At 35.3% G+C, this 72089-nt stretch overlaps 2 protein-coding genes, 1 long non-coding RNA gene and 1 pseudogene across 3 annotated transcripts; 2 read left to right on the forward strand and 2 right to left on the reverse strand.

The window, feature by feature from the left end:
- The first annotated feature begins 16616 nt into the window (after positions 1-16616).
- Positions 16617-24847, forward strand: LOC141647097 (uncharacterized; annotated as a pseudogene).
- A 516-nt stretch (positions 24848-25363) lies between these two features.
- LOC141647107 (uncharacterized) lies at positions 25364-26401 on the reverse strand. Its single transcript, XM_074455152.1, has one exon. The coding sequence runs from the start codon at positions 26399-26401 to the stop codon at positions 25364-25366; it is 1038 nt and encodes a 345-aa protein (XP_074311253.1).
- A 12027-nt stretch (positions 26402-38428) lies between these two features.
- On the forward strand, positions 38429-39451 carry LOC141605700 (LOB domain-containing protein 12-like). Its single transcript, XM_074424577.1, has 2 exons — positions 38429-38670; positions 38975-39451. The coding sequence occupies exons 1-2, from the start codon at positions 38509-38511 to the stop codon at positions 39371-39373; spliced, it is 561 nt and encodes a 186-aa protein (XP_074280678.1). The 5' UTR covers positions 38429-38508; the 3' UTR covers positions 39374-39451.
- Positions 39452-40809: 1358 nt separating this feature from the next.
- Positions 40810-57500, reverse strand: LOC141605710 (uncharacterized). Its single transcript, XR_012526438.1, has 9 exons — positions 57263-57500; positions 55968-57165; positions 53247-53351; positions 52992-53151; positions 52403-52713; positions 51951-52030; positions 41383-41615; positions 41177-41238; positions 40810-41092 (listed from the first exon to the last, which is right to left on the reverse strand). It is a non-coding gene; the product is annotated as an uncharacterized LOC141605710 (long non-coding RNA).
- Between the last annotated feature and the right edge of the window lie 14589 nt (positions 57501-72089).

Consider the following 72089-nt stretch of genomic DNA (forward strand, 5'->3'; position numbering starts at 1 on the left):
CTAGGAAGACCAAATGGAACGACCTAACAAGGTCGAGTAAACTATTCCCTAACCTTGTTCAAGTTTCACCCTGGGTAACACATAAGTGTATCATCCCCAGCGGAGTCGCCAAACTGTGGACAGGGGCCACCCGCGCTGCACGCACTCGCGCGTTGTGGTTTTGAGGCGGCGGCACTTCTCCCATGGGACCTTGGTTTGCCAAAGCACGTCATGGGCCGTTACCGATTTGTGAGGCATTGAAACCGGTGAAAGGTTGAATAAGCCTGCATTTGTAGAGTTGCCACCAATTTACTGTGGAAAAATTGGAAACCGTTCGAATACCTCGTGCCATGTCAAGACACGAAGTAATGACATGAACACTAAGAACTCGTTACCCTTAGCATTCTATGTCTAGAATGACTCACGAGATGTCAATGGCCACGGATGTCCAGAGATAACTGGAGTAAGGGGTGAGGGTACGTATCAGGAAGTTCTTTAATTCGAACACCTAATCCTGCCCGCCTCGATAGCGGCCTCTACTAATGATTAGGGAAGTCGTTCATATTTGATATGTTGTCGATGTAATGCATGCAATGCAACAAACATGGATTAATCCTAGCATGTGAAATTAGACTATGTCGGTTAACACGTGTTTTAGCAAACAATTTGGTCTAAGTAAATGTTAGATTCAATACATGTGAATGCCATAGAATTAAATCATACATAATAATAATTACGATAAACGAATTACAAAAATTACAAGCTTTATTTGATCTATGTCAAAAGCACGCTCAAAGACGGGATTTCGAAGAAGAAAATAAAAGGAAAATAAAATTAGAATTAAAATATGAAAAATATGTCAGATTATAGGTGATAATACGAATAATAGTTGATTTAAACCGTAATTTGGAGCTATGTCAAAGCGAGAAAGAGTTCAGAGGCAGAAACCAACCCAGAACAGGCGCATCAACTGCTGCGTCCTCTGGAAGAGGCGCAAAACTTCATGCGTCTGTTCTCGAATTGGGTTCTGGCTGTGAAGTCAGAATCGTAACACTGTTATTGTTCATTGGTAGATTTAAGATGGATTATCGATATTAGACTCGAATTGAAGTGTTTTAACCGATTATATGTATCTGGACAAGACATAAAACGAATTAAAACGAGAAATTACAGCGATTTACATGATTATGATTATACGATGAACTCGTGTCAGAAATACAAAAAAAAAGCGAAACTTGAGGTTAAATTAAGACGAAACTGGATAAATAAGACTCGGAAAAAAACTTATATATCAAATTGGGATTCCAAAACCTCGACATGAACAAGTCGAAACCCCGAAGAATCGATTTGAATTAAAACGGCAAAAACCCGCAAGTATTGAATTACTCGGGATTAAGGACGAATTAAGCATTGTAAATAAAAAGGAATTGTTAAAATGTGATTTATATACTGAAATAAAAAAGAAAACGAAGGAAAATGAAAGAATAAGAAAAGGAGGAAATATGCAGGAAGTCGAGGAAGAAGAAGAGCAGGAGCAGCATGCATCCTCTGGAAGAGGCGCAGCAAGGCTGCGATCCTTCCTGAAGGGGCAGCTACTGCTGCGTTTCTTCTCGACGTCTGACCTCTTCTGTTTCGTAAGAACGGCTTTAAAAGGTGGATTTTAAATCTATTTTCAAACGTGCTCTTAATATAGATTTACATTAATTGATACAAAATAAAAGTACAATAATAAAATGGGATTTACACCCTCAGACTTACATGTTTGACGAAACGAGATTGACTAAAGTTATCGTTTAGTGATTGCTCGACTCGAATATGCGTGGAAAGTGCCCTCGTTAGAGGATTTAGTAAATTGATTAGGTTGATTAAAGGTGGAGTTGGTCAAGTTGGTCGGTCTATGCAACATGACTGGGACTCAGAATGGTCTGAGCTTACGTGGTCGATTAATCAAGCACGCAGGCGTCGAAAGGCAATAGCGTAGTCTAGAATGCAAAGAGAGAGAGAGAGAGAGAGAGAGAGAGAGAGAGAGAGAGAGAGAGAGAGAGAGAGAGAGAGAGAGAGAGAGAGAGAGAGAGAGAGAGAGAGAGAGAGAGGGCGGAACACTCGCATGACAAATATAGAGGCCGAAGGCCTCTATTTATACTAAACATACGGAAGAGTTTTGGAATGACACGGAGTTGGAAACAAATCTCGAAAATATTCCGGGTAATGCGAAAAGAGGACTGGAGAAGAGGCGCAGCAACCACTGCGTTTCTTCGAAGAGGCGCAGGATTTACTGCGTATTTTCTCCAGAGGTTTCCTCCTCGGCAAGAAAGATTTCCGCGTTTTATTATGGAATTTCGGTAGATTTACACTTCCTTATTCCATGAAACACAATATTACGGTAGATATTTGCTTAAAATATTAATATTAATCAGGAATAAATATCTAGATAATTCTAAAACATTCCGGAATACTCCGACTCGGCATTTTAAACGGTTTTTAGAAAAATGAAGCGGTTTTTGACCCGAACTCCAAATAAACTCTAATTACTGTCAAAACGATCGTATCGGTGCGAAGATGACGACCCAGGGGTTGACTCATGTGTTTGAGCTATCACTTGACGATGAACTTATGAACTGTCATAAATCGTTCCGCGTATCAAACATGCGGCCCAATCATCACTGGGTGGTTGACGGGAGGTGTAGAAATGAGGTATCTACAACTTGGCCGCAGTGTGGCCATCTATCCCACATCTCTCACAGGACACCTCTTGTTGAACCATATGAACCGTTTCTTGCTTATTACCCAAAGACTGAGATGTCTTTAGTTCAGCAATTTGAGTTGTTAAGGCCTCCAGCTGTGCCGCAATAATATTGTCTGAACCACTTCCTCTCTTACTACCTCTGGGGTTACCATACTCAACAGTGTGAGTAGCTATCTGATCAATCAACTTCCAAGCATTACCGTCATTAGTATTATCATGGAATCTCCCATTGGCAGCGGAATCAAGCAAAGCTCTGTGATCGTCATACAACCCGTTGTAAAACTGGTTGCAAAGGTACCAAATCTGGAAGCCATGTTGGGGGACGGATCGAACTAGCCTTTTTAAACGAACCCAGGCCTCATTAAGGTCTTCGGTTGGACCTTGTTTAAAACTTGTGATCTGGCTTCTAAGAGCATTAGTCTTCTGCGGTGGAAAATACCTTTTGTAGAATGCAAGAGCTAGTGAAGTCCAGTTAGTGATTGCGTCGGTCTCCATATCCAAGTCACGTAGCCATTCTGCTGCATCATCTCCCAGAGAGAAAGAAAAAGGAGTCTGTTTGACTTGATCTTGAGTCACCCCAGCAGTCAAAGGAATAGAATAACAGTATGTGAAAACATTTCTCCATGTGCTTGGCGGGGTCCTCTCCAGCTTTTCCTCCAAATAGATTTCGCTCTACCAGGCTTATATAAGATAGTTTGATAAGGTTATTTTCAGTCGTTGGCCTATCAAAATAAATCATATTCTAAATTAACTAGTAGCTAGCAGTAAGAAAGGGTCGAATCTATAGGGAGGCGAGTTAATTAATCTAGTTTGTTTATATTTAAGTTTGTCTTAAAGGTAACAATTTTATGGGGTTGATTGTTTGATTTCTAATAACTAATTACGATGTAAATAAAGACAAATTCAATAATAATAAAGAGTCTAGGGATTGGGTTCACTAGGTAGTCATCCAAGGGTAAGGTTTAATTCATTGATTGAGCAGTTTATATTGTTGAAAGTCATATTATCGGTCGATTCTAATATGTCTTTTTAGATCTAACCTTAACATGCGATTGCTATTATTAAGTCGGTCTAATTCAATTATCATGGCCTATACTAGTCTTAACCAGGTCGGTGAAAATCCTAGTTTGCAAGACTAATTAACCAATTCTGATCAGTAATTAATTAATTAGATATAAGACAATAATTGAACAACAATCAAAAGCAATTTAACAATCAATTCATTAATAACCCTTTTCTAATAACCTAGATCCCCTTTCACCCTAGATAAACAAATTAGCTACTCATACTAATAAATATAACAACAATAATATGAATAAAGACATAATTGCAAACATAAAAGATGAACAATAACGATTGAATAAATATTGAAGAAAGATTAATGCCGTAATAGAGGAATGCTTAGATCCGGAAGTAAGAACAATAAACTAAACTAAACTAAGAGTTTTAGAGAGTTTTCTAGGGTAATTGTACGTAGCTAGGTAAAAATAAAGCGTAAATAAACATAGGGTACGAATTGGGTATTTATAGTAAAACATAACCGACTTAAGGAAATTGGGGAAAAGTTGCCAGCTCGATAAGTACTCGATCGAGTACACAGCTTCCTCGATCGAGTCTATGTGGGCTTGATCGAATTAGTGTCACATAATTAGAGTAATTGCATTGTAACATGTTTAATGGCAAACAGTATTATTAAGGAGATAAGTATGTTGGTTGAATTGCATTATAACATGATATTGGTTAAGATGACTTGATGAGTCGGTAATTGGCATATTGTGCGCTATCTTGCATTTATTGTATTGTCTTGTATGTCGGAGAAATTGGTGGATTACTTGTTGTTATGGAGACGTAAGGTGGTTGGAAGACCGTCTTACACTTAAGTTACGGCTTGAGTTACGGAGGGATTCGTGTGGTTGAGGCACGACGTCTTATAGGGGATCCGGTTGGCTTTCGGACCCGGTACGTCTGGGCGTGTCTTGGTACCTATTTGTGGTTATTGGTATGTCTGGGTGTGTCCCGAGACTAGTGTGGACGTCGGTATGTCTGGGCGTGTCTCGGTACCGTGGTGGTTGTGGGTACGTCTGGGCGTGTCCCGGTACCTATTTATGGTTATTGGTATGTCTGGGCGTGTCCCGAGACTAGTGTGGATGGCGGTATGTCTAGGCGTGTCTCGGTACCGTGGTGGTTGTGGGTACGTCTGGGCGTGTCCCGGTACCGGTGTGGTGGTTGTTTGATAGCGTCTCATTCATATCATAGTCATGTTGCATACTCACACACTTTGAGTAGTGTCACACTTTATTTTTTGAAACTGACGTTTGTGTGTCTGTGTAATTGTCACCTATTTCCGGGGTGGCCTGTGTCGATCCATATGATATTTCTGATCATATAGGGAGCAGGTTAAGTACAGGTTTTGTTTGTTGACGTGATCGGGACTCGGGCCGTGCTTTGGACTCGGAGTCGAGTAGCATAGCATAGATGACATAGATTGTAGTCGACTTGTAATTTGTATAGTTTACATTTATCACTAGTTTATGGCGTGTAATCACTAAACTTGTTATTTATAATAAATGTTTATTTATCGTATCTCCGATTTACCGCCTCGGGCAACCGAGATGGTAACATCTTTCAATTACCTTGGCCGGGTAAGAAGGGGGTGTTACAATTACAGAAATATACATTCCATTATCACGTAAATAGAACAATGTTACCATAATAACTGGAAGAAATGGTCACAAACAGTTGATAATTGGTTATATTTTATAGTACTCCACAACTTTATTAAGTCGTTTACCATGTTGACGGTTTAACTTTATATGATACCTCCTCAGTAATATGTTCATTAGTAATAATCAATAAAATTAAGTTATATCCAGAAGTAGTAGCAAATGTACTCTTTGTAATAGATTATGGACACATATCAGTTTAGCAACATTTTCAAATCAATTGGCCACAAAATATACACTTCATGTGAAAATAAATTGTCACCGCATCGATATAATATGTTACCATATATGCATAAGTCAGAAATGGTCAAAAACATTTGATAATTAGTCACATTTTCTAGTACTCAAGAACTTCACTAAACTGGTCACCCTCTTGACGGTTTAATTTTATATGTTACCATTCTAAGTTATATGTTTATTAATAATGATCAATTAAACTAAGTTATATCCACAAGTGGTAACAACGTGTCCAAGTCTATAAACATAATGAACCATATTAAACTAACTTAAAATATAATAGGATATGGAATAAACCAAAATTAAAACACCAAGAAATCCATAAAAATGAAAAAAAAAAGTCAAAATTAAAACACCAAAAAGATACGAATTAGCAACAAATCATATTATGGCTCCTATGCGCATTCAGGCAAAAAATTCAACTATAATCAACAAAAGCTGAACAAAAAACCCTAAAATGACCCCAAAACAACAATAAATAAGCTGAAATCAAAAGTCAAATATTGAAATTTAAAATATTTCTTTGGGCTCAACACTTGCATGCATCGTTTTTCTACTATTCTTCTTAGATCGACATTATCCACACCATCGTCAATTATGGCACCGTCGTCCTCTAACGCAATAACATTGAGAGATTCATCCGCCAATTTCCTTTTAACAAATTTGGGTGAATGTTAAAGTGTGATTTTCCTGGGATTTTGGGATGTAAAAATTCAAAAATATGATGAAAAATGGAGAGTGATGCTTTATGGAGGACGGGTGGATGGAGGAGAAGTATGAAGGTGATGGAGAGGATTGATTAAATGGTGCATTAAATGCATTGTTATAAAGCAAATTATTTACAACTTAATATTGCAAAAAGTACAATTATGAGCTTCCTAATTCAAACACTTTGTCAGCCACTTGTACATCCAAACCGGTCCATTTTTTTTGTAATTTGATATGTATCTGACCCGTCGCAAGCCGTCATAAATGAGAATTTGTGTAGACATTAAATGCATGGAAATAGTGTTTTTATATTTTATATTTTTAGTTTCATGGAATTCAAGAAAAAGAATACTAATACTTTTATTTCTTTTTATAAGCCAGTATTTCTTATAATATATGTAAAATATTAATATTTTCAATTACAAATGTAATAATTATTATGTATGATTTTAATAATAATTCTTGAAAGTTTTTAGGATAATTTAAAGATTTACCAAGACTTTATGTCTATTTTCAACTACTCAAGATATATACGTACTTTTGTTAATTATCAAGGAATTATAAAACCTCTTATTAGACTCTTTCAAAAGAATTTGTGATAGACATTATTGAAGTTAACTACACAATAAGAACCTCAACTTTGATAAATATTTGCGTTAAGGACCCGAACTTTCAATTAAAAGCTTTAAGTACGTCATTTCACTTTTTGGACAATAATACCTATGATATTGAAATAATATGTTTAGTTGGAAAAGAATAATTTTGAAAGGCAAATTATATTTTGTAGTTTGTTTACTCATTATGTTCTGTCCATACATTTTTCTTGTTCCTTTAATTGCACTTTTCTTTCAATATTATTATCATTTGGACATTTAAGTACAAATAATGAAAATAATATGACACAGAATCGTATATATCTTCCATTTTATATTTTTTATATATTTCATAAAAATGCAAGCCGAAATATAATTTTGCTCATAAAAAAATTATGTATCACATTTTGTTTTATGCTTTAAATTCCCGGAATATTACGAATTATTACTCTGTGTATGTGTGTGCTTGAGTTCTATTAGTGTTTAATTTTGGAGTTTTTTTATTGGCATTACAATTGACGTGTTTCACTCTTTCACTTGAACTAATTACTCCGTGTTAGACTGTGTGGAGTGTGCTTGAGTTCTATTGTTTTTGTTATTGTTTATTGTAATACTCCTATAATAATAATTTTAGTTTGTGGCTGCTAACTTTTGTTTAATTATTAAACTAAAAAGCTGGAACTTATATGGTTTATATCGACTGATTGAGATGAAATTCCACGTTAAACCTGTCTAGGAAGAGAGACAATCTACCCCATAAGCCCGAAGTACAAAAAGAGTAGACTTTGAGTTATAGTGATCAAAACGCCCGTTTTTTATTAACACGGGACACTCATATGTGGGAAACACGTGAGAGTACAAATAGTTATGAATATAAAGCATAATAAAATATGTGATACATAATTTTTTTTATAGTGAGCTAAATAATATTTCAGTTTATATTTTTATGAAAGATATTCAAAATTTATAAATAGGGGATATGTACGACTTAAGTCTCATTATTTTTATTATATTGTACTTGGATATTTGAATGATAGTAATATTGAAGGAAAGTGCAATTAAAGGAAAATAGAAAGTAAAATGTATGTATGGAGAAAATATAATGAGAAAACAAACAACAAAATATAATTAACATTTTAATAATTATTTTTTTCAACTAAACATACTTTATTATTCCAACATCAAAGGGTAATTTTGTCCAAAAAGTGGAATGAGGTCCTTATAGCTTCCAATTGAAAGTTCGGGTCCTTCACACAATATTCTATTAAAGTTCGGGTCCTTGTGTGTAGTTAACTCGACATTATTGAGATGAGATACTAGTTAAGTTGTTAGATAAATACTCCCTCCATTCAACTCCACACTACCACTTTGTTTTTTCACGTTTGTCAACGCGTGTTTTACACGCTAAATATCGTTAGCTACATATTTGCAAAAAAATATAAAAATTAGATATTTTTAATGTACTCGTAAAGACGAATTAAAAAAGATCCCACATAAATATATTTTTCCTTATGTATTGAGAGAAAATTAAAATTGAATACTTAATTGTGAATAGTATACAAAATAGAAACTTGTAGTGTAGAGTTGAATGGAGGGGTACTAATCAAGATCTCGCGCAATGTATACACTGTATATACAACAGTTTTACTTTTTAGTATATTACTTACAAATTTTAAATCGGCACCTCATGAATTTTCATATTTTACCTCATTGCATTTGGTTTGAGAAAAAAAATTGGTCATAAAAATCAACAAGGCAATTTATTAATGTCATAAAATGTATATTTTAATTTTTTTTTTTAACTCAAAACTAATTATTTCATTTTATAAATTTTTCGCAAATTATTTAATGAATGTTTTATTGGTCACGTAGCTAATAATAGGAGTTTATATTTTTTGTTTTATAGGAAGTTAGTATGCGTCAAATTATTCTCTAAGAATAACATCAATGAAAGATCTGGCAATTTGTGGTTTATAGTTTTATACCAACTTTAATTAATTTTAGCTAAAAAACTATAGTTTAAAGTGTAATGCAAAATACTCCCTTCGTCCAGGCCATTTGTTTATCAGCTCCAATTTACGGCGTCTTATTTATTTGTTTACCTTTCTATATTAGACATCCCTCTATTGGGTTATTTTTTTAAACAAAGACCAATTCACTAATAAAATGCCACCGACACTTACAAAGGATATGTAAAATCGAAAACAATTCAATAGAAACCAAAGCAAAAGTCAACTTTTAAAACTAGGGATCTCAAAAACATGATATGACAATACGGCTCGTCCTTATATAGCTCTCCTTATGTAGCTTTTAAAGGGATCCTTCGTTTGATTCTTTGATGAAGGAAATTTAACTTTTGTTGGCACTAACAATTGTTGACGAATAACTCGTATCCATTGTACAGACATACGACAGATCATTAACAAATCACTCTTGTATATATTAATGATAAAACTAAACCCTAGAACATAAAGGAGAGAAAATACTCCGAAAATAGAGACAAACAAACGAATCTCACCAAAAGGGAGACTTTTATTGATTAATTCGTAACTTTTCATATTAGTAATTGATAAACAAATCTATTTTGAGGTTTACCATCGATTAATTGTCGATGGAAGCCCTGGATTGATTGATGGAGGTTAAGGTTTTTAGAGAGGAAAAGGAGATGAGAGAATAACTTTACCTTCTCTAATGCGTTATTTGATCATCCAGTTTCATTATTGTCCACTTATTATCTAAGAACACTACCCTCAAATGATCTCGTCCCCTTTCCTTAATCTTTGTGCCAAAAGCAAAGGTAGACAAATGATCGGGCGGAGGGAGTAATATAGGTTGATGAAAATTAAAATCATATTTTTTTATAAGGAAAATTAAAATCACATTTAGTGAAAGAGTAATAGTTTAATGAAAGAAAATCTCATTTATTCCCTTATTTAATTAGGTACACTTTGGAGAAAAAAAAATTGTTCATATTGGTTATTCTCTTAGCATATAAAAGAAATATATATAAGATTTAAAAGAAAAGTAATCATTAATAATCAATGGGTAGATTACATCATGCGGCATGAGCTGAATACAAGTAGAAGAATCCCCCCTACTACTAAGAGAATAAAAATTCTCTTAGTTTTTCCTCCAAAATGCATCAACCTTAATAAGGAAACAATTAAACTATTATCTTTTCCTTAAAATATAATCATATTATAATTATAATTATACTCTAATATTTTAATTAAATCATAAATTATAAAAAAAAATTCATTATAATAAAACAAATTTGGTATTAAAGTATAAACTATAGGTTGCTAAGCTTTTAATAATACAATAATGATTATAGAAAATAATTTAACACATACTTACTATTATGTTCGTGACAAAAATAAAATCATTAAAAAAATTGGAGAGAATTATAAAATAAAATCTGCAGTTTATGGTAAAAAAAAAGTACTTTCATAAAAATACACATTTCATGTATAGCTTTACTAAATTCTCTTTGATTAGTTTTCCATTTCATTTTTTTTTTTTTTGTTTCATCTCAAAATACGGAGTACAATGGAGCAAAATATCTCCCTTATACTAAAAGAATAAGAGCTCTCTAAAATTTTTTCGCCCAAGTGAAATGCTTTATGATTGGTCATCACTCCTATTCAATGATTGGTCATTACTCCTCACATTATATCATAATTATATCATATTAATTCTATACCATAAATAGGAGATAATACTACTAATTTTTAATTTTTGAAAGCTACCCATATGTAGTAGATGGGTTGTTAGACACACATTAATGGAATATTTTGATTTTGTTATACATGGATTGCATTAATAGTATGTACGTTGTACGTATGAGGCAAAATATGCTGCACATTTTCTTTTTCATAATCATGTTTTATCTTTTGATGCAAACAGTGGTAGAGTTCGGGGGCTAGCAAGGGCGGTCCTCCCCCCTGGCCAATGAAATTTTTAGTTAAATTTTTCGAAACAATTTCGAGTGTACCTTATGAAATTAATCATTTTTTATTCTTTAATTTTATTGTATAATTAAGTCATTACTTGAGGTTATTCTTTTGAAAAATTTAATCATTTATAAATATATTATATTTAATAATGAAGTAATTTATATAATTAGGTTCAGTTAAAAAGTTAATCTTATTTAGTGTAAAAGTTATCAAATATTCTCTCTTATTATACCGCTTAAGCAGTTACCAAGATATAACATTTAACGTCTTTCTACATTATTATCTAAAAAGACGCGCATTTGCGCGGGAACTACACTAGTTAACCTAACATGAGCATATACAAATTATAAAATTATTTTGGGGTGTATGAATTTCCTTCCATTTTCACTAATTAAACAATTCAAAATGATTATTCATTCTCTACCACACCAAAGAATTGTTCATTATATTACTCCTGAGCAAATGTTGGATTACTGAGAGGAAATAGAACTAACTAATTTTGGTGATTGTAAAGTTCAAAATTCATTCACAACCTTATTATTAATCTAAAAATTATTATTAGTCTTTTAATACTTATTTAAAAGTGTTTTTTTTTTACTCAAGAAGAAATAATTAAAGGATCTATGTGAGAAAAAGTATCTCTAAGGGTTTCATTTTGATTATTACTAGTTTTTATCGATGATCAATTGTTGGGTTAGAGTCAAGATGCAAAGATTGAGTCACATAAATAAAAGCAAGTTGTATCAATATAACAACTACACCAATGCAACTTTAACACACTCTAGATGTAAATGAGAAAACATGGGTTTAAGAGGGAGGAGCTCACACTTATGTTAGGTTACTAGGTTGAAAGTCCGTGCGTTGCAACGGGGTAATTAACTTGGTTATAATGAAAAAAATGTTATATAACTTTAATGTTTATATCTAATCATTTGTTTACTTATGATTAAAATATCTCTTTCAAAGAAAATAAATGATAAATACATACACGCCTACCGTTTATTGATTATGCGAGAAAAATAAATAAAAAATAAATTTTGCTATTAAAGAGATAATAATAGAAACTTTAATAAGAGATCTCTAATAAGACAATACTTAAGAGACTAAAAAAATTTGGTTGATATTTAAGTTTCAAAGATGACTCCTATTTTATAATCATAGGTTCACCCCACCTTATGTTAATATTTCGATGTGGGACAATTCGACTATTTATACATTATATATTAACAACACCTACATTATTTTTCAATATGGAACAAATAACATTGTCAGAAGTACACTATCTTTTTCGCACCCAGTTCGACATTCAACCATATTAATAATGAGAAAATAATATACTATGTTCGTACGATTTTTCTATACTTATATATATGACATGATGTTTTTTTTTCTAAGTATATTGTTTGTCCCAGATTGAAAAATAATGTAGATGTGGTGAATATACTACATATAAATAGTTGAATTGTCCCACATCAAATGATTATCAAGGTGGAGTTTCCTAAAAATTAATTTAGAAAGTATTATAATTTATAAATAATATTTTTGGATGCAAAAAATAAAGGGTAGAATCTTTTAATTATTATAATTTCTTATATTTCTTATATTGTATTATATTCAAGTGATGTTTCTAAATTTTATATAAAAACTTATACATTTAATTTGGTAAAAAAATATCGTTAGAAAAATTATGAAAATAATATAATTTGATTTGTGGTAAAAATGCTATCATTAGAGTATAAGTTTCATATAATTTGTTAATTTAAAAGATTGTGTACTTCTTATTATGTTATATATCCTACATTGAAACATAATGTAGTGTTATGAATATACTGCATATAAATAATAAAATTGTCCAACATCGAAAGATTAGCATAAGATGGGATGATCCTATGATTATAAATAGGAGGCATCCTGGAACTTACATTATATATAATGTATAAATATCTGCAAATGATAAGAAATCTATACTCTAATGGTAGCATTTTTTTTACCATGAATCTAACTATATAATTTTCATAGTTTTTTTAAAGATACTTTTTCGTCAAATGAAATGTAAAAGCTTTTATATAAAAATTATAAACTATCACTTGAGTATAATATAGGAAATATGTGTTATAATAATTAAAACATTCTCCACATTATTTTTAATATCATATTATGGAGATAATGATATAAACTCTTAAGAACTCTCTAAGATAATATTTGAGAGATTCGAAAGATTTTGGATTGATATCTAAGTTCAAAGGATGCCTTCTATTTATAGTCATAGGTTCACCCCATCTTATGCTAATCTTTCGATATGAGACAATTATATTATTTATACGTTTAATATGGAACATATAAGATACTAATGGGTGCCTGGTTGGCTAGTTTGGAATGAAATGGAATTGATTGAATCTATTCAAGTGTTTGGTTGGGTGATTTTGGAGGAGCTAGATACTCAATAGATTCTAACTCCATCTCAACTCCTTGGAAACTCACACCCACCTTCTCCTCTTCAATCAACTTCATTCCTTCCCCTTACTTATTTAGATTGAACCAAACAACTTTGAGATGGAATAGAGTTGGAATATCATACATCTATGCATGATATCATACTCCGTTCCATTCCATTCCTTCATCTCGAACCAAACGACCCCTAAGAAGTATATCATCTTTAATATGTGCAAATAATATGAAATTTATACTCCAATAATAACATTTTTTTTTACCATGAATCTAATTATATCATTTTCATAATTTTTTAACCATATCATAGGATCACCCCATCTTATGGTAATTTTCTGATGCGGGATAATTTTACTATTTATACATTATATATTAACAACACCTAAATTATTAATGTGGGACAAATAACATACTAAGAAGCAAGAAGTATACCATCTTTTTTCGCACCTAGTTCGACATCCAACCCGATTAATACTATACTATGTTCATACGTTTTTTTTCTATTTTTTATCATAATTAAAATATGTGCAAATGATAAGAAATCTATACTCTAATGATAAAAAATTTTTCATCATGAATCTAATTATATAATTTTCATAATTTTTTTAACGATACTTTTGCAAATGAAATGTAAAAGTTTTTATATAAAAATTATAAACATCACTGAATATAATATAAAAAATATATATTATAATAATTAAAACACTCTCCACATTATTTTTTATATCATATTATGGAGATAATGATTCAAAATTACAAACTCTTAACTCTTAAGAACTCTCTAAGACAATACTTGAGAGACTCAAAAGATTTTGTGTTGATATCTGAGTTCCAAAGATGTCTTCTATTTATAATCATAGGATCAACTCATTTTATGTTAATCTTTCGATGTGGGATAATTCTAATATTTATATGTTCAATGTAGAACATATAACATATTAAGAAGTACATCATCTTAAATATGTGCAAATTATACGAAATCTATACTCTAATGATAGCAGTTCTTACCAAGAATATAATTATATTATTTTTATAATTTTTTTACCGACATTATTTTGCCAAATAAAATGTGAGAGTTTTTATATAAAAATTAGAAATATCGCTTGACTATAAAATAGGAAATATATATTATTATAGTAATTAAAAGATCTACCCTTTTATTTTTTACATCAAAAATATTATTTATGATACTTTCCTAAATTAATTTGTGATGATGTGGACAGTCTAGAATCGCTCGAAAAAACTCTTTTATATATATATATATATATATATATATATATATATATATATATATATATATATATATATATATATATATATATATATATATATATATATATATATATATATATACTAGAGTTAATGGTCGTGCAATGCACGGGCCATTTGTAATATTTTGTTTTATGACAACTGATAAATGTAACGTTATGTAAATCCATTACAATTTTCAAGTATATATATATATATATATATATATATATATATATATATATATATATATATATATATATATATATATATATATATATATATATATATATATACACTAGTTAATGGTCGTGCAATGCACGGGCCATTTGTAATATTTTGTTTTATGACAACTGATAAATGTAACGTTATGTAAATCCATTACAATTTTCAAGTATCGGTCATGGCGGAACGACTCAATTAGACTTCTCGTTGGCTGAACTATTCATCCTAAACATTCGTATATCAGAATTCTAGAGATGACGACAGGCCTGATAATATAAATTTTTGGTACTCCTTCCACCCAAAAATAGTCTATCGCTTTCTTTGTTTGTTTATCTCAAAATAATTTTCATACATTCGTTTTATGACTATCAGTTGATGGGCGGTACTATCCCATTTTTCATTTAAATAGAGCTGTATTTGATTTTACTAAAATTTACATACTCAATCTTATATTTCTTTGGATAGTTAAAATAAAACAGGAATGAAACATGCTTGATAGGATACATCATAACACTTTATATATGATGATATTTCGGTATTTTTCCCAGTTTATATATCTTTCACTCTATTGTTAACTCCCATATCACTCAAAAAAAAAATTTGCATATAATTTAAACTCTCTGTAATCGCTTGACTCCTTTTATAAAGATAATAAAGGTATCAATACAGAGTTGCTTGAATTCTAGTAACACTCCAATTTTTATTAGTTTGTATTGAATACTCATAGATCATTACGTGTATGGAGTGTTAGTGATAGTAGTATGAGAACACTATCTTTTATTTGTATTATGACAATATTAATATACAAAGTAACTTTTAGGATTTAGTAGCATGGAGTTTTACTAACATCAGAATACATAGTACTAATTTTATTGGTAGTTTTACTCCAATTAGAAGTTAAACATTTCTTACAATTGAAATGTTTATTCTCTAAACAAATCCCAAAAACAGTAGTCATCCTTATTCAGTACTTAGACTTTCTAAATTACTGGTTTCAGGGGCGGCTAAGGCCCAGTTCAGCCCTGAGCGCTCGAACAGGGCCTCCAAAATTTAGGCCCAAAGTCGGTATCAATCCCTTTAAAAAAAAAAAAAAAACCTTAATATTCTTTCCCCAAATTAGCGTTTCAGATTGAAACCTTAATATGATATCACGCAATCAGTCAATCACGCTCATTATTCTTTCCCCAAATTGGCGTTTAAGATTTCCAAAATCCAAACCCAAAAACCTAAGTAAACAATCAAACGTTCAAAAATTCTAGCTATATATCTTTCAATCTCAAGCACAAATTCACAATCAACCTTAATCTCTCATTTTTCCTTTGAAATCAGATTAATCAATTACCAAGAATTTAGCTATTACTTTGTTTTGAGAAGAAATCAACCAAACACATCAATTTGAACTCAAAAGGAGGATTCTGATAGGTAATTTTCTTTTCAATTTGCTTTGTATCAATTATTAAAATTCAGACTCATATCCAATTGTTGTTGTTGACGATTATGAGTTATGACGATTGACGAATAGTCGAATTCTCGAATACATCTAAGATGGGTCAGATTCTTAATCGATGATTCTGACCAAATTTTAGTATGATTATATATTTTGGTGAATTTGATTAATTTATTCATGTTGTATTTTAATGAAGGTTTGGTGATTGAATTTGCAAATTTGATGGAATTACATTCATACCGTGAAGACTAGCATTAATAAGGTTGCTCTATCAGGTTGTTTCCCTCCCTTTTACCAATTGTTAACATGCCACCGAGAATAAGAAAGTTTGATTGTGAGTCTGAAAAGCGTAAAAAAAGAAAGCGTATAGAAGAGTTAACCCGATCCCAAACCGGAGCCCTTGATAAGTTTATTATAAAAGAGTCTAGTACTGCTGCTGAAAGTGCAATTGATAGTGAAAATATGGTTATTGTCGATGAAATTGTTGCAAATTGTGATCAAAAAGAGGTTTCTTGTGATGTGGTTCTAATTTCTGATAATGACAATGCTAATAATAATAATAATAAAGACGGTCATTACAACCAGAATAATGATAGTAATGTTAATGATGACGGTGTTTTTAATAATAACGACAACAACAATAATGAAAATAGAAACAATAGGAATGATGATGTTAATGGAGAGGCGACCCTCGATGGTAAAAATGCTAATAATGTTAAGAATGTGTTAGATATTTTTGATCCAAGAAATTGGAATGCGCTTGACAATGATATGATCAGTATTTTAGCGGATAAAGGTCCCCGAAGAGACTTATCATTTGAAAGAGGCCCCAAGGATAGATGGTCTAGACAATTTTCTTAAACATGGTAATGAGTCATAATTATATGCATATTTATGCCTCCCCTTAATTGCGTTTGATACGGTTTTCGTGCTAAATTATGTTAATTATATGCCTTTTATGTTAGAATGTCGATACTTCCGCCTTTTGATGTTTAATGCAGGAATGATGCATTTGAGGAGCAAAGGAATGAAATGGGCATCACGGAGTGGGCATAAAGGGATACACGAAGCATAGCGAGAATCCATAAGAATGAAGGAAGAGAAGTTAAGAAGAAAACACGAAGAAAAGAGCTTCTTATTATAAGTGCCTACTTTGAAGAGCCATATCTCGAGTTCTACAACAGATTTTCAAGTAATTCCAATTGGAGGTGAAATCTTATCTTCTTAGCTTTCCAACGCCGCAAAAATTGCTTGTTTCTGACAAGTAACGAAGAAATGGCGGCCGTTTGAAGTTCAGTGCGCGAAGCAGGAAATTGGTGCCTCGATCGAGTCAACCTTGGCTCGATCGAGGAACTTCATGCTCGATCGAGTCACCTCTCGACTCGATCGAGGAACCAACCTAATCAATAAACTTTGCAATGTCTAGAGTTGGGGTATCTGGGAATTGGTGCCTCGATCGAGTGCACCTTGGCTCGATCGAGGAACCACTAGTTTCCGCAATATTCCGCAAATTTCCTTAAGTTGGTTATGACTACTATAAATACCAAAACTCGTACTCTAGGTTATTTTATGCCTTATTTTACATAGGTTTAGTATATCTACCTTATAAAACTCTCTCAAATACTTAGTTTAGTTTAATTATTGTTCTGATCTATTGCCTTTAATTACGGTATTGTTCTAATCTTTCTTCAATTATTATTTCAATTACTTGTTTATCTTTATTATTGTTCATCATGTTTTCCATTACTATTATTGTTATTCTCTCTATTATGCGTAGCTAATTTTCTCATCTAGGATGAAGGGGATCTAGGTTAATTAAAAGGGGAAAATTGATTAATTGCTAGGGAAATCATATAAGTTGTCGTTTGATTATTGTTCTTATTCTAGTTAATTAACTTAGGCCTGAGTTGCTAATTAGTGTAGCGAATTAATCCTTTCACCGACCGGGTTAGAATTAATATAGGCTGCGATAATCAAATAGATTGTATCTAATTATAGCGACCGCATGTTAGAATCGATCTAAAGGGCATAATAGACTCGACCGATCTTATGACCTTAGACAGCTTGACAGATCTAGCAATTGATTAATAGACCCCATATAATTGACCTAGTGAACCGGAAATCCTAGACCTTTAATATCATTGTTTTAAATCCTTTAAATTACTTGCAATTAGTTGGTTAGCATACAAGCAAAACAAACCCCCACAATTGGTTACTTTAAGACAGATTTAAATATAAACAAACTAGATAATCACCGCCTCCCTGTGGATTCGACCCTGACTTACCGCTAGCTATTTTGTTAGTAGTAGTTTAGGTTTATTTTGATTAAGGTGATACGACTTTAGCCTTATCAAATTTGGCGCCGTTGCCGGGGAAGCAACAATTGTTCTGTTTGTTTCTGTTTATTTTTGTCTTTTGTTTCAGGGAACTTCAGTTCCTTGAGACAGTTTTATCTTTTCTTGTTGTTTTCGTTTATGCCCAGGTCTAACAATTTAGAGATTATACCTTTTGATCCCGAGCCAGAAAAGACTTTTCGCTATGGACGAAAATTTCAAAGAGAAGTAAGTCTAGTGGAAGACTTGAGTACCCTTGACTACGAGCGGTATACTTTTGCAGAAGATCCGTCCTTTGAAGAGGACACTCAAATTTCTGCAGCTGTGACTTCTACAATGCCAAAGATTCCAACATTGGCAAGTTACTTCGAACCCACGGTTCATTCTTGGAATCCACATGACGCCCCTGTTGTTGCGTCATATCCATGGAGCAAGGAAGTGGATGAGATAGAGAAGCTGATTTATGGAGATGATCCTCCTCCTGAGATGGTTTACAGTTGTGTTGAGAGTACTGAAGTAGAAGCTGAGTTGGATGCTTTGGAAGTTGAAATTTTAAGAGAGGAGTCAGTTAGCGTTTTTTATGAAGCTTCTATGATGGACGAAGTGCCTTATCTCCTTCCTCAAGAGGATGACCTGAAGAATGATGAGCATTGCTCATATTTTATAAACTTTGAGTTTGATGAGCCAGGACATTTTTCATTGTTTTTATTCTTTGCTTGGACTATTTATTGGTGCTACTTATGTTTGTGTGTAGCACATGCGCTACTTTTTGATTTACTGTTGCGAGCTTTAACTTGTATTGATTATGATTTGTGTGCGAATTTATTTTAAATGCAGGAAATATGCTCGACAGAATGGATCCTCGATCGAGTGTCATAGGGCTCGATCGAGTACTCAAGTATTTTGGGTCAGTAACGTAGCCAGACGATGATAGGATTTGCGCGGTTGATATTTTCCCCTGTTTTGCAGCTGGTTTGGGGGAATCATAAGCTCTTACCCGGTATTCTCTTCCCTTGTACCTTCTTTTAATTGTATTATCTATTTCTTTTGCATTCCTTTTGTTAGTTGTGTCCTTTAGGTTGCTGTATTTGTGTGTGATTGCTATGCTGTAGGCGTCACAATGAGGACACTGTGACATTTAGGTTTGGGGGAGGAGTTTATTTATGTTGTGTGCTTTAATTATTGTTGCGTGCTTTATATAAAAATCCATAAAAAGTAGAAAAATTCAAAACACGAAAACAGGTTTTTCCTTTGTTTTAGGTCGAGTCTTGGTGAATTTTAATAACTATGATGTTAAATTGCATTGTTTTTGCATTTGAATCCTATATAGTTGTCCATGTACATTGTTTTGACTCGTTAGCCATGAAAACAAAGCTCATAATTCAAGTCTTTACCGTATTGACATGCCTTATATTGATTAGATTTGACATAATTACGTTGGTAAACTACTTAAATTCTGAGGTCTATAGAGCTTCCAAGTCCAGGAACATCAATAAACTGGTCTCATTGTCAATTAGGCTTGAGTGTGGTTTCTCCTTGTGGAATGTGTAATATCAAATTGCATAAGTGTGACATTGATTTCTTGATACTTTTATTGCTTTCATTTGACTAAGTACATGTGGATAGGCGATTCTTATCGTTCAAATAAGCCTTACATTACCTTTTGTTAGCCCGTTTGAACCCTTGTAGCCAATCTTAAATTACATCCTATGAGCTACAATCCAAGAATTTGCCTACCTTTTCGGGACAGTCGCAGTTGCTTGTTTATCATGGTTATTTTGCTATTATGGTTGGGTTGGGACTTATTTTTGTCATGTGGGTATAGCAAGATCATTATTTGGCAATTGTGTTGTATCCTTGTGTTGGAAAACGAAAAATATGAAGCAAAAGAAAAAAAAGAAAAGAAGAAAGAAAAAATCGAAAAAGAGAAAAGAAAATAAAAAGATTGCTTCATTTGGTTTTGTCAAGGATCAAAAGGATGGTCATAGAGTCTAATGCATAGTTGGAGAATACTTCATTCATTCTCATGTGTTGTAAAGTTGAGATCATTTCTCTAAGTTGGGTTCATCTGTTATTTTAAGATTTGGTTTTGGTTCGCGCTGCGACTACCGTCTTAGCTCCACATATCCATAACGTGCCTCGGCACAAACCATTTCTATCCCTTTAACCCATGTTCCACCCTTATTGTCCTTGATACATGTACTTTTGTCTACATATGTAATTGCATATTAGTTGGGGAAATCTCTGTCACATTAGATTGCATGCATGTTTCATAAGTTGAGTGAGTGTTTCTACTTCTTTCTATCTTCACATATAACTCACCCTATATACTTATGAGTGCATGAGTGAATCTGCGAGAATCCGACTAATTTGTCTTGCAAGGTCGAAAGGTATTTGGCATTTGTCTATAGTATGGTGACTTGAGACTTGAGCTACGTTTTCTATTTCCCGTACCTTTGAATTTGTTTTATTGCTACACTTTGGTCATTACTTTGTTACAGATATGGATAGCTTGGGATTTGTATGTGCATTAAACATTAGCTCTGAGTTGTTTATTCGTCATTTGTATGATTGCCTTTTGTATTGTGTATTGCTTTGCTTGAGGACAAGCAAAGAGATGGTTTGGGGGAGTTTGATGAGTCATAATTATATGCATATTTATGCCTCCCCTTAATTGCGTTTGATACGGTTTTCGTGCTAAATTATGTTAATAATATGCCTTTTATCTTAGAATGTCGATACTTCCGCCTTTTGATGTTTAATGCAGGAATGATGCATTTGAGGAGCAAAGGAATGAAATGGGCATCACGGAGTGGGCATAAAGGGATACACGAAGCATAGCGAGAATCCATAAGAATGAAGGAAGAGAAGTTAAGAAGAAAACACGAAGAAAAGAGCTTTTATTATAAGTGCCTAATTTGAAGAGCCATATCTCGAGTTCTACAACAGAGTTTCAATTGATTCTAATTTGAGGTGAAAACTTATCTTCTTAGCTTTCCAACACCGCAAAAATCGCTTGTTTCTGACAAGTAACGAAGAAATGGCGGCCGTTTGAAGTTCAGTGCGCGAAGCAGGAAATTGTTGCCTCGATCGAGTCAACCTTGGCTCGATCGAGGAACTTCATGCTCGATCGAGTCACCTCTCGACTCGATCGAGGAACCAACCTAATCAATAAACTTTGCAATGTCGAGAGTTGGGGTATCTGGAAATTGGTGCCTCGATCGAGTGCACCTTGGCTCGATCGAGGAACCACTAGTTTCCGCAATATTCCGCAAATTTCCTTAAGTCGGTAATGACTACTATAAATACCAAAACTCGTACTCTAGGTTATTTTATGCCTTATTTTACATAGGTTTAGTATAGCTACCTTAGAAAACTCTCTCAAATACTTAGTTTAATTTAATTATTGTTCGGATCTATTGCCTTTAATTACGGTATTGTTCTAATCTTTCTTCAATTATTATTTCAATTACTTGTTTATCTTTATTATTGTTCATCATGTTTTCCATTACTATTATTGTTATTCTTTCTATTATGCGTAGCTAATTTCCTCATCTAGGATGAAGGGGATCTAGGTTAATTAAAACGGGAAAATTGATTAATTGCTAGGGAAATCATATAAGTTGTCGTTTGATTATTGTTCTTATTCTAGTTAATTAACTTAGGCTTGAGTTATTAATTAGTCTAGCGAATTAATCCTTTCACCGACCGGGTTAGAATTAATATAGGCTGCGATAATCAAATAGATTGTATCTAATTATAGCGACCGCATGTTAGAATCGATCTAAAGGGCATAATAGACTCGACCGATCTTATGACCTTAGACAGCTTGACAGATCTAGCAATTGATTAATAGACCCCATATAATTGACCTAGTGAACCGGAAATCCTAGACTTTTAATATCATTGTTTTAAACCCTTTAAATTACTTGCAATTAGTTGGTTAGCATACAAGCAAAACAAACCCCCACAATTGGTTACTTTAAGACAGATTTAAATATAAACAAACTAGATAATCACCGCCTCCCTGTGGATTCGACCCTGACTTACCGCTAGCTATTTTGTTAGTAGTAGTTTAGGTTTATTTTGATTAAGGTGATACGACTTTAGCCTTATCACATGGTTCACTAGAATTTTGTCAAATGGAGAGAAATGTGATAGAGATTGGCTTGTGTATTCAAAGGAGCTTGATAAAATATTCTGTTTTTGCTGTAAAGTATTTAGGAAAGGGGCGGCTAGAGGTCAATTAGATAATGAGGGTTTTTCGGATTGGTGTCACGTTAGTGCTAGACTCAAGGAGCACGAAAAGGGTGTTGAACATATTACTAATATGTCTACTTGGTATGATTTGCGTGAACGAGTTCAAAAGGATCAAACAATTGATAAAATTGCTAAAAAGAAAATGAAAAAAGAGAGAGATCATTGGAAAAAATTGTTGCAGAGAATTATATATGTTGTGGAATTTCTTGCAAAGCATAACTTACCTTTCCGCGGCAAAAAAGAAAGATTGTATCAAAATAACAATGGTAATTTTTTAGGATTAATTGAAATGTTAACGAAATTTGACCCTATTATTCAAGAGAATGTTAAGCGCGTAACCAATTCTGATATTCATTTTCATTATCTTGGTCATAATATTCAAAATGAGTTGATACTTCTTATTGCTTTTACGATCAAATCTGAAATTATTAAAAATGTGAAGCAAGCAAAATATTTTTCCATTATTCTTGACTGTACACCTGATATTAGTCATCAAGAACAAATGTCATTGATTTTGAGATATGTTGATGTGTCTTCAAGTTCTATTTGTGTTCAAGAATCTTTTTTAGCATTTTTGAATGTAGATGATACTACTGGGCAAAGTCTTTTTAATGTTTTGTTAAATGAGTTGAAATCACTTGACTTTGATGTTGATAATGTGAGAGGACAAAGTTACGATAATGGGTCAAATATGAAAGGTAAACACCAAGGTGTACAAAGAAAGCTTTTAGATGTAAACTCTCGAGCTTTTTTTACTCCATGTGGTTCTCATAGTCTAAATTTAACATTATGTGATATTGCCAATAGTTATGTTAAGGCAAAAGATTTTTTTGGAGTCATTCAACGAATATACACTATTTTTGCCAATTCAACAAAAAGATGGAAGATTTTGAAAGAAAATGTACCTGAACTTACTCTAAAACCATTGTCATCTACTCGTTGGGAGAGTCGTGTGGAAAGTGTAAGAGCTATAAGATTTCAAATTGAGGAGGTACGTGAAGCTTTACTTCAAGTAGGAGAAACTGATAATGATTCTAAGATAAGAGGTGAAGCTAAATCTTTAGCCAAAAATGAACTTGGTGATTTTGAGTTTTTGGTAGCACTAGTCATTTGGTATGAAATATTGTACAGAATTAATTATGTTAGTAAAAACTTACAATCACATAATATGGTTCTTGATGTAGCCATTGAAGATATTAAAAAACTGGTTTTGTTTTTTGAAGAATATAGAGAATTTGGATTTCCTGATGCTATAAGTGTAGCAAAAACATTGCTATTGAACTTAGTGTTGATCCCGTATTTCCAAAAAGGCGAGAAATTCGAAAGAAAAAACATTTTGATGAAAATCAAAGTAGCTCGTCTGATGTTGTTCACCAAACTACCGAAGAATCATTTCGAGTGAATTATTTCTTATTTATTGTTGATCAAGCTATTGGTTCACTTAATAGAAGATTTGAGCAATATCAAGAGTTTCAAAATACTTTTGGATTTTTATTCACTTCTACTCATTTGCAATCATTAGATAATGAGACCTTATATTCTAATTGTATTGATCTTCAAAAGGCTCTTACTAGTGGCAAACGATTTGATATTGATGGAAATGATCTTTATATGGAGTTAAAATTGCTCAAAGATATGTTGCCTGATCAAGATATGAGAGCCATTGATATCTTATCGTTTTTGAAACGTAAATATTATTTCCAAATTTCATTTATTGCGTATCGAATTTTGTTGACTATACCTATGACAGTTGCATCTGTAGAGAGGAGTTTCTCAAAGTTGAAGTTGCTGAAATCTTATTTACGCTCTACGATGTTACAAGAACGACTTAACGGATTAACATTGATAGCCATAGAGAAAGATTTGTTGAAGAAGATTGATTATGAAAGTTTGATCGACATTTTTGCTTCAAGAAAGGCTCGCAGGAGGATCATTTTCAAGTAGAAATGAGGAGTGTTTTGAACGATTGGATGATGTTATCAAATTTTACTTGTGTACTTTTATTCATTGAGCAAATGAAAATTGACAATTTGTTTCGATAAAGTTTCAACCTTATGTTTTAGGGCCTCATTTTTTTTTCCGCACCGGACCTCTACTAGTTTTAAGACGCCCCTGACTGGTTTGCTCCAACATTAAAACCTAATTCACCCATAAAGGACTCTAACCCTTCAGTTTGACCTATTCCTTATAAATACCCAATGCATTCCCTTACAAGGTCTTCATTAACCTCCAAATTTCTTGGTAATAAGCCAAGGGCAGCAAGATGATCCTTTGACATGTGTGGGATTGCAAAGTCATTATGACCTGTAGCTTTCATAATTTCAATCATAACACATTGAAGTGTGAGGAAAACTTTGTTGAGTTTGTATGCATCATAATCAACAAATGCTTGCATAACTGAATTGACTAGTTCGTCAACTGACCTAGCTGCTTTTTTTTTATTTTAAGGACTGTAATGCCCTAAAAAAAACCAAGGTCATTAACATTTAAATCTGGTGAATTTGGAGGTTGGAAAACTAACTCAATGTTGAACCCATCTGTGTTTGCAACAGCCATAAATTCTGGGTAATTGTTCTTTATATGAGGCCTAGCATTATCTTGTTGTATGAATATATGCTTACTTGCTCCTTCAGGCCATTTACTCTTGATTGCTGGAATCACTTGTTCAATAATGCATTGCCTTGTAACTTGTTTTGTGATTGAGTCAATTGGCTTTGTCTCCAATGTTCCCCTTGGTCTATTTCTACTTGCTCTTTCTGCTGGTTGTTGTTTAGTGAAAGGAAACATGTCAATTTTCCCATCAAAGAGTAACTCTCCAGTTTCTGAATAAATTGGCCTACTAACTGCACACATAAACATGACTTTTGTGATATACCTCTTTGATTGACAACTCCTATATGGCAATTCTTCCCCTTCAACCACATAAAACTTGTGACCATCATAACTAATGTAAAACCACTTCTCATCCATGTGTATTACATTGCTCATCTCTGCAAATTTGATCTTTGTCATTGGCATTACATTTAAATCTATAATTTCTTGCACGACTTGTTCAACTAGTAAGCACTTCAAAACATGCTTCATTCTATGGACCTTATTTGCATCAGTGAGTTGAGGATGTAGTGAGTTTGAGTGTGGTTTTAGTAAACCTGCACAAAACCATGAGTGGACTGTTCCTACTGAAACTCCAGTGTTTTCTGAGACCCTTACCATGGTGTCTCTTTTTTCCCATTCTAGTGCTTTTATTTGCTCTAGGTTAGGTAGTATACGTTTCCTATTCTTGTTGCCAATTCTTTTGCTTTTTACATCTAACTTTTGACCAACTATTCTTGGTGTTTTTGCAAGTTTCCATATATCAGAAATTGTTCTTTCCTTGACTCCAAACCTCACAGCTGCTTCCTTGAATGCACCACGACTGAGTTTCCCTTCTTCTGACTGCTGGAGCATGTAAATGGCCACTTCCTGCCTACCATCTTCTGAAAGACACTTGCCCGACATTGTAATGAGATGTTTGTGTAATTTTTTTGACTGAAAACTGTAATTTTTTGACTGAAAACTGTGAAACTTGAGACTGAAATCTGTAATTTTTTTAGAGAAAATAAAGTGTAATTTTGTTGGCTCAAGAAATGTGTAATAATAGAAGTGATTCAGGTTATGTAAAGGAACAACTCAAGTTGCTGATTTGATGCTTTTTGGAGGGAAATGGTGGGGTTTGTAAACTCATCTAAAATTTGGTGGGGAAATGTAAACAGGAAGTACAGTTTGGAGGGAGTATTACCACACTAATGATATGCTTAACATTACTTGATTTCCCCCCTAATAAAGCAGATTTACTTTTTGAGTTGTACTTCATATTTTCCCCCTAATATGTTTAATCACACCCTTAATGTTTGTGCAAAACCCTTAGTTGCAAAGTGGAGTTGAATGGAGGGAGTAGTTGCTTACGTTGTTTAATTGATCAATTTAACATATTAGTCTTTTATCGGTTGAACTGATTATGTATTTGAATAAGATCCTAATAAGCAATATCAGTCAACACCCGGCACAGTAAAGCCACCATTATCCGTAACTTAAGTGAAAGACCTGCCACCACCGGCACAGTAAAGCCACCATTATGGTCGTCTTCCACACCACAACACCCCACTTTTGCCTACCAAGTACCACCGCAGCCACTGGCGACGTTAAGACTCCGACCATAAGTTTAGGTTTCATTATTTTCTTCAAACCCTAATTTAGTTAGATCAACCATGATTAGTTAATAAAGTTAGAATTATTACTTGATCGACATGAGAAGAACTAGCGTCCATAATTGAGTAATTTGTCGGATTTGATTAGTTTGGTGAGGAAAAAAATTAAGAGGTTTTTTTTTTTTTTTTTTTTTGGGAAAGGTTAAGAAGTATGTAAAAAAATGGCAAAAAGTCCATGAAAGAGTAATGTTGTCCATAAATGAGCAACTACGTAAAAAAACGCAAATGCTAAATCCCACGCACTAATTTACTCAATTCCGAGCATTTTCTCCTGTTATTCCAATTATACCCCTCTTATTTCTCACCCAACCAAAAGAAAAACAAGAGGGAGGGAGAAATAAGAGAGATTGAAAACCCCAAACACCCAACGCCCTCCCCAGCCACCAGTACTCCAGCGCTGTCGACCACCACTCTACACTCCCATCCCCGCGCCGACCACCACTCCACAACCCCAGCGCCGCGCAAGCACACTCCTCCCTGCACCACCAATCGACGCCGCCACAAAATCATGACCCCTCTTAAAAAAAATAGAAAAACATAAAACAGATCCTCCGCCCTTTCACCTTCATGACTACCCATCCTCCGACGACCACCCTAAGCCATCCCCGACGACCACCCCACTCTTTGCAACCGTCACAACCAGCCTTGCCCTATTCCGATTAATCGTGTAACCCCCCATACTCCAAGTGCCTTACCAGGACCACCCAGGTATAAAGATGTTACCATCTCGGTTCCCCGAGGCAATGATAATCATAAGACAATAACGAAACAACATTTAAATAGTATAAGTTTAGCGAATAAGATACAATCCAAAACCAAATACCAAAATACGGTTACATGTTCTCAAAACCAACTGTCTACTCAACTAAATGAAATGTCTAACAAACCACTCATGCTACAGCGGAAGACTCTATCATCTGAAGGTGGCACAATCCAGCTATCCCATGTCACTCGACTCATACCTGCTCAACAACTGCTCACCATCCCCGAATGGATCACCACAGTTTTTAAAAAAATAAACGGGGTCAGTACTAATCACACAATTTATATAATCCAACAATACAATCAACACAGCTCAAGTATCACAGATAAACTCCAAACTCCATTCCAAACTCCACAATACTGACTACACACTAAAGTGTGTAGTCCTGCCAGAGTGCCCATCGCAACAGGTCACTCCACGCCGCCAGTGGGAGACCGCAGCCATTCCCACCTAATCCCCGCTCATCTCCGTCGAGCGATAAACCCAAATCCATTAATGTGCACATCCCTTCTGTGGCGGGTTCCACAGAAGGAGAATAATGGGCGTGAAGCCACTCCCGCAAGTGACTCCACTTAGCCAGGGACGCGCCCCGAAGAACACAGACAGATACAAACAATCACAACTACTAAACAGCAATCAAACCAACAACCGTCGCAAGACTCGTATGATAACAATCAACAAACACAAATCACCACCAACACATTATGGGACTAATACTGAGTAGGGAAACCCTACCTGGAAAGCAACACACTTAGACGATCTCAACAGCTGTTATCAAAAGGCCTCTTCTACGAATCCTCCTCCTAACATACAATCATACAATTACTACCAATCAAGAAACACAACAAAACCCCCAAATCCCCAAATTAGGGTTTAACTAACTTTAACGAAATACCATAAAAACAGTACGTAGATCTTACCCTCGACGCAAGGATCACAAAGGTGTAAAGAAAGGTGAATTCCGACCTTCCAAGCTCCGAGATTTGCCAATAATGCGATTGATGCGAAGAACGTAGATTGTTTTCTCTTTTGAAAGTAATTAGGTTTGTAAAAGTGTATTAAGAAAGTGACGGAAGTGTTTATATATTAAATCGCATTATTAACAAAACCCGACAAATCATCCCCCGTAAACCGCTTACTCGATCGAGTAATCGACATACTCGATCGAGTGCCGCCTACTCGATCGAGTATCAAGGCTACTCGATCGAGTACCCAACAGGTCAGAAACTGTTTTAAATCGTAAAACACCCTTACTCGACAGAGTAAGGCCCACTCGATAGAGTACCCAGAGACTCATAAAACCGTAGTATTACAGTCTTCCCTCCTTAAAAAGAACTTCGTCCCCGAAGTTCAAACCAGAACAAAACAAAAACATACCACTACACTCCCGACACAACAACCAAAACAAAACTCAACATAAAAACATGCTACTAACCAAACTCAACCCGACTCAAACCATTACTAACCATACCGACACAACACCAAAAAGATGTAAAAACTCTTAAGAACTCTTTGCGATCATCTCCTACCCCCCCTAAAAGAAACAAGGTTACGTCCCCGTAACCATACATACCTGCTCAAAAAGGAAAGGGTAACGCTCTCTCATGGCCTCCTCTGCCTCCCATGTAGCTTCCTCAGACTTGTGGTTAGACCAAAGGATCTTAAGCAAAACTGTCTCACCACTCCTAGTCTTCCTAACCTTCCGGTCAAGAATCTGCTTAGGCACCTCAACATATGACAAGGACTCATCTAGCTCTAAGCTCTCTGCCTCCAACACATGTGACGGATCACTCACATACTTCCGCAGCTGAGATATATGAAACACATTATGCACCCTCTCTAACGCAGCTGGCAAAGCCAAACGATAAGCAACCTCTCCAACCCGCTCTAAGATCTCATAAGGCCCTATGAACTTCTGACATAGCTTGCCTTTCTTCCCAAATCTCATAACCCCACGCATAGGAGACACTTTCAGAAGAACCTTATCCTCAACCTGAAACTCTATATCCCGGCGATGTAGATCTGCATAACTCTTTTGCCTATCCTGAGCCGCTCTCATCCGTTCCATGATCATCTTAATCTGCTCAACCATCTCTGGTCCTAGAACCACTGCCTCAGCACTGTCGTCCCAACAAATCGGGCTCCTACATCTCCTCCCATATAAGGCCTCAAACGGTGCCATACCAATACTAGTGTGATAGCTGTTGTTGTAAGAAAACTCTATCAAATCCAACCTCTGTTCCCAGCTACCACCAAATTCCATCACACAAGCTCGTAACATATCCTCAAGAGTCTTGATCGTTCTCTCAGTCTGACCGTCTGTCGCTGGATGAAATACTGTACTCATCTTCAAAGTTGTTCCCAAAGATTCCTGCAACTCTTTCCAAAACCTTGAGATAAATCTCGCATCTCTGTCAGATACTATGTCCTTAGGGACTCCATGTAACTTTAGCACATTCTTCCGATAAGCCATAGCTAATTGTGCCTTAGTCCATGTATTTTTCATTGGCACAAAGTGAGCTGACTTGGTCAGTCTATCCACTATTACCCATATCATATTGTTACCCTGTTGTCTCTTTGGCAAACCCACGATAAAATCCATAGAAATGGATTCCCACTTCCACTCAGGTACCTCTAAAGACTGAATCTTACCTTGTGGTCGTCGCTGTTCCCCTTTAACTCTCTGGCATGTCAAGCAACGGGCCACAAACTCAGTTGTTTCTTTCTTCATCCCAGGCCACCAGAACGTGTTCTTTAAATCCTTGTATAGCTTGTCACCACCTGGATGTACTGAATATGGTGTATAATGTGCCTCTCTCATGATTGTCTTTTTCAGCTCCTCATCATTAGGGACACACCACCTCCCATCAAACCTTAAACTACCATCTGAATGAATAGAGAATCGAGACACTGTCCCTTTCTCTACTCCAGCTCTCCACTCAACTATCTTAGGATCCAACGCCTGTTTACCTCGAATGTCATCATAAAGATCAGGCTGCACTGTCGAATCTCCCATGGCACCCCCTCTCTGCATCATATGTATCCCAAACTTCCCCACCTCATCTCTCAACCTCATCAAACATAGAGCTGTACACAAAGAATGTACACTCTTCCTACTCAAAGCATCTGCAACAACATTGGCTTTCCCTTCATGGTAGATAATATCCATGTCATAATCGCCAATTAGCTCTATCCACCTCCTCTGTCTCATGTTCAACTCCTTTTGAGTGAAGATGTACTTGAGACTCTTGTGATCAGAAAATACCTTAAAGGTCGCCCCATAAAGGTAATGTCTCCAAATCTTGAGAGCAAACACCACTGCACCCAACTCTAGATCATGTGTAGGGTAGTTCTCCTCATAAGGCTTCAATTGCCTAGAAGCATAGGCAATCACTTTACCGTTCTGCATCAACACACATCCCAACCCATTCTTTGAGGCATCTGTATAAACCTCAAAGTTCTCGATCCCCTCAGGCAATGCTAGGATAGGAGCTGTGGTCAAACGCTCCTTTAATGTTTGGAACGCCGTCTCACAACTCTCATCCTAACGAAACCTGTTCTCTTTCCTCATCAAGGCTGTCATAGGTCTAGCAATCTTGGAGAAATCTTTCACGAACCGTCTGTAGTATCCAGCTAAACCCAAGAAACTCCTGATCTCAGCAACATTCTTTGGTGCTTCCCACTTTGTCACTGCCTCAATCTTTGTCGGATCCACATCTACCCGATCCTTAGAGATCACATGCCTCAGAAAAGCAACTCTCTCTAACCAGAACTCACACTTGGACAGCTTAGCATATAACTCATGCTCCCTCAAGGTCTGCAACACAATCCTCAGATGCTCCTCATGCTCCTCCTTAGTCTTGGAGTAGACTAAGATGTCATCGATAAACACCACCACAAACTTGTCCAAAAACTGTTTGAAGATTCGGTTCATCAAATCCATAAACACAGCCGGTGCATTAGATAACCCAAATGGCATCACCACATACTCATAATGGCCATACCTCGACGTGAAAGTTGTCTTTGGTATATCCACCTCTCTAATCTTCACCTGATGGTACCCCGACCGCAAATAAATCTTGGAAAAGACTGATGCACCACTCAACTGATCAAACAGGTCATCTATCCTTGGCAAAGGATACTTGTTCTTCACCGTCACTCGGTTCAGCTCCCTGTAGTCTATGCACAACCTCAAGCTCCCATTTTTCTTCTTCACAAAAAGAACTGGCGCTCCCCACGGCGATACACTAGGTCTAATGTACCCCTTCTCTATCAGATCATCTAACTGTTTCCTGAGCTCCTCCATCTCCTTAGGACCCATCCGGTACGGTGCCTTAGAGATTGGCCCCGTCCCCGGTTTCAACTCAACCGTGAAATCTATCTCCCTCTTCGGTGGCAACCCCGGAATCTCCTCTGGAAAGACATCTGCAAACTCACCCACCACTGGTATTTGATCAACTGTCGGACTCTCTATGCGGTCATCTCTCACATGGCACAAGATCAAAGGGCATCCCTTCCTCAGATAGGACTTCAGGGTCACAGCTGCAATCAACTTAACTTTGGGTTTGACCACAAACCCACGATAAGACACACTAACACCCTTAGGACCTCTCAAAGACACTTTCTTTTGATGACAGTCTATCTTAGCTTTGTACTTTCCCAGCCAATCCATCCCGACTATCATCTCAAAACCATCAAAAGGAAACTCTGGCAAGTCTACAGGTAGATCAACTTGCCCAACTATCATAGATACATCCCTATACAACCTCCCACATGATACAGACTCACCCGAAGGTATAAAAACTTTCTCACTTACAGACTCATATACCCTCAAACCCAACCGTTTAACATGACTCGAAGATACAAACGACTGAGACGCCCCCGAATCAAACAAAACAAAGGTATGAATACCGTTAACAAGAAAGGCACCAGTGATAACATGTGCATCGTCCTCAGCTGCTTTCTTGTCCATCATGAACAGCTTTCCACTGGTCTTCTGTCCACCTCCCTGGACAGTACTGGCTGATGTGGTCGGCTTAGCACTCGACCCCTCATTGTTGTTGTTGTTCGTAGCTGGTTTCTGATAAGAATTACCGCCATTGCGGTTACCTCCACCCTGGTAGCTCTGACCTCCCCGGTTAGACCATGACCCAGTCGGTCTATTGCTCGCATAACTCTGTGCCGGCCCCTGAGAATAGCTCCCCTGAGCCGATCTCTGAAAAGCTCCAGGTACACTCGTGCACTCGTGTCTCTTGTGGCCTACACCGCCACAGCCATACCAGGTCATCCCCCAACTACCACTACCACTCACACGGCCACGCCCAAAGGAAGCCCCAACACTGAACCCTGACCCAGAAGAAAACGCTCTAGCCTGATTGTGGTTGCCTTTCTTGTAGTTAGATTGGCCACCACCTTCACTCTCAGCCTTTCTTTTCTCAACTACTCTCTCCTTAGCCATCTCCACCAACCTCTCAGCTCTCCCAGCCCTCTCATAAGCTTCCTTAACATCAGTAAGGACTCCCACGGGTAACTTGTCCATGATCTTGGGAGTCAACCCCCTCTCAAACCTCAGCGCTAGGTTCTCCTCACTCAAACCCATGTCCTCAGCATACCTAGACTTCTCATTAAACTGCTTGTAGTACTCAGCAACTGACATATCAGATGTCATCCTAAACTCATCAAACTCCTCCCTCATCTTACTCCTCACATGCTCCGGTACAAACTCTTTCCTCATAGCCCTCCGAAACTCTTCCCAAGGTATAGCAGGTAAGCCCTGCTTCGTATACATCTCTCTAGCACTCGCTTTCACCTTGTCCCACCACTCACCAGCTGCTTCCCTCAAGTAGAACGCAGCCTGTTCTACTTTCATCTCATCAAGACAATGTACAAGGTCTAGTATGTTCTCCATCTCACGATGCCAATTGTCAAGAAAAATTGGCTCCCCGGTTCCCTTGTACTCTTTTGGGTTAAACCTCGCTATATAAAGACTGATCTTAGAGTGATCAACGTCCTTATCCTTTCCCACTCTCTTTAGGGCCTCCGTAAGAGCATCCTGATGCTCCAACATCTTAACGATACCATCGATGTTCATGTTCTCAGCTCTCGCATACAAAGCGTTTTTCTTGGGCGGCATCTTGAAACTATATAAGAAAGGGTAGATATGAACATAAGCACTATAACCCCAAAACACGAAAACAGACTGCCCAGAACACACTCGATCGAGTGCCTAAACCTACTCGATCGAGTAGAGGCTACTCGATCGAGTGCCCACCATACTCGATCGAGTGCCCCGACTTCAGACCCAAAACAGGCCTTCTGATCTCTAACATACTCGATCGAGTAGCACAGCCACTCAATCGAGTGACCCCCTACTCGATCGATCGCCCTATATACTCGATCGAGTACCCAAAAACACGATTCTGGTTATAAAAACGTCAAATACCCACTCGATCGAGTCAGACCCACTCGACCGAGTACCTCACCTACTCGATCGAGTACCCCCTACTCGATCGAGTCATGCTGACTCGTATACACTACCCGCATGTTATCTCTCATATCCCAACTTACTATACAACTTTATAAACTCAACATTATAATCTAACTACGCATGTGATTCTACACAACTCCTCATTCAATCAACAAAACAACTATTTCATGTTATCAAATGCCACATAATAAACAACCATCAAGCTTCTTGTACAAACAGCATATATATACACCTCACTAACTTTTCAATCACCATATCAATCTTCTACTCCCAACATCCATCAATTCATAACACATATATCGTCACATTCACATACAAGCTAACAAACACCACATATGACCTTGACATATACCCCCCATGTGACCGGTTCAAAATTGTAGGGCGAGTTCGCGACTTTAGGACGTCTCCCAAGTCTTTGCATTAGCTCCTACAACCTTTACCCCGGGTTCATTTTAATTGACTCCCTATGTTCATTAGATTCATTGGTTACAGGTTTCAGGATCGTCGCTCTGATACCATTTTGTAACACCCCCATACTCCAAGTGCCTTACCAGGACCACCCAGGTATAAAGATGTTACCATCTCGGTTCCCCGAGGCAATGATAATCATAAGACAATAACGAAACAACATTTAAATAGTATAAGCTTAGCGAATAAGATACAATCCAAAACCAAATACCAAAATACGGTTACATGTTCTCAAAACCGACTGTCTACTCAACTAAATGAAATGTCTAACAAACTACTCATGCTACAGCGGAAGACTCTATCATCTGAAGGTGGCACAACCCAGCTATCCCATGTCACTCGACTCATACCTGCTCAACAACTGCTCACCATCCCCGAATGGATCACCACAGTTTTTAAAACAATAAACGGGGTCAGTACTAATCACACAATTTATATAATCCAACAACACAATCAACACAGCTCAAGTATCACAGATAAACTCCAAACTCCATTCCCAACTCCACAATACTGACTACACACTACAGTGTGTAGCCCTGCCAGAGTGCCCATCGCAACAGGTCACTCCACGCCGCTAGTGGGGGACCGCAGCCGTTCCCACCTAATCCCCGCTTATCTCCGTCGAGCGATAAACCCAAATCCATTAATGTGCACATCCCTTCTGTGGCGGGTTCCACAGAAGGCGAATAATGGGCGTGAAGCCACTCCCGCAAGTGACTCCGCTCAGCCAGGGACCTGGACGCGCCCCGAAGAACACAGACAGATACAAACAATCATAACTACTAAACAGCAATCAAACCAACAACCGTCGCAATACTCGTATGATAACAATCAACAAACACAAATCACCACCAACACATTATGGGACTAATACTGAGTAGGGAAACCCTACCTAGAAAGCAACACAGTCAGACGATCTCAACAGCTGTTATCAAAAGGCCTCTTCTACGAATCCTCCTCCTAACATACAATCATACAATTACTACCAATCAAGAAACACAACAAAACCCCCAAATCCCCAAATTAGGGTTTAACTAACTTTAACGAAATACCATAAAAACAGTACGTAGATCTTACCCTCGACGCAAGGATCACAAAGGTGTAAAGAAAGGTGAATTCCGACCTTCCAAGCTCCGAGATTTGCCAATAATGCGATTGATGCGAAGAACGTAGATTGTTTTCTCTTTTGAAAGTAATTAGGTTTGTAAAAGTGTATTAAGAAAGTGACGGAAGTGTTTATATATTAAATCGCATTATTAACAAAACCCGACAAATCATCCCCCGTAAACCGGCTACTCGATCGAGTAACTGACATACTCGATCGAGTGCCGCCTACTCGATCGAGTATCAAGCCTACTCGATCGCTAAATCCTGCGCATAGTTTAGGTTCGGACCGGAAAAATGGACCGGACCGGACCATTTGGTCTAGACCAAACCCGGACCGAATTTTTTAGGTCCGGTCCTCGGTCCTCATTTTTTGAGTTTTCGGTCTTCGGTCCGGTCCGGACCAAACCCGGATATTTTAGGTCCGGACCAAATGGACCGAATTTTATGTTTCTAAAGACTATCATTAGAATATTATAAACTAAATTACCATTTTATCTTCACAAGACATTATAAATTAATATTGAGTATTTTTTTCTCAAAAACAATCTCTAGTTATTCATCAACATTTAATTTAGTGAAACTTAAATGTAATTATCATACACGAAATAGTGAAAGAATTAGTTCTAGGTCTATTTCGGTCTAAGACCGGACCGGACCGAATATTTCGGGTTTGGTCCGGTCCAAGACCGAAAGTTTTAGGTCCGGTCTTCGGTCCACAAAAATTTTATTTTCGGTCTTCGGTCCGGTCCGGTTTGGTCCGGTCCGGTTTGGTCCGGTCCGGTCCAGTCTTGGACCGATGCTCAGCCCTATTTGTGAGTAAGAAGTGAGAGGGATAAAGTCGGAACAAGTCTATAATTTGCGCGGGATTAAGTAAAATTATGCGCAGGATTTAGCATGTCCCAAAAAAAAAATCCAAAATATATCAAACACCAATCCACAGATATCCTAATAAATGACAAGCCAAATAGCCGTTTACCATTTCTATTAGCGCCTATCTCATCTTTCTAAAAAAAAAAAGAGTAAATTATCAGTTACACCCACACTTAATCCACTTTTTTAAACTAACTCCCACGTCAAATTTTTTTTAATAATTTACCCCCAAATTATTTGCTCAAGTTACATTTTGCACCCAATACCATTTTCAGGCCAATTTTCCGTCAAAATTCAAACTTTTTGTTTAAAAATGACGATTTTGCCCTTATTCTTTTATTAAGTAGGTTGTTTCCCCTCTTTCCCATCTTTTTCATTCTCTTCTATAGCTCGTCTGAAATCCCCAAACCGACGTCAACAAACCCATTTGTTCAATTTAGTGCTAACTCACTGTCTTGTCTTCTATTTGAGAGTGGCGGTATAGAGGTTCCTTTGGTTGTCGTTGGAGATAACGGTTGAGATAATAACAGATTTTCCGGTCCAAACACCGTTCTGTTGCAGCCTGAGAATGACATCATAGTGTGAAAGATCGGAGATGGTATAGGGTTGATTTCCATGCATGTGCATCTCCATCTCGCTCAACGACGCCTCCATTGACGCATATAATTCCGGATCTTTAGACTCACTACTTGGAAGCTGCTTTAATTTCTCACAATAACACAACAAATTTGATTGGGGATCTTGCACCACGAAACAATCAGTAAAGTTTGACAGTTTTTAGAATCAAATTAACCTAATTCAAGGTTTTTAACTGGCTTAACAAGGGAATTTTGGGGGGAAATTAGGTGAAAAACCCAATAAAATGAGGGAAAAGAAGAGAAGAATAATGCTAAAATGAGGTTTATGGTATAATAAGTTTGATTAGAGAAAGTTGTATAGAGAAAGAGAAAGCAAGAAGTATGAAGTCCTTTGGAAATGATGAATTGCTGGTATACAAAGTTGTAAAGAGAAAGAGAAAGCAAGACGCGGGGGCAAAATTGTCAATTCTTTATTTTTTTTGCCTAAAAATGGTGCTGGGTGCAAAATATACCCTGAGCAAATAAATTGGGGGTAAATTATTAAAAAAAATTGACGTGGAAGTTAGTTTAAAAAAGTGGATTAAGCGTGGGTGGGTGTAATTGATAATTTACTCCAAAAAAAAAAAAAAAAAAAAAAAAAAAAAAAAAAAAAAAAAAAAAAAAAAAAAAAAACGTGCACCATTGTGCTACCCTTGACTCTACAAGCAAAACATAAACCTTCCATAATTCTTACAACGTTACGCGCAAAGCCAATATTTGAGGGAGATTTTCTAGACACCACCCACTATTTTATGAGTCCCAACAAAAAGGCCAAATATACAAATAATTTGGACTCTTGTCTAAAATCTCCATGAAACAGTCACTCCTTTCGTATCAGGCTTAATAATAAATAAAATATGCTCAATTATTTTTTAATCATCATCTTTCTAATAACATTTTTAAAATCAAGTTAAACTGTTCAACACATCTTTATACACTATAAATATTCATAGACTTTTCCTCATTTTCTTCAAGCCATAGACTTGTGCTAATAATACGCTACTTAACCAACCACTCCTTCTGTATTCTTAAAACATTTTTATATAATGGGTGGCAATGGAACCTCACCTTGTGCTTCTTGCAAGTTGCTCCGTCGTCGATGTGCAAAGGATTGCACTTTTGCTCCTTACTTTCCTTCTGATGATCCTCACAAGTTTGCCATTGTTCACAAAGTATTTGGTGCCAGCAATGTCAGCAAAATGTTACAGGTCAGTTCAATTAAATAAAAAGACCAAAAGTCGAATATCAACCACCAAACATGTCGCTGTGCTTGCTTTATCCTATGGTGCATTTCAATATTTTATAAGCAACTAAAACACATACTTTTACTTTATCTTGTTGCATATTTTTAATGATGGTTCCACAAACTTGCGACCGAAGAAGTTTTGAAATAAAAAATAAATGACAGTACAGGATACAATAGGTCTTAAGTTACCAAATTAATTCCTCAGTCACCTAGTTGTAATGGTCTTTGCGCCTTGTGCGAAACACATGAATTTTTATGGTATACAGGAGCTATCAGTACAGCAGAGAGCAGATGCAGTGAGCAGCCTAGTGTATGAAGCAAATGCAAGAATGAGAGATCCAGTGTATGGCTGCGTTGGAGCAATTTCATTCCTTCAAAACCAAGTTTCCCAGCTACAAATGCAACTAGCGGTGGCTCAAGCTGAAATATTATGCATTCAAATGCAGCAGCAAGAATCAAGCAACATCACAGCAACAACAACAACGACGACAGCAACTCAAAACAGCTTTGATTCAGATGACAAGTCTGTTCTCCACCTCCAAAACAATATGTCTCCCCACCACCAGTACCAGTACCTCAACTTTCAATCTTCTACTGATCATCATGTGATTCAAGACTCTTTTAAAAGAGAGTCTTTCTTTGGACATGACATGGTTTCTTCTTAAGTTTTTATTATATTAGATTTTGGTAATACAATGGCTTGCATTTTGCAGCCTTTTTTCTTTATTACTCCTTTTCATCATTGATTCACCACCTTATGAATGCCCTAAAGAACCTTGTGAAATTGAGATGACCAACAAAATCGGCACTTTCATATTTCTTGCCAAAAGTGATTTTTACACTCCGTGTTAGCACAGATTATTGTGCCGATCTTACATAAACGAGTTTAAGACGAGCTTTTGGAGTGTAAGAAAAGGCTGGCCTGGCCACAGCCACAAGGAAGCTGCGATAAAGCCAATAAGAAAGTTATACCACTTACAAATACTAGTAAACTAGATTTTGTGCCCGTACGTTGTACGGGTTATAATATTGATTCGTCTTTAATTGTATCTTCGCAATTGAGAAGCTATGTTTACTTTCTTAATATTAGTTTTCTCGTGAGAATGTGAGTATATACAAATACATTGAAATATTTATAATCGCCATGCACGAGTAACTAAATAGTGTTCTGTTTGTGAGTGAGCTTGTACAAATGTAGTTTTTTTTGGATCTGGAAAATGTAAGTTTTTCTTCGTAGAATAAATCAATCAATATATATATATAAAATAGGCTTTTTTACAATTCCTCAAGAATTAAGGAACAATATTAGGCCTCCCCTGTTTGGTGTGAAGCATTTGGTGTACAGCTTTGTAACTTGGGCTCCGTCGCCGTCCCCGTCAAGAAGCGTATTTTAGAAAAATTAAAAGTGTATTTTGAAGAAGAAAGAGGATAGAAAAGATGTTCGGAAATAACTTTATTTTACTATGTGCATTACTTCAACTCTATATTCTTTATCCAAAGTACGGTTATTTACACTCTTAAATATCGTAGGGTAACCCTCTTTTTTTCCCTAAGATAAATCACGTAAAATTAGAAAATATAATATACCAGTTAGGATTCTTATTGGAGAGGAGTCTAAATTAGCAAGGAGTGTAATATATTTGTTAAGTAAATCTTTTTTTCATATGCATACGACCATTTAGTTTTACTATAAGATAAAATTTTAGAAAACACTCCCTTAAAAGATAAAAGTTGGAACTCGACAATATAGTACTTCTAAGTTCTAGCGGTAACCAAATTTGTATATAATTCATCATTATATGTAAATGCAAACCTTAATTAAAAATTAAAAACGAAGCATAGCAACATAAATAACTAAGCATTGGACCATTAACAAAAATCAAAAACCTCTCTAAAGCGCTCAATCCCTAGCAATTGTTCGAGGTCGTTTTGAGTTACTGTTGAAGAGACTATCATTACCGATCGCGTAAAATTGTGTTCGTGCACCAACAATCTACACCGGCTTTGGTAAGTAGACCCTGAAATGAAGTCAAATGGTATACAGAATGCAGAGTAATGCTCCGAGTCTACGTCAATAATTATTGTGTGAGACGGCTTCACACTATAAGACGGTCCCATTCTATAAAAAAGACAATTATAGACATAGAAATAATCTGAATTGTTCAAAATCTGAATCGAAATCGAACTTGCTCGAAGGGAATAATACAATTCATATTTGTTACAAATATTATCCATCTCCTATTTAAGTTTTTAAGAACTCGGATTCAAAGTCACTCTTAACACCGTAAACCGAGCCCGTTGCGGATCCATTCACGAGTAATCATGATCCAGCTTAATTCGTTCATATTCCGTCATATTGAATGTAGGAACAAAAGGAACGTAAACTGGAAGTAGTAAACAAAGGAGAAACTTATATATAATCAAAATAATCTTATATGGAGTAATAAACAAAGAGGAAGCCAATATACCATATATTTTGCTTAGTAAGTTATAAGTTAAAACGTTCGGCCGTTGGCATGTACCTGTACTTCTGCAAACCAAAAAAACACAACCATTAATTAATACATAATATATATAACATAAAATATGAAATTAAAAGGACTTAATCAATCATAAATACATAAAATAAATAATTTATAAATACAGATACATGAAAATAATAATAAAATTTTACCAATTAAGTCCTTCAAGAGACAGATACAAAGAAAGGAGTAACAGATTGTTAGAAGATCGCTACACAGAATACCAAGTATGTGCCATATTACGGAGTAAAAGATATTCCCTCCCATTCTTTGGAAAAGCACCTTTTTCCATTAATAGGGTAACACAGAGTAAAAACTACTAATTTTATTGTTGATGTTGCATTGATTCAATACCGTTGTTCAAATTACTATCCTTCGTTGTTTCCTGAAAAAGCATATAAAAGTACATAATTAGATCTCATTGTATAAAAAAATATATTCGGTGCGACAAATATTAACATAATACATAGCAAGCAAAATTAGAGAGCCGTGCTCAATGTTTGGGGAGGGGGAACATTTAATGGTTGAGAAGAATTCATGGCATGAGTTTATATACACAATGATACAGTTAATGAATGATTTTTTTCCATTCTAATTCTAATACGGAACAAACATTGATTATTTTATTTTTATCTTTTTAAGGTTAAGATTTATTTTTGGTATTTATTATTTTAATTAATATTATTATTTTAATTAAAGTGTTTCAAAAAACTTGGAGTTTGTAGAATTGCCTGAAAAAAGCCTCTTTTATATATATATATTGATATTGATTTTGAGGCAGATGTCTCCTTTTTTAGGAGGTGTTCTTGAATCTTGAGTTCCTTAACTTTAAGCCTTACCAAAATGGCAAATTCTTGTTTCAAACCGACTATTTCGTTGAAATTAGGACGAACCAAATGTTACCATTTTACGATAAAATGTAAATATTTCCTAATAAAATATTTCCTTGTTAAAAGGTGATAACTTTAGTTATATCATTTTCATTAAATGGTTGCTTTCTATTAAAAAATGTTGACATTTTCTGGTTTTGAGATAAGACCGTCTTACGGGAGATCTACTCAAAATACTCTCGCGAGAAAAAAGCTAAGGTCAACAAGGATAATGGGATTAATTAGAAGGATGCTATTAATAAAAGGATTGGATATCTTTTGAAAGTGACCCTTCTCCTTTGTGTCGATGTTGTTTGAGAACATAAAATAGGAAGGTCTTACAGAGAATGGTTATGTTTATTCGTAAAATTCACTGCAAAAATAGAGAGACCAAGAGATATTGTGAAAAGGAAGTGTTTGCAAACAAAGGGCAACAATAGTCAACTACACATAAATGTCTAGGTGATTAAAATGGGTTGTTTGAGGTATCTTATTTAATGATTATTCTTGTCTTATTTTACTCCTAGTCTCTAAACAACTATAGTAGGGACGTTAGTTCATATTATTTTGGACATAAATCCCCATTTTCACCAAGGCACACGCCTGCAACAACAACATTACCCCAGAGCCTCCCCGTAAATTGCGGGATAGGGGGGTCGGATGTGCCTTACTCTTGTGTTAGAACACAAAAGCACACGCCTGCAAAAAAAAAAAATTCCATCATCCACTTTTTGTATGATTATCATCAGTTTAGATCATAAAAGGAAAAATTTCCAATCCCCCTATATATTCCAGTGGCTATATATTACTTCAGAAATACTCCCTCCCAGTCGTCATAATGTTCCCCTTTGATAATGGCACGATACTTAAGGAAAAGTATTAAAATAGGAGTAAAAGAGTTGTGTGGGGTTAGTGATAGGAGAGAGGGATGAATTATTAGTAGTTAAATAAAGAATTGTGGGGCCAAAAGATAAAGGAAAGTAATAAAATAGGAGTAAAAGAGTTGTGTGGGGTTTGGTGATAGGAGAGAGGGATGAATAAAATAAGAGTAAAAGTTTCTAAAAATAGAAAGGGGAACATTACTTGAATAATCCGTTTTGGGAAAGAGGGAACATTATAGTGACTGGGAGGGAGTATATGATTTCTGACAAAGAAACCATGAGTTTTGGACAAAAAATCCAAGACAAGAAATGAGCAAGATCATAAATGTTACAAGATCAAGTAAATTATATATATGCACGATATTTGTTTGTAACCATGGTATGTACATCAATAATGTGAGCCACATTTCAACCAGGAATTCAGACATAACCCTTCCAAAGTTCTGATCAAGGCAGTTCGAGACAAATCAGTTCTTACAGAAAACCAACAGATTATCTGGAAAACTAAAGTTGAAAAACTAGCCACATCAAGACAGATCAGTTCATGCAGAAAACAAAAAATATTGATACGCCTTAAAAATTAACGGTCAATTGAAACTACTCAAAAGTTTAAAACTACTCCCTCCATACCACACCAATGGTAACATTGAGAATCTTGGCACTATTCATGGTTGTAGGGAATCTTCGATATTATTCTTAATCTATAAGACAAAATATAGTCATGTGAGATCTTGTTTGATTTATCGTCATGAGTGCTATAAGAATATCAAAATTTTATAATTTTTAATAATGTGTAACGAAATATATTCACGTTGCAAAACGTGTCTCGACAAGTGTGAAAAAGTCAATGTTACCATTGGTGTGGTATGGAGGGAGTACAACATAAAAAGCTCATAGCATCAAAGTTATTTGGGGACATTCATGTGTTTACTCTTATGCAAGAACCACAGTTTTAAATTTAGGTTAGTGAAAATCTAGAAGCAGAAGTCACAGATTCACAGTATTGTCAGTATAAAACAATAGAGGAATATACATATTACACTATATTTTAGTTAGCAGCTTGCAACTGTAATGTCATTTTAATTGTACAAGAAGTTGCTGAATCATGAATGCCTTCGACTATTCACGTGAGAGGCAGTGTTAGTGGTAAGGTCATGCTGGGGCAGTATACCAAGTAAGACAAAGATTTTATTTTTAATATCATCACTAAGTATTCTAATGCACCTTAACATGCTTGTCCCAATCCCTCTCTATACAATTATTTGTCCGACCAAAAGAAAACTTTATTTTTTAAAGTGAACAATGACTCGGTATAATCTGGCTTTAAAATATGATACTGTCAAATAAAATGACTTGCTAACTGTGTTTTTTATTTAGTGAAGTTGCAAGTGATCTATTCAAGTTACTACATACGGAGTATTATATACTACAGGTCATCCGGAAACCAGAATCTTTGTATTTACTACTATATACTAGCTTAGGACCCGTGTAAAGTTGCACGGGTATATATAGATAAAATATACAAATAAGTTTTAAAATTTGTTATATTTAAAACATCTATCTATCTATCTATCTATATATTAATCCTCTAAGAAAACTGGCGCTCTAATAATTAAGAGTTGATGACATGTTAAATCCTCCTTGCTTGTGGACATTTATGAAGGAGAAGCTGAACTTTCATGGTGAGTTAGGTTATTTTGATTGAGTTTGATTCAATTTTATATTTGGAGTATTTGTATTGAAATTAATACAATTTTATTTAGACTTAAAATTGTTTTTACCAAATTGTGATCAGATTGTTTGTGGTATCATGTAATTGGTCTTATTCTAATAGTATTTTGTTCGTCTTAGTTATAAAATAGATACAAGATTCCGTGTTATTTCAAACATTGTGTTTTTTCCTCTACAAAATAGATTAATATTGTAAGTTTTAGAATTTTGTTTTATGAGTAATGATATAGAATTCGTAGGTTTTGAACGAACGAATTAGGGTTTGTAGAATTTTGCAGCGGAATTGTTGATTGTATTGTGAATGTAATGTGTGATTTGATGATATTGTGTGGATATTGTGAATAAAGAACCGAAAATAAGGGATAGAATAGCTAATCTTGTTCTAACCTCGCAAGGTTATAGCTCGATTTCCTATAACTCAGCCTCGCAAGGAAGAGTCCTAATCTAATCTCGCAAGATTGACACAAGTTTTACGAACTGTAAACTTTATTGCATTTCTGAAATATTCTGGAAAATAAGGCCACAATCGGTCCTTATTTATAGTCCTACTCGATGTCACAATCTGACTGGAGATCTAATTCCCCAACTTATCTTTCAAGCTATCTTTCCTAAACTAACTAGGAAACTTATTATATAATTAACTAATGAAAATCAGATTTGTGGAAACTAAATAAAACTAGAATTAGGAAATAACAGAGCTTTCCTAAACTTATTCGAAAACTAATAACAGTATTAAATTAATTAAGCTAATTCTACACAGTTTAGGAAAACTGTGTAACATACACGACTGGAATTCCGTGTTTCCTACACGGCATTGGAAACCGTGCCTTCACTGCTTCCTCCTTTGTTGCACTCCCATTTCAGCATCGTCACATAACTCGAACCCATTTTGAAACCTTTTGTTATTTGAGTTACATTTTGACTAATGAGTACCTCATTTTTGCTATCTTCCAATGCTCCCGCATCAAGTAAGAAATTAATGATATTATGATGTGATGTGATCACTCTTCTCAAAGAGACTTTAGTAAAGTAGTAGTCTCCCTTAACTCTTAAGACAGGTGCATTAGCTTTCTAACTTAAACGGGTACAATATAGAGATGTCACAACTTTTATTATTCTTTAAATATTTATTCTTGTATCTAATCTAAGTAAGGTGGGTAAGACTTTATTCGCATTAACAATAAACGGGAATTTGTATTGGTAAAATTGATGGACTAAATAAGACGTGAATGAATGGGTTATAGGTGATCACAATCCAGAATGTGTGAGATGAAACAATACTGACATCGGTCGTAAATGTTTTCTATAGACGTTGTCAATCAATTCAGAGGTGATCTAACGCGGCCTATGTAGAATTTGATATTGTCGGCTTAAATGTATTTCTAGACTTTTTGGCTTCCTAATGTAGTGACATGTAGTAAACGTGCATCTCATATGATTTTTAGCTAACACAAGAAGTGAAATGTAGTAAACGTGCATCTCATATGATTTTTAGCAAGGGAACAATTTTGAACCTCAATATATGATTTTTTTAGTTGAAATTAATTATTTATTTTATTGGTAGAAAAATTAGAATATTTGAATACTTTACACCTTAACAATGATTGTTTGTAATAAATCATAACTTCTAATTTTTAAAATTTATATACATGTTTTTTATAAACAAATTAAATTATAATCCCGTGAATTTCACGGGTTTAAGACTAGTTGTATATTAATTCAATGTGTCACAACTACCATCGTATCGCGAAGACATGCTCAAACTTTTGTCACATATCATGCGTATACCCGTGTTTCATAATTTTGATTTGACCTTCTACAAACCATTATCTTTATACTATGTGTCATAGCGTATTAATAATTTTAAATGCAAGTAAATTCTACTTATAAATGATACGTATTGAAAAATAAGCAAATTCTACAAACCATAATCCTTACACTATGTCTCTATGTGTCATACGTATTGAAATGTATGTATTCCAAAATATTATATTGAAAGGTAAATTCTCATTTAAGAAGGGTATATACCTATGTGGGAGTAATAAGACAAACGCAGAATACATTGAGAAAACAAAAGACTTGTCTTATATGACATGTGGGACGATATTTGACCCGTTTTATTATTAAGACAAATATCTCCGTCATAAGGAAGGCTAACTGCATTTCAAGGCAATGAGACGGTGCAAAACCAAATAGATTTTTGGTCAGTAGCTTATCTTGTCAACGGGAAAAATAGATCTTAAGAGTAAGAATAAGAAGATAAATTAAAATAGGTAAACTCATAATATACTTAAACTTTTTTTTATTAGTTTAATTTTTTTTCTCATATCACATTGCGGTATAAATTTAGAATTAATAAATAATACACACTAAAAAGTAAAAATTCCAATTATTTATGAAGAAGAATAGAAAATTAAAACTCATAAACAATGGAAAATGTAATGAATGATTTAATAATAATATTATGATCTCAATTAGATGAGATTTTATATGACAAAATATATAAAAAAAAGATGTTAGAAAGAAAATGGAAAAGATTTCATACATGTTTTGAAAAGAAGGATGTAGTATAAAAGCCAATAATAGGAAGTGTTATTAAAGTATTTAGTACTCCCTCCAATTCACAATAAACCTCCCTATTTCCTTTTTCGGTTATTCACAATAACCTCCCTATTTCCTTTTTTGGTAAGTGTTTGTGTGGTCCAAATTTAATTATATGGTGGGGTATTGTATCTGTGTGGTCCAAATTTAATTATATGGTGGGATAGTGTGTTTCTTTAATTTTTGTGCCAAAATGAAATGGGTCATGCTAAATCCCGCACACACTTTTACTAAATCCCGCACATTTTCACACATTTTTCCAAATCCCTTTTACTTCTTACCCCCACCAAGAGAGAACCCTAAAAAAATAGAAAATTTCCCCAAATTTAATTACCCGATGGACCACCACCCTCCACTAACCTCAAATGTTTGCACCCACCAGCCACCCCACCAATTGGTCGGCGACGGAGAAGTGACAACGATGGAGTAAAGGGACAGTTGTCGGCGACGGAGAAGAAAAAAAGCGATTGGAGCAACAGCGTTCGTGGGTCGATAACGATCATGTGTAGACATTGCGGTCGACGGCGTTGGAAGGGTGGTCAACGCTGGGCGAGGGGTCGACGGCGTGGGGAGGGTGGTCGCCGTTGGGCGAAGGGATCGGGGCTGTGGGAAGGGTGGCCGGAGCAAGGGGAGGGTGTGTAGGGGATGTCAGCGCTGGGTTTGGGTATTTTAGTTTTATTTTTTATTTTTTTATTGTTTTTACGATGTTGGGTAGTGGTGGAAATGAAAGGGAAAATGTGCGGGATATAGTAAAATTGTGTGTAGGATTTAGCAATTACGAATGAAATGGGAAGTTTATTGTCAATTGGAGGGAGTATCATTTAGGGTTTAAGTTGGTGGGAAAAGTTTTAATGTGAGCACAAATTCTTGTTTGTGACGGTACATATCCGTCACTCTTGAGTGACGGATACCATTTTACCTCACAAAGTACCCACTTTTTCTCTCTCTGCAACACTATTCATGTGGTCTCCTTTCTCCACTAACCCATTTTGTTACCATTTTATCTCACAAAATATCCGCCACAAATGGTAACCCGTCACAAGGGAGACCAATTGTAATGTGAGAGTGACATGTGTCATAGGATGATGTCAGTGGTTATTCTTTTATAGTTTTAATATAGATATAGATAAATATAGATAGATTATAACTAAAAAATGCACAATAGCAATACCAGGGTCCAGGGACAATAGCTGACGCAAGATTCTTCCTAGCTATTCGTATAAACTATTGAGGGAAGCACTTTCTCAAGTCAAACTTCTCAAGTATTTTTTAAAAAGTAAAAATAATAATATATATATTCTATCCCAACGAAATGCCTCTTGTTTGTATTATGATAGTGGGATAAGTTAGATACACACATAAATCTACATTACACAAACCAGCATTTTGGTCAACATTTACCAATTCCGTACTTGTCTTGTTCAGTCACGATGCTCATATTCAGGCACATAGATAATAGAATATAGTCCTAGCACAGAAAAGGTTGTTATGAGTGAAACCCATAGTTGAATAAATCCTATAGAGAACCTACTCAGCAGAGGTAGAGAATACTAGAACGTTGATGGGTAAGAAACAATGGATTAGTAAACTGTAATTTGTCAAGTACACACACTGAGTAGGTGTAGAGATCCAAAATCATGAAAACAGGTCACTTTCAGGTAATTTCAGGTTAACTAATAACTAGAGCTGTCCTTATTGCAATATTGCCTGCTCTTGGAGTTTCCAGTTACATAAAACCGTCTAGAACTATAAAGTGAATATAAATTTTGAGTTAAAATAACACTGTAATAAATGATTAATAAACAAATTACTTCTGTCAAAAAGGTTATGACAATTTACCAAAGAAGACGTAGGGATTTAATTTTTCCTTTATCAAGTCGACTCGTAGATATAACATATAGAAATCGGAATATCCAATCTAGAACTCGTGGAGTAATTTAATTCTTCAAACAACTCAAAATTCCACCTCTGATATTTTCTAGTCTTTATGTCTCTGTTCATATCTTGAGTAGAACTTACGTTTTTCGTTCTTTTTTAAGGATAATTTGTGTGTTTGAGACTTGAGAATGGGTGTTTGACTCTATCCCTTCTGTGTTTTGCTCACATAAAAAGGTACTCCGTAATTCAGAAGTAAACGCAGACAATCTAGTAAGATCAACCGAGTGGCCATGAAAGACGATGAAAAATATGATATAGAACATACCCTACTACAACGTTGGAGTCTTGTAGAGAGCTCATAAGGAATAAAATTGCACGAAAAGATTGGAAGTTTAAAATAACGAGCAGACTAAAGATTCTCCCTAATGCGGTATTTTCTTTTACGTCTCTTCTTTGGTATTCCAAAGAACAAAAATTTTTACTAATCATCAAGCTTCAATTATGAGTAAGCTCACGTGCACACTCTACCAAATCAAATAAATCAAGTCATTCATTACTTGCTTTCTCCATATCTTATATCCTCAATGATAAAAGAAAGATGACAATATACCTTCCCTTCGATTGTGACACAATTGTACTATATGATATATACACTACAATATAATATGTATTAGAGACGTTGACATAGACAGGAGAAGGTAGCCAAATAGGTCAGATACTGGTGGAGACAAAATTCCCCCCCCCCCCCCCCAGTCAGATACTGGTGGAGACAAAAATTCCCCCCCCCCCCCCCCCCCAAAAAAAAAAAAAAAAAAAAAAAAAAAAGATGAAAGTCCATATAATAAGACAAAAAGGTTTCCTCTCGGCCTTAAATCCATCAAACCTGAATTTAGCCTCATTTTGGAGACAATTTTAGGAGAATACTTGTTTTTCATTTGAGGGCTCGAGGATAACTGATTCCCAGAGAAAGGGCATTTTGGTTCCTCAGGGCCTTTGTTTTATCACAAATTCCCATTTAAGATGGATACAATTCCAATTTGAAGGTAAGAAAGGCGGGTGACACTAAATACTCATTAAGAGCTAGACACTAAATATTTTGTGAACCTACATGTTATAATAAAAATAATCCCTAAAAAAAAGTTGTAATAATAATAAAGAAAATTTACCCTGAATAATCCCAACTTTGCTTGGCCTTCCATTATTAATCCCAAGTTGGCATATCCCCAAATTAATCCCAACTTTGTATTACTTGTGATTTTTGTGCCCCTTTTCACCGGAATAAGAATCTCCGGTTAAATGTGAGACAAGATATCATTAATCTGATAAGTGGATTATTAAAAACTCTATAAATTACTTTTCCCAAATTCCATCCACATCAAGTCTTGCTTAAGATGGTACTATGCGTCTTAAGTTTAAGACGGATCAAATACATACCAAATCACCCACTTGTTGCCTAGAAAATACCAAAAATTTTGTCTTTATTAGCAACAAATGGGATGATTTGATATGTATTTGACCCGTCTTAAGTTTAAGACGGATAGTGGCCGTCTTAAATAAGAATTTGGGTTCCATCAAAAGACAGAAGGTGCAAAAACAAAATAGGTAATACAAATTTGAGATTACGCCAGCTTGGGATTAATATCAGTAGAACAAGCAAACTTAGGATTATTAAGGCAAGTTTTAAAGTTTTCCTAATGATAATTACAAGTCTACATGATTAGTACACTACTACTATTTTTTATTTTTTAAGCAAGGTCGTCCAATATAGTAACATCCAAATATAGGTCATTTCAGATAGATTTGTGGGGTCTAAAGTTGTGTGTCTACTTCAGGTCTTCATCATTACCAAAATGAATCAAGTGCTTCCATTAGCAAAAGCAAATCATGACAAACAATCATGAATAATATAGGATTCTAAATTCCAAGTGCTTCTAGTAAATTATATTGTTAAAGAAAGAGGAAAAAGAAAATCACTGTTTCGTTGATGCCAGCATCCATACCGACATAAATATGAACAATGACATCTCGGCAAGCTAGGAAAGTGGTTAGGTTGAGCTATACAAGTAATCAGGCAAAGACTCAAAACCTGGTTTGATTCCCAGTAATTAAGGTTTTGTGAAGTATTTTCGTCTAAAAAAAAAAAAAGTAAATGCCATGCCTGATTTGCATACTCTTCAATAAATGGCTTTCATGGAGTTATCTTAGTTATTACCTGACGCACACACATTATTTCTGTTGTTGATAATGTGAAGTATTTCCTTATGGAGTCTTAGCAAAAGAAAATTGTTTCAATTACAATGCCTGCAGTTGATATTAGGTAGTGTATTTAACTATTTAGTCGCATAACTGTGTTTAGAAGATTACATTATTGAATGTTTCAAACATCCACCCTCTTCAACAAATTTCATCCCAAGATTAGAAAATATATCATAACTGTCACGTACACATCAATACAAACTAATGAAGACAAAGCCACGCAGATTTCTCTAGTGATTTAGCATTAATATAATTAATATAATCTAATATCTTATACTAACGAGAGGACATAAAAGGCTAATCCTGAGGGCATCAGCTAAAATCTTTTGCGTATCTCATGAGATTAACCAAGAAAATTCTAGTATTTAGAACACAGTAGATGAGATCAGCAAATAACACCTTATTATCACCACACAACAGTTATTCAGCAATGAAAACCCATCACTCAATTTAAAAAAAATAATAACAAAAAAAATTTGAACTCAAATGCTAGCAGAAGCTAACCTTCAGCGCACAATTGAAGTGATGGAAAATTGTCTAGAGGTTGATAAGTTCCATCCGTACTTGAAAAGACAGCAACACCCCTGGCAAACAGCCAAAAGGCTCACAAATTAGATGATTATAGGCCCAAAATCTGAATTTTGTTATCGGAACAAATAAACATAAGATCTTATATGAGACAATTGTGAGACCAACTCATTCACCATATAACTAAACAAAAATTCTTTTGAAAGACAGACTCATGCTAATATGAGGGAGGCCAACATATTTAGCTATAGACCATACCCATATCCAGCTATACCGATCAACCCACTAACCTAAAAAATCACTAACTCGTTTAGTTTCTCATATTTCACGATAATACCATGGAAGCGTTTCATATGATAATTTATGATAACTAAATGAGGAATATACACGATGTGCACATGTGTGAGACCGTCTTAAAGAAGACTTACTGTTCTGTCCATAAAAATACAATAAACGGTCTCTCTTCATTCAAGTAACTCATGGGCTCCCATTAGACGTGTGTATTCATTCTCGTCAATGGCTCCTCTTTTTAACTTCTTTAGTAGCCTGTGCACCTGTACTGTCGAGTTAGATCATCCTCATCTTCTTTAGTCTGAACAGCATGCCACTGCTTTGTAGTTTTCTTCTTCATCTCAGCACTCTTGTTAATTGGATTTTGTTCTGTCGCACTCGGTTTTGTCTTTGCTTTGATTCCTTTTCCAACGAGTTTCTTTTTCTTTGTTTCTCAAGAGATTTAATTCTGAAAGAATAACAACATCAGTCAGCCAAGGCAATCTCGTGCAAACAATTGTCACAAGAACATTACACAATAACTCAACCCACAAATACAGTATACCCACCAAAAATTCTTAATAAATTTGTTGAATTGCCCAAAAGACTAAAAAAATGAAACAACTGCAAAATTGAAGATGGTAGGAGTGTAGAACTTCACTAAATGCAGTCCTATAGTCCGTCTTTAAATATAATAGACTTAGAAACTAACAATGCAAGGAAGAGAGAAAGAGGCAAACTTCTTACTTGAACTCAATTGCCTCCAACTTCACATCCAGAACTAGAGTGAACCCATTAGTTCCTAGAGTGTTATGACATTGAAGAAAGTTGAAGCCTGGAACAATCCATAACCCATGGCCAACCTTCGAATCACAAGTTCTTTCTGCCTACCATTGACATATTTTCACTAATATCAGCCGAAGTTAATAAGATGTTTTGTAACCAAAACACACCTAATACCACACCATAGAGATATTGGTCGTTATATTCTTAAAGCCATACCTGAATATGAAAGAGCTTTGACATTCCTTAATCCATTGAAAAAAGAAATAAAGGCTTTGCATCCTTTATTCATACCATCAGATCACTTTTTGCAGCAGCCCTGATCTGAGATAAATATGGCAAATACAGAACAATGAAATAAAGATTAGGTTTGCATTATTGGCATTATAATTCAAGAAAAAGAAGATGCTTGTAAGTGATTGTTTTTATTAGTTCTAAGGGCTTGCTTGGAATGGAGGTAATTGTTAAGGGGTAATAGAGCTTAAATGAACTAGAAAATGGAAGGAAGTGATGGTGGTGGGAGATAGACTGAGGAAGATCAGTGCAATAGTTGTTTCATTAAGGGAGGAAAAGTTATCCACCTCCTCTTTCCACCCTCCACAACCACCACTAACCACCAATCTCCTCCCATTTCTTCTTGTTTTAGGCTCTATTACTCAAGTAATAATTACCTCCATTCTGTTGATGTACACTCTTGTAGGAGTTAAAACTACAAGCCATCTACTATTCTAAGGTTCTATTGTTGTTGTACACTCATTACGGAGTTGAAACACTGACCGATCCACCACTCATCATAAAGCAACAAATTATATAAGTGCCAAAATGAAAAGCACGCCTGGGAATGACATCAAGCGCATTAAGAGAGTACTTCCTCTCTAGAAGAGGAACGCTTACACAGATATTTGGCATAAGCTTCATCCTACATATAATTATAACGTATAAAATCACAATATTTTACAACACAAACAACGAAATGATAAGTATAATATACAAAGTGGCAAATTCCAACATAGATCTTCAGCCTTAAGGTCCAAAGATGGCTATGAAATAATATCTTAGACAACAAGAAGATGATTGCACTTCTTTTGACAAATCGTGCAGCTTCTCCAGCTCTATCAATAAATACATTCATGTCTAGGGGAGGATTGTACTGAAAGTACAGACGAAAAGAACAGTATTTACTTTTCTCCACCAAAATAAAAACAGGGTTGATGGATACAATTTAAAGAGTTACACCTTTTCTACTCCATATTATGTAATTTTAGCAGCCGCCACTTCCCCAACAGGTTTTATGGCATACGGTATTTTCCGTGTCTATGACAGTGTGTGGAGAAGTTGCTTCCGGTGCCCATAATGAAAAATTTGTGAACTGCTAATTTACAATGTAAGAAGCGTATTCAATCTAAAAATCATGTTTGTATGCAAGATGAAGATTCCTAGAAGATCATATGGAACAAGTACATGAAACAAGATGATATTTGTCAAACGAAACTCAACGAACAATGATGCCTCTAGGTGAGATACCGTCTGAAAAGAAACTAATACGTATATCTGAGCGACTACTTGACAACAGATAATCGATGTCAAGAAGAAAATCAGCTTCAAACCTTCAATCAACATCCAGGATCTATATACTTTAGGCAGCACAATGCAGTCAACACTTGGTATATCCAACTCAGGAGCACCAATATCGACACAAAAAAGAGCACAGCTCTAAAGACATCTAAATGAAGTCAATGCTTTCTGCCTAACTTATTGAATTATAAGGTATTGTCAACGGGTAAGGAAATAGCAACAAATATTAGCTGAATTACAACAAATCATCTGACCTTTGAGAAAATGACAGTGAAAAGGAATGAATGAATGGCCTTTGAAAAGAGGAAGCTGTGGGAGAACAATTCCCCTGTAATCAACAGAAGTGCAAGTCATAAAGTAGCTGCACCAGGACAACAAGAATATCTCAGTTCATGAATTAAGTAGCTGCAATTTATTAAAGGAAGCACGTTTTTAACTCCCATGATTTTTTTATTTTTTTTTGGATTTCTACTTGACAAGAAGGTTGCAAGCTCTAATGATTTTCCTATCTGTCTTACACTATAGGTACTGCAACTCTGCAAGTCAAAAATACGAATCAGCATTCAAGCTTCGCCTTGGAATGTTTGGAAGCGTGAAGGTGTTTTAGAGTTAGTAACGGGTTTGAGCTAAATTCACGAATTTTCTCAGGGATACATCATTTTTAGGGTAAGGTAGTCTTTTTAGATTTGCTATGAGTTAAAGCATTTGGTGCTTTCAAGGGACCCCATCCTGCAATGTCCTTGGCTCCTTGCTTGAAAGGAATTGAGAAAATTATGTAATATTTTGACAGGGATGAATCCTTGTTCTCTTTTGTCTCCCACTTTTTGATAATAATTTTCTTAACAGATAAGAATCAACAAGTGAGAATCAATTGAATAAGCAAGTGACCTGACTAATTGTGCTGAACAACTATAGGCACATTCTGTTGGCCAGTGGCACAAAACTAAGGAAATGTAGCTCTACGTAAAAGTAAAAACACTATAAGTAGCCAACAAAATGGCAAGGACCCTTGAATACTTTATAGCTCACCAAGCATGGTTAGGAATTACGAGCAAATAGCCGAATGAGCGAAATTCCTTATTGCCCTGAGGCTCACTGACTCTAAAATGTCACCAAAGCTAACAGAAATAGGGACCTTTCCTTGTCAAACCCTAGTACTATAGCTGCAAACAACTTCTAATTCTCACATCATAAACAATTTGACAACCTTCTGCAAACTAAAGTTACAAGAGACGAGATGATAAATCTATACACGTCAACACCTGTGCTTAGATAATACTCCCTTTAAAAAACTAGAGAGCTCGGCTTAAAATATATAAACAGAAAGAAACAAAAACAACATCTAACTATGAAATCAACTCCCACCAACTTTATAAGCTAAAATGTGTCTTAGAAGTGCTTGATTCTGTTTGCACTGGAACTTTAACCTTCACAAAATTCCTTAATCCAGTTTTAGCACGTTCCTTACCAGCCTCTGTTTGTATTGCTGAAAAAAGACGAGCTGCAAAGCTTAGGTAAGCGAGAAATGCATAGTCCCATACTCCCATATCCAAAAGCTTATCAGCCTCATCCAAATACCACTAAACAAAACAAACACAAGTACTAATACAAATCCAAAGACAAGCAGAAGCTCCTCCAAATTTAAAAGACAAAAAGGATACCGGAAAAATGTACAGTTTTCCGATGCTCCAAAATATGCATTTTAATGAAGATGCACACCTCAAGGTCATAAAACCCAATTAAACCATTTGTTCCGTGATGTCAAACAACGTTTCTGGCATCCCTATTAATACATTTATCTCATCCTCTATTTCCTTGACATCCACATTCACTTGAGTTCTTCCAACAGGAAGCATTCTCTTGACATTTGACAAATTCGATATTTAAGGCACTAATACATTATATATTAGAGTCGGTAACTCTCTCGCGAGTTAGATGATTATCCCAAGCACCAGAAAATAGTCCACGATAAGCATACGCTGATGATCGCACACTAAAAATGAGCCCACGCACTATAAAAACAACTGTATTATCAAAAGCCACTATTCAGAAATCTCTGCTGCTTCTCCACCAACTGATATATTTGCATTGTAATCCGTATTATCTAGAATCGCGATGGGAATACACTGACTAAAGCTACAATAGCTCAATTCAGCCAGCATTACCTAAATTGATCGCTTTATATCCATCTCCCCTAAAAAAACATTAGTCAAAGAACCAATGTCACTCGATATATTCGACGCACAAGCTAGTTGTTGCAATACGTTTCCAACATTTTTCGACATATCTTCACTTAAGCTCCTGTAAGTTGTAACGCTTAATGCCCACTCTCTACAGTTCCACTACAATCCTACAAACTTGAACCTTTTCTTACAATTACAAGCATTTCTGTTCACAGAACAACTTGAATGCGAAATTCAATTCGTAATGATTCAAGTTACAAGTCTAAACATTAATTCAACCAACTTTCACTCTCATAAATCATTCAAAATTAGGAAAACATAAAAAATTGAACAATTCGGCAATCATACTTCAATTCAGCTAACTCCTTAAAATTTCCATACTACATTCATAAGCACAAACTAAAATTAACTGAACAAAAAAAATAAAAACCTGCAAAATTACACAAAAATTAAAAATTAAATAAGAGAATAGAAAACCTGGTCAGATAAGAGGAAGAGCGACGGATAATATCGACAAGGAGGACGAGGAAAGCTAGGGTTTTGCCTGAATCGGTGGCCGTTTCTCTCGATTCGCGCCATTTATTGTTCACGTCTTTAGCAGTGCTGATTTCGAATTCAGTTCACTTTTAGATCATCAACTTAGTTTCGGATTAATTTTTAATCCATTCATTCCACTTGATTGTACTAATAATTTACTAGTTTTTTTTTTTTTTGTTGGTGCTTATAATTACTAGTTCAACTAGTATAAACCGTGCACGGTGTTTATAAAGTTTTATTTTTTAGTGTATTATTTATGTAATTTAAATTGACAATTTATTTATTTTTTATGTTTCTCCTCATTGTATTTTGATTAGAGAAATAAAAATTTAAATCATAAGAAGTAATGAAATGAGTATTTTTTTGAAAAGTTTTTTTTGTTTTTTTACCGAGAAATTAATGATGTTAATTTATGAATATTTACTAATAACATATTTTTTAGCCGCACATTTTATCATAAAAACTCACTGGATTTTTAACAAATATTTATTAATAACATATTTTTAGCCAGAACTTTTTAACATAAAAATCAATGAATTATTATCATAAAGTTCTTTATAAAAAAATCTTTATCATAAAAGGATCGGAGATAAATTTGTGCGGAATGTGAAATATTGAATGTTATAAATATTTAAATAGAAAAGATTATGTCCATTTATAACCTATCATGTTCAAACCTATAGTATATAAAAATACAAAGCACTATTATAGGAAATATGTCTTAGGCGGTAAAAATTGGAATTTCGCCTATTCTTTTAGTAAATAGGGGATTAGTCGCACTTTAGACGGGTATATCCGTTTAAAGTGTAGACGGTCAAATATGTCGCCACTTACATAATAAGACAAAGTGGTGACATCCCACTTGTTGTTTGTCTTATTACAAAAGTGGTAAAATATTTGACCCGTTTACAACTTTAGAGGATAGTGTCCGTCTAAAGTGAGAATTTATGTTAATAGTTTTAGTTTTCAATTGTTTTAGTGGTCTTAAACCCGTGCAAATTGCACGAGCATGCTCTTTTAGAGTTGTAATTATAAACAATTGTAAAATGTTAAGTTTTATATAGACTAGCTATCACTCTCTAAAAAGAATTATGTTTAGATTTAAATTATAAATTTCATTTGTAATTATTCGAATGAAAATTAACACAAAATTAGTGATATTGCACGGGTTTGAATAATCGCAAATTTGTGAAAATTGTTAGACCTGTTTTTCTAATAACTCAATAAACCCGTGGACACGACAAAATGAGACATTTGACTCATGCATGTTTAAAATGAAAACTTCGAACCCTTTTTCAGTTATTAAATTATTAATTAATCAAATGGGTCCGAATGAGAATTTGGATCCGTGTACGTTTAAGACGGTTTACTCAAATTGTTAATATTCAAATCCATCGTATGAATAGATGAAAAAATTGAACTATAATGTTTTATACTTTAATCTTATTAAAATTAAAATATAAATTGCACTATCGATGAAATTATGTGTTAGTACCATCTCACTCGTAAGTAGACACAACCCATATTGAGTTGTAACAAAATTAAACTCAACCACATTAAAGCCCGCCTTTATAACATGTGGTACATGTTATAGCCACTAAAAGCCCTAGTAGCAACTTACAAAATTTTAATGTAGCCTAATCACACCACTGTCCCACAATATTGAGAATTTATGTTAATAGTTTTAGTTTTCGATAGTTTTTTTTTTTTTTTTTTTTTTGACAGAAGGTGAATAACTTACATAATAGTAACCATTACATTGTAAGCTATTCGACTAAATAGCACCAGACACTTGACCGCTAGATCTAGCACTACAAAGCCATACAAAGAAATTACACGACCTTTATTTAAAATTACAGCTAAAACATAAAGATAAGCAAGAAAATCGAAGGTAGAATGGCAAAAGATGGCAGCTTGGTCACGAACGTTGATGTCATCTTCATTAACATGGAAGACCTCCAAGAATCGTCGATGCATACAAACGAAAGAGTAACAATAACAAGGTGCACTTACGCTCTTACGAAAAGAGCGTAGAAAGAAAAGATGAGAAGCACGACAGAGTCTGCCCTCGACGGAGATAAAACTCCTACACCTCAGAGATCGCACCCAAAGATCATAGCACAACCAACCCGAGAAATCCAGCATGTAATTAGAAACACGAACACCCATAGACAAAGGCATCTCAACACCAACACACACACACCGATCAGAGAACTTAGCTTACCCCTAAACAAACTAGATAGACTCCTATCAAAGGAGGTTATTAGGAGGACAAAATAAGAAAAGACGATAAAAAGCAACACCATTGAAAGACGAGGAAACCACCGCCTCTTATCCCAACCAAAGACACCACCAAACCCAAATCCACCCTACCTAACACACCTCAAACAGGAAGTAACGGACCCCAACGCAGCAGCCACACTCCAGCAAAGAACAACCGGACACGACCCACCGTCCACGAGGACACGGCACACCCAACGAGCACCAAACACCCAGACACTGAGACTCCAAATTCCTTACGAACCCCCCCAGGACCATCGGCAGACATGCAACCCGACAAACAACATCACAACAGACCGACAAAACACCAAACCGGAAAATGGGCCAATCTGGTGGGGGAGGGGGCGAGGGGAAGGGGAAACACCAAATCATCCCATAAACCACAACCACATAACAGAAAACACCACCCAGATGAGCTATACTCATCGACAACACACAACGACGACCGACAACCATCAAGGCACCAGGACTTACCAGGGGCGGGGAGAGGGACGAGGGAGAGGGGAAACACCCCTGGAACGCATGTGACGCTTTCGATGACAGGAAAGGGGAACGCGGAACGGAACGACCTCAGAAACCACCACACGGAAACCAACCAAACACGCCGGACGACCAGGACGGAAAAGATCCGCAGAGAGAAGGGAGTGAGATCAGGCCATTGGGATCCGCCACAATGAGGGGACTTGATCGATCACCGGAGATGGGTCAAGGAGTGACCCCATCTCCGGCGAAGGGTAGGGGGAAAAGGGGGGAGTGAATTGATTAGGGGAGGCGGCGGGTTGCAAAAATAGGGATTAGGGTTTTCTTTTTTTTTAGAGAGAATTGGGAGGTTTTTTTAGAGAGAGATTAAGGCAAGGCTTCTTGTAGTTTTCGATTGTTTTAGTGGTCTTAAACCCGTGCAAATTGGACGAACATGCTCTTTTAGAGTTGTAATTATTATAAACAATTGTAAAATGTAAAGTTTTATATAGACTAGCTATCACTCTCTAAAAAGAATTATGTTTAGATTTAAATTATAAATTTCATTTGTAATTATTCGAATGAAAATTAACACAAAATTAGTGATATTGCACGGGTTTGAATAATCGCAAATTTGTGAAAATTGTTAGACCCGTTTTTAATAACTCAATAAACCGTGGACATGACAAAATGAGACATTTGACTCATGCATATTTAAAATGAAAACTTCGAACCCTTTTTCATTTATTAAATTATTAATTAATCAAATGGGTCCGAATGAGAATTTGGACCCCTGTACGTTTAAGACGGGTTACTCAAATTGTTAATATTCAAATCCATCGTATGAATAGATGAAAAAATTGAACTATAATGTTTTATACTTTAATCTTATTAAAATTAAAATATAAATTGCACTATCGATGAAATTATGTGTTAGTACCATCTCACCCGTAAGTAGACACAACCCATATTGAGTTGTAACAAAATTAAACTCAGCCACATTAAAGCCCACCTTTATAACATGTGGTACATGTTATAGCCACTAAAAACCCTAGTAGCAACTTACAAAATTTTAATGTAGCCTAATCACACCACTCTCCCACAATCTCAGCCTACACACAAACTGTAACACCCCCAAATTTACGACTTGTTTTAAAATACTATTTTTAGGGAAAATGTCGGAAGAATAGAGGTGTTACTTGTTACTTTTGAAAAGAAGAACGATGATACCAAATAAATAAAAGTGTTTATTTATTAATGTGACAAATATCTGATTACAACTCAAACTATGAAATATAAAACTCGATTGCGGAAGCTAGGTGATCTATCTTTATTCCTTATGTCAGCGTCGCTCTCCCATCCAACCCGAACATCCATCAATTAAATTGTTCACAACTTTGCTCACATAATGGGCGAGAACCAAGGTGATCATGGCAGGCCCATCCAAAAGGAGAAGAAGGGATGGACAAGAAAGCAGAGTAAAAGCCAACAACGGGGTTGAGTAAGATAAAACCACACCCCGTAAAATCAAAAGAAAACTTTAAAACATTTGTTTAAAAAAAATCTTTCCAAAATAAGATAGAGGCAATATAGAAGGATCCAACCAAACGGTGTCCAGTCCGTAAAGCCTTCCCCAACTATGTACAAACTGACCACTAGTCCCGAGTGCATGCACCCCTCCAAGGGCCAACCCCAAGAAGAAGGATCTAGAGGAACAAGGTCGTGATCAACCGACCCTAGGAAAAGGAAGCTCTGTATAGAGATTCCTCATCGAGAACACCCTACCCCTCTATCAGATCCGAATTCACAAGCTCAAAACCCCACGGGAAACATTCCCGAAATCCAATATAAACTCGTGGGAAACCTTCCTAAAATTCAATATAAACTCACGGGAAACATTCTCGAAATCCAATATAAACTCACGGGAAACCTTCCCGAAAATCCGGTTGTAATCTCAAGAAAACCTTTTTAAAACTTTCAAAGTATCCAAATGATTTCAAAGTATTTCAAATCCTCGTTTTCAAATCGTCCATTACATTCCAACTAATATTTGAAGAAGATGAACATTATATCTTACCTCGAGAACTTGAACAAAGCTTGATAAATTAAAATTCCTTTTTGGTGAAGTCGAAATCTACATTTTATTATTAACTTATTAACATACATTCATGAATTCTCCATTATGCCATGTTCATGCAAGTGTCGTGCCTAAGTTTCCTTAATCATTCTAGGTAGCGGTTTGAGTCGTTTTTGATATAATGCTCCCTTAATAAGATCTATAAAATATAATTAAAAGGCTACCCTAAATGACAAATAAATGCCACCTAGACAATGCCATGAAGAATTCAAAAAGCCACCTAAATTAAAATTTAATGTGACGTGGCATATTTAAATGCGATGTTGCATATTTTTAATGTGGCATGGCGAATTAATGTGACGTGGATTATCAATTTATTCTTAGATGACATTAGTTTAAATCATTTATCTATAAATTAATTTAATTCACTTATATTTATAATATTAAAGGATGTTATCATTATTCTTAAATTAATTTTGTATATTAAATATATTGTCTTCCAAAATTTATATAACCCTTACAAATTTACATAAAATTTCATAATTTATAATTAATATTGACAATTTAATTGAAATTTTTGTAATAAAACATGTTAATAAATTTCATAATTTGTAATTAAAATTGAATTTTTTGTAATAAAACATGTTAAGGAATTAGTTAAACCTCTTCATATTACTAAACACTCACCATTATTAACATTTTCCTATTTAATTCATTATTTTTAAAATTTTTGTAATAAAACCTGTTAATAAATTAATTAAACCTCTTCATATTACTAGACATCCACCATTATCAACATTTTCCTATTTAATTTTTTTTAAATTAAACATGGTAATAAATTTATTAAAACTCTTCATAATACTTAACACAAACCAAATTAATTAAAAGTTTTCCTATTTAATTAATTTTTGGAATATAATATGTTAATAATTTTATTAAAACTCCTTATATTACTCAACACCCATAATTTTCACTAACATTTTGTCTTATTTAATTCATCTCTTGAGGTTCTCGACAATCAATTATCTAATTTTATAATACCACAAAATAAATTAAAAATTAAATTAAAATATGGGAATTTATGGTTGTGTAATGACTATAAAACCTATAATACCTATAATAGTTTGTATTCACTTTATTTATTTAAATATGCCCATTTTTCATGAGTTTCTAAGTTGTGGATTGCATTTTATGGTTTAATTTATTTTTTTGATTATATTGATTATATTGAGTATTATTGTCGAGTATTATTGTTGAGTATTGTTGTTGTTGTTGTTGTTGTTGTTGTTGTTGTTGTTGTTGTTGTTGTTGTTGTTGTTGTTGTTGTTGTTGTTGTTGTTGTTGTTGTTGTTGTTGTTGTTGTGTTCAATAAAGTATATTTTAATTTGTTATATTGTTGGTTTTATGAATCGTTTGCTTTATATTTGAATTCATGTTTTCCAGTTGGTTTATTTAAAGTGGCTTACATTTGACAATGTTTTAATTCGTTTGTCAAGTTTTTGCCAGGTTGATGTTTTATCTTTTGGTCAATGTATTTTTTATATAAATTTAAAGCAATGAAACGTATATGAATGCAGATAAGGCAAACCATCACGTGGGTAATCTGAAGAGGGAAGAAATACAAAAGGCATGGAACTGAGGTAAAATTAAAGGTAAAAAAACGTAAGGTAGAAACTGATAAGTAATGATGATTGTTGATCTCAAAATAGAGGTCCTATAATATTTCTTTTAATTTGTTATTACACCTATATTGTAGTGTAATTTTTCTATTATACTTTCCCGATCAACCTATTTGAATTTGTATTTTTGTATTCACGAGTATAATCATCGATAACATATATTTTTCTTTTTCATTTTATATGAACTATTATCAAAACATGTAATAAAAGGAAGCGAAAGTGAACCTTCGGGTAAATATTAAATAGTATGATTTCTAAATTCTAATTCGTATGTTTTTAAGTTTATGTGTTTTTTTTTGTCAAAACAGGAATAATTCGTAAAACTTACTATCATAATTTCCTAAAAAAAACTACTCTCATATTTAATGATAAATAAATAAGTACAAATAATTGAATGAAAAGTCTTTAAAATTTCACAATTTACTTTTTGAACCATCATGACAATAATTAATCATCTTAATTATGTCATTTCCTCTTCCAATTTAAGTTTTCTTCAACTCCCACCTTTTGATTGTTTTTCTATAAAATTTACTTTACTTTTTAAAGTGGTTTATGCTTTTTTAACCATTATAAGATGATCGTTGATCTCAAAATGGAGATCTTATAATATTTCTTTAAATTTGTTATTAAGCGTATATTATTGTGTAATTTTACTATTATGCTTTCCCGATCAACCTATTTGAATTTGTATTTTTGTATTCATGAGTATAATCATCTCTAACATATATTTTTCTTTCTCATTTCATATGAACTATTATCAAAGCATGTACTAAAAGGAAGCGAAAGTGAACCTTCAGATAAATATTAAATAGTATGGTTTCTAAATTTTAATCCGCATAGTTTTAAGTTTATGTGTTTTTTTTCAAAACCGAAATAGGTTATTTTATAGTCTTTAATACTATTTTTATTTTTATATAGGATCGTGGACATAAATATAACAAGAGATGGATCAAATTCTTGAAATAGTAATAAGGAACTTAAAAACTTTTATGAACCTTTTGGAATTCGGATTTAGGGAATATAGTTTTTTAGATTATTGAGCAATTGAAATGAAAATTTAATTCGTAATACATAAATGGAGTAGATACCGACCATGCCCTTGAATCGTATCTAATATTTTTCTATCAATATAATAAATGTTTTTCAGATGTAAATAATATTTGAAGCATGCACGTGGTGATAAGACTTCAAAGATATTTCTATGGGAGGGTTGATGGAGAGATCTAGAAATAATTGGAGATGACTATACTGAGGTATTTAGTTTACAACCTTATAAGGCGTCATTGAAGACTTTTCCATACAGAATTTATTATATACGAATGGTTTCAACTTTTAATATTTAAAAAACTCATTTTATTATATTGCGGAGTAAAACACACGTATATATAATGAGTCGTCTTTGTCATTGCTCTGTTTTCAAGTTTCTCAAAATTAGTAGCTACCACATTGTCAATTGCAGGATTTGATTTAAAAAAAATAAACCAAAGTTATCAAAGAAATAAGGTATTAAATAACTAATTTCTATGTATTTCAAGACTATATATTTTTAAATGGATCAACAACCAATTGCTCAAACAAATATTAACAATACGGTAAAAATATCAAAACCAAAATAGATAAACCTGTGAATTTCACGGGTCACAAACCTAGTTAAGTACTTTAAAGGTATAAGTCAATCTAATCATATATTTTAGACACCTTTAAGGGTTACTTAATGAATCTCAATCATCATTTAATAGCATGTACATGTCACTTAATATTTATCAAACCAAAACAAAAACTTCTAAAACCTTTGAGCATATAACCCGGTTTGTTTTATCATTTATGTACTCAAAATATTGTAAAGTTTTAAGGTGCCTATCATTTATAGTCACATTAACCTCTCCAGTTCATACCCTAACAAGATTGGGTGGTGGTTCTTTTTCTAAATATATTATCAGTGAAGATTAATACAAGTTGTTCAGAAATAGAGTACTTCCAACCTGTCTGACCGTAAAAATTGTATCAATTAGAAGAAAATCCTAAATTAACAAGGTCTAGACGAGTGTTTTCTTAAGACCTAGTACTACATTACATCTTCTTTGGCCAAGACGAGATTACTGTTGTTCGTAAATTCACTAGCAGCAAGAATTACGAAAGGGAAAGAATGCAGTAGCGAGATAAAAGCCAGAGATCAGATATACCGACAGAGGAAAGGTAGTGACACGGTACGAAACCGCTGCCTTAAAAACTATTTCTCCGGTGCGACCGTGGTGGCGATCAGCGACGACCGGTAGTCCCCAAGGATTACACTACTGCTGCCTCACAAACACGCCCACTCGAGTTTGTAAGACCTGGAACGGACTTAAGCTGAACCCAGAAAAAATATAGTAGAAAGGAAGATGTTTGAGAATTTGAGAACAGAAGAGGAGAAGAGAATTTTTGTTGTGTTTGAACTGATGTGAGGACCTCGGTATTTATAGCAGAAGAGAGCCATAAACCGACCCCTAAAACGCAGCAGTCAATGACTGAAAGTGGGGAGTAAACTTCTCACCCACTAACAGAGTTGACTGACTCAATCAACAGCACAAACAAACTCAGCCCAAAAACTCTCAAAACGCAAATGGCCCAAAAAGGTAAAATCGGGCCTTTGGCCCGCCCCGCAGGGGCTCTACCCAAACCCAAACCCGAGCCCGAGCTCGAGCCGGGCCGGGCCGGCGCGCGCGCGCGTGTGTGTTGGACCCAAACCCACTGGCCCAACAAACACACACAAAAGCTTCCTTGGTCCACACAATTAACCAACCAAGGGAAGGGACAAATATAAACCCCTCAAAGAGGAGTTTCCCCACCGATGTGGGATAGATGCAAAATCAAAAAATTGGTTTTTCCCTTGTTTTCAAGTCATCACTTCCAACAATCCCCCACAGATGGCGAAGAAAAGAACTAAAAGATTTCTGGGTAAAGGAAGGGTTGGATACTTAGGTATCAATATCTTTCGATTTGAATTGATACTTTAGTGAAATGAGGAAACAACTTACTTACAGCTAGAGAATATCTTGCGATTTGAATTCCTAGCTGAGCTTCGGTCGATACCCCCCACAACACATATCATACCTTCTAATTAAGACCGTCCCGCGATTTCAGAGTGCAACGCGCTCTTTTAGAGCTTCATGCGTTACCTTGGTACTAATAGGGTGACCTCAAGACTTCTCATAGTCTTAGGATCATCACACCTACGTAGGTGGCTCAAGTGCTTCTCAGTAGCACTTCTCACACGAGCCATTAAGGACATAGGTCCAACCTGGTGTATAATTCATCAAGTGCGTCTCAAACGCACCACCATAAAGGCTATGAATCATACTATACCATAGGAATAAAACTTTGGACCTAGTCAATCTCAACCTTGACTTAAGGACCTAAGCCCCATTCCCCTCGACGTATTAACGACTAATCTCTTAGTCAACCCCTTAGTGAAGGGATCAGCAAGATTACTTTCGGACTTCACATAGTCCACAGTAATCACTCCATTCTCAAGGAGTTGTTTAACTGCAGCGTGCCTTATTCGCATGTGTCTCTTTTTCGAATTGTAGACACTATTCTTTGCAACGCCAATAGCGACTTTCGAGTCACACAAAGATGGAGACCGGTGTCGGCCGTCCTCCCCATACTTGGTACATCACCAATAGGTTTTTCAGCCAATCGGCTTCTTGTCCTGCCAACTCAAGAGCTATGAACTCCGACTCCATGGTAGAGCGTGCAATACAAGTCTGTTTAGAAGACTTCCACGATATCGCACCTCCACCCATGGTGAAGACATAACCACTAGTAGAACAAATCTCATCGTTACCTGCAACCCAATTTGCATCACAATATCCTTCTAACACAAAGAGAAATTTACCATAATGCAAACACAGATCAACTGTTCCTCTTAGGTATTTTAGCAAACGACGAAGAGCATTCCAATGTTCATTACCAGGGTTATGTGTATAACGACTCAGTCTACTAACCGCATATGCAATATCTGGTCGAGTACAGTTCATAAGAAACATCACACTCCCTAGGATTTTAGCATACTCTTCCTGGGAAACACTGTTACCCAAGTTTTTACTCAAATGTACACTAGAATCATAGGGTGTTCTAGCAGGCACAACATCAAAGCAGTTAAATTTTTTCAACACCTTTTCAACATAATGAGATTGACTCAAAGAAATTCCATTGGAGTTTCGGATAACCTTAACCCCTAGGATAACATCAGCTTCTCCTAAGTCCTTCATCTCAAAGTGTGATGACAAAAATTCTTTGGTTTTAATTATCACATCTAAATTATTACCAAAAATAAGCATGTCATCCACATATAGGCATATAATAACACAATCAGATTCTATCACTTTGGAATAAACACATGAATCAGAATTGTTTATCATAAAGCCATTACTCATCAAAGTAGTGTTGAATTTCTCATACCACTGTTTAGGTGCTTGTTTCAGACCATAAAGTGACTTGTTCAGTTTACACACTTTATTCTCTTGACCCTTAACCACAAATGTAACACCCGCGAATTTTCCATTTTGGCAATTATAATTTAATTAACCGTTCTATTATCTTAATTATATTTTAAAGTATTTAATTTCATTATTAAACATGATTTGTATAAATATTATATTTTTAAAGCTTAAGTTGTACAAAATAAATATTTTGGTCGGATAATAATGATAATAATAATAATATTTCCCGTCTTGAGTTATAGTGGGCTTGAGACGAAAATCCTAGTGGAAACCGACTTAATTTGAGTTGTTGGGCTTTTTATAACCTATGGGCCTTTTCTCCTTCTCTTTTCTTTTCATAAAACCCTCACCTAACACCTCACAACTTCATCTCCCTCTTCATTTTTCTGAAATTCATCTTCAACAACCCTCACCATTTTTATACATCTATCTTACAAATCTTCAAAACACCATAACTTGCTCAATTCTTATCCGATTCAAGTGATTTTCGCGTCTATCTCTTCCTCTCATCGCCCTCCTTCTTTCTAGGTAAGAAAAGATCCGACTTTCCTCTATTAATGGGGCTGTCGAGCCAATTTCTCATGGTACCCTTTTTTCTAGTTTCGATTTTTAGTCTTATTTTGTGTTTTCTTATGTTTAGGAGAAAGGTTAGTTGACCCGGAAGTGGATTCTTGAAAGGTAGACGAGTCTTTTGTGGATTTAAGTGCAAAAAGGTAACGGTGATGGGTTACTCGACTTTTATGTTAAAATTGTGTGATTTGTTTAGTATTAGACTCATATGATTGTTAAATTTGTTGTCTTGCATGATTTGTGGTGAATGGATGTTGATTAGAATACTTGAATAACATTTCTCACATGTTTAAGGAAAAGTTTCACCCTTTATTGTCTTTGATCCGTATTGGTTGAATTTCTATCTCAATTATGTTGTTTTTCTTGGTTAGAATCATGTTAGGATAGGTAAATAATTGTTGTGGAACGATTTGTGGTTGTTTGAAAATGATTTGAGAGACGATTTTGGCGATTCACGCGTACAGTGGGTCTCAGCCGGTTGACCGGCCGCCGGCTCTGGACCGGCTGGGAACCCCCTGTATTTTATTTCACTCTTCAAAATGTGTTGTGGGTCTCAGCCGGTTGACCGGCCGCCGGCTCTAGACCGGCTGGGAACCCACTGTAACATTTGGCCTTTTTACAATTTTTCAAAATGAACCATGGGTCTCAAATGGTTGACCGGCCGCGGCTCTGGACCGGCTGGGAACCCCCGTGAGTTTTATTGAAAATCAATATGTGCTGGAGTCCCAGCCGGTGGACCGCCGCCGCCCACAACCTACCGAGACCCCTCGATTGTTCTTCTTCGCCTATAACTTATATTAACCAATGATTCACGCATGTATCTTTTCCGTGATTAATAAGTGATCAATTTAGGACATGATTACGTGATGATCATGCCATTATGGTTACTCCTATTGTGACTCAAGTGTGACATTTTACATTGTGTGACTACTTGACATTCCTTATTTATTTGCCCTCGGACATTGGGTCACGGTTAGGTGCCATTGTTTCCGAGTTGGGCTATTTTTCCTTCCGCCTCTTCGGACCGGGGGTCACGGTTAGGTGACAAGGTTCCGATTTGAGGTTACTCGACTTTCGGGCACGGTTAGGTGTACCATGTTTCGAGTCTTGGATACGATTTGGTATCGTGTGTCGACCGGGTGTCGTCCATCCCGAGAGTCTGGCCAGGTTTAGACTAGGACCGTATTATGATCGTCGTCCTACCAAGAGGTTGGAGTCTAGAGGGTTGTCTTGTTTGAGTTCATACTAAGTATATGTCTTACACTTGTTGAGTCGTGTCCACATGAGTGGGTTGACTTGGTGATTCTATTCCTTGATCGTACATTCATCCTCATATACCATGCCTATTCTATTAAGTATTATGCCTGTTTCACCATGATTGTTCATTATATCTCCTTATTCTTCATTGTTCACATATGTTGCATGATTGATATGTTCGATTAAGTGTTGTTTGTTATCTGCTTTTCGACATATTGTGGCCGGGAGAACCCGAGTTACTCCCCACCGACCGTGGCGTTCATGTTTACATGAATGACAGGTGGTGAAGATGCTTACGTGGGGAAGACGTGTGGGCTAGCGAGAACTAAACCCTTGGACCTTAGTTTCTAATTTAGAAACCCTTAAATTGTTTATTCGTGGGATATCTTTTCCCCGCTTCCTAGACTTGGGTTGTAATGACCTAAGTTGCCTATTATTGTATCTGTTTCATTTCGCTTTTGACACCCGCGTGTTAATCTTTAACTAGTAAAATAAAAGTTTTTAAAATATCGCAAATTTCCGCTATAATTTATTAGTTATATTTCCGCGTTATCGCGGGGTGTCACAACAAACCCTTCAGGTTGCGACATATAGATCTCTTCCTTTAGCTCACCATTCAAGAAAGCAGTTTTAACATCCATCTGATGTATAATAAGGTTATGAATAGCAGCTAAAGCGACAAGAGTTCTTATAGTCGAAATTTTGGTCACAGGAGAATAGGTATCAAAGTAATTAATGCCTTTCTTTTGTGTAAAGCCTCTAACTACAAGTCTAGCTTTGAACCTTTCTATTGTACCGTTAGGTCTCATTTTCTTTTTAAAGATCCATTTACTCGTAATGGGTTTACTACCTTTAGGTAAATCACTCAACTCCCAAGTCTGATTAGAAACAATAGAATCAAGTTCACTTTTAATAGCATCTTTCCAAAAATTAGCATCAATGGATTTCATTGCCTCACTATAGGTTTTTGGGTCATCCTCTATTAAAAAAGCTGAAACAAACTCATCACTTGCACAAACAGAGTATCCATATTCAGATAAATGTGTTGTAACATAATCACTGTAATCCTTTGGACATCTAGGTCTTTTACTCCTCCTAGGTTCAACAGCATGATCAACAGGAGTGCTACTACAACTAGCATGAGAAGACATATCAACAGATGCAACCGGTAAGGAAGTAGATGAAACAACATTTTTCTGAAAAGGGAAAACATGCTCAAAAAATTCGGCATCTCTAGCCTCAGATATAGAACGGTCACTTAAAGACATAAATCTATAGGCAGAGCTATTTTGAGCATAACCTATAAAAACACAATCATAGGTCTTAGGTCCAACGGTAGGTCTCCTAAAGTCAGGTAAACCCACTTTAGCCAAACACCCCCACACTCTAAGGTAACTTAGGTTAGGAGGATAGCCCTTCCAAATCTCGTAGGGTGTCTTGTCAATTTTCTTATGAGGTACACGGTTAAGAATGTGACAAGCAGAAAGTATTGCTTCCCCCCACATATCGTCAGACAGGCCAGAACTTAAAAGCATAGCATTCATCATCTCTTTTAAAGTTCTATTTTTACGTTCAGCTACACCATTGGATTGGGGTAAGTAAGGTGGACTAGTCTCATGAATTAAACCGTTTGCAGCACAAAAGTCCGCTAAATAACTGGATTTATACTCACCACCTCTATCAGACCTTACCCTTTTAATCTTCCTGTCGAGTTGATTTTCGACCTCATTTTTAAAGTTTATAAACGATTGTTCTGCTTCATCTTTAGTCTTAAGCAAAAAAACTCGGGTGTACCTCGAACAACGTCTATAAAAGTCACATAATAATTCTTGCCACCTCTACTTGCAACATTTTTGAAGTCAGCTAGGTCGGTGTGAATTAACTCAAGAAGACTCGTAGTCCTAGTTGTCACAGGTTTACTAGGTTTCTTTGTGAATTTAGCCTCAACACAAATACCACAT

The sequence above is a fragment of the Silene latifolia genome, chromosome 1, assembly GCF_048544455.1.
Source record: "Silene latifolia isolate original U9 population chromosome 1, ASM4854445v1, whole genome shotgun sequence".
NCBI lineage: Eukaryota > Viridiplantae > Streptophyta > Magnoliopsida > Caryophyllales > Caryophyllaceae > Silene > Silene latifolia.

Bases quoted from the DNA above. Each gene is read 5' to 3' on its own strand.
- LOC141647107 (XM_074455152.1), bottom strand. From the start codon at position 26,401: ATGTCGGGCAAGTGTCTTTCAGAAGATGGTAGGCAGGAAGTGGCCATT.
- LOC141605700 (XM_074424577.1), top strand. From the start codon at position 38,509: ATGGGTGGCAATGGAACCTCACCTTGTGCTTCTTGCAAGTTGCTCCGT. The intron at 38,671-38,974 runs GTCAGTTCAATT...TATGGTATACAG, and splicing joins ATGTCAGCAAAATGTTACAG to GAGCTATCAGTACAGCAGAG.